The 60,948-nt window shown below is 43.5% G+C and overlaps 2 protein-coding genes, 1 long non-coding RNA gene and 1 pseudogene across 11 annotated transcripts; 2 read left to right on the top strand and 2 right to left on the bottom strand.

Moving 5' to 3' along the window:
• The first annotated feature begins 7,431 nt into the window (after window positions 1-7,431).
• Window positions 7,432-28,870, top strand: LOC146202322 (uncharacterized; annotated as a pseudogene).
• LOC146202325 (uncharacterized) lies at window positions 9,830-15,809 on the top strand. Of its 9 annotated transcripts, none has more exons than XR_014703681.1 (5): window positions 9,830-10,328; window positions 10,441-10,659; window positions 10,752-10,914; window positions 12,727-12,906; window positions 15,369-15,505. XR_014703681.1 is itself a non-coding variant. In XM_084588091.1 (4 exons), the coding sequence occupies exons 1-3, from the start codon at window positions 10,153-10,155 to the stop codon at window positions 10,906-10,908; spliced, it is 552 nt and encodes a 183-aa protein (XP_084444217.1). In that variant the 5' UTR covers window positions 9,830-10,152; the 3' UTR covers window positions 10,909-10,914; window positions 12,727-13,054. The 9 variants fall into 9 exon arrangements, 5 of the variants coding, with proteins under 5 accessions (XP_084444217.1, XP_084444219.1, XP_084444218.1 ...); XR_014703679.1 differs by having other exon boundaries at window positions 12,727-13,043; window positions 15,369-15,504; XR_014703680.1 differs by having other exon boundaries at window positions 12,727-12,910; window positions 15,369-15,503.
• Window positions 16,702-19,200, bottom strand: LOC146202324 (uncharacterized). The gene is made up of 4 exons (XM_084588095.1): window positions 18,919-19,200; window positions 17,697-17,762; window positions 17,447-17,519; window positions 16,702-16,761 (listed from the first exon to the last, which is right to left on the bottom strand). The coding sequence occupies exons 1-3, from the start codon at window positions 19,198-19,200 to the stop codon at window positions 17,475-17,477; spliced, it is 393 nt and encodes a 130-aa protein (XP_084444221.1). The 3' UTR covers window positions 16,702-16,761; window positions 17,447-17,474.
• LOC146202323 (uncharacterized) lies at window positions 22,417-24,508 on the bottom strand. The gene is made up of 3 exons (XR_014703683.1): window positions 24,435-24,508; window positions 22,752-22,911; window positions 22,417-22,485 (listed from the first exon to the last, which is right to left on the bottom strand). It is a non-coding gene; the product is annotated as an uncharacterized LOC146202323 (long non-coding RNA).
• Window positions 28,871-60,948: the final 32,078 nt, after the last annotated feature.

Here is a 60,948-nt window from a genome sequence, read left to right as displayed (position 1 = left end):
AGATACGGTTGTTCCGTGAAACGGACAGCCGAAGCTTTAGTGAAAAGGGTGACCTCAACGGTAATGCCGATGGCTTAAGTCGGAGCCCATTGACGTGAGAAGAAGCCTCAGTTTTCACTTGTTGGTGTTTTTCTTCCTGACATAGGATTTTGAACATATTGTATTGTATTATCTTTGTTTGAAAGTGGTGTTTTTGAAAGCGCGATTTTCAAATTTGTGGACGCGTTCCAAGTTCTGCTGAGCTGCCCTTTAGTATAGATGGGGGCATAAGAGGGAAATAGTCTGGCATCACTTAGTGAAGTTTGTGCCGTGCTTGCTGGCTGAACGGTTGAGTTTTTAGCGCGGTTGTGACGTTGTGGGTTGTCAGAAAACGCTCCCGAAGACAAGTTGCAGGGTGCCTTGGGAACCAGGACTTGCCAAGGAAGTCTTCGTGCTGTTTGGGCTCAAGAGAAACGGAGTCGGACGCCCCCGGCTACCAGCAACATCCCGATCCCTCCGGACAACGGATGCAGTCCCCTGCCCTTCGGGATCTCCCTTCCCCGGCGGGGCAGTCTGTTACGTTTCGCCACCGACAAGTGGGACAGCTGACGCGGCCACCGCATAGCAACAGGCAGAACCGCGAGCGGATCGGCCATTTCGGCACCGTTCATCGGCCGCCCAACGCTTCCTCCCGCGGGCAAGTCTCGACGTGATCTTGCCACGCGCCAAATGTGTGTACGTGCGTGCGTGTGTGCGCAAACGCTGGCCAAAGCCCGGAGCTCGAGGGAGAGTGCGTCGCCCTCGCCCGTCTGCAGGAGGTGAAGGAGATGCGGTCGGGCCACTTCCGATTGAGTCATCCCGTCTTGCTCAGACTTGTTGGGCTCTCCATTTCCTGTGAGGGCTTTCCCTTTCCCTGTGAACTGGCAAGCCTATAAAAAGCAGCGGCAGACTCCGCTGCGACAGAGACTACTTTGACGCGCCGTTGGCACGACGCTAGACACCAGCTGTGTGAGAGTGTATGTATTCTCTCCGGGTCAGCTTCTCTGCCCGTTTCTTCATGATGTTGTAGTAAAGGTTGTTTCGTTAGAAGACGCCTCGTCTCTGCTGGGACCGTTGATGCCGTCCGCCGAGCCACGGAGCCGCCAGGCTAACGCTACCGAGGGGCCACAAGCCGCATGTAATAACTGGCTGTCGGCGGTGCGATACCCAGTCGCGCGAGCCAAACGTAACAACTGGCGTCAGCGGTGGGCTGAGCACGCGAGCCCCAAACATAATAACTGCTGGCAGTGGCACGATTCGCCGCGAGATCGACCTAGAGGTGGCGCCACCGTCAATCCGGTAGTGTGGATCGGCAGCCGGCGGCGCTCGCAGAAACGCACGCTGCGTAGGTCTGCTTCCGAGTTTACGGCGGGTTTGTTGGCGATGAAAACGTGTCTTCTGCAGTATTTCTGCAATATTGCAGAAAAAGAGCCAAGGATTTCGCCAATGCAGCAGAAGAAGATTTAGGAAAGCAAAGCACGCAACCACCAGACTTCCAGATTTACTTTGCACGTTTCTTGCGCTGTACCGCGCTCACGCGCTTGGGCCTGCCTAATGACAGCTTTGTTTTTCTTATCGACTTTTAAACAGTTTGCGCGTGTCTCATGCGAGTGAGACTGGCGAATTTAGTGTCAAGCCCACGCAGATACCTGCAGTATACTTTAATTGAATCGATGCAGACTGGTTCATTATATCGTACTTGACTCGAGGATTAAGCAGGTTAAATGTAGCACTGGCAGCGCACTGCATGGCGAGTTGCTTTAGACTGAGTGCACATCAACTCTGGCCCAGAGAACCACGCACAAGTATTCCCCAAAAATGAGATCACGCCGACACTATACAGGAAACCTCGCAGCGCAGGAAAACTGATTGTTCACGTGTACAGCGCTGAGTGGATTGAATTTGCCGAGATGCTTTTTGCGGCCACTGTCATAGAATGTGATAGCGTATTACTGCATGCGCCACTAACTGTAAATGATTTCCTGAAACCGAGGAAAGTATAAGGGATTTCTGATGTGTGTGATGTGATGTTAATATATAACGGTAAATTAGTAGCGTAATTATTTTGTTTTGCAATGCCAATAAATTTCACCGTGTGAGAGAACTTTTACACACTTGACAGAATTTACAATAATTAGCGATTAATTTTCAGTAACGTTAAAGCGCAAGCTGCGAATTACTCGCTGCGAAGACATCGTTATAAACTGCACATGGGCACTGTCATGTTCTGGGAAGCAATTTTACAGGCTGAAAATTTCTTTATCACTAATTATTTAGCAATGACTAAATCTTATGTGAAGTAAAATATTAGGGTTGCTTTCAAAACAGATGCCGGATATAAAACTAGTCCGAAAGTAATGGATGTGATCTTATCATGCGACTATAAAGATGTATTTATTCCCGAACTAAACACTGATATTTAAGCCAGCATGAAGCTGTTTTACTCCCCTTATCAGAAACGACGAGTTTGCTCGGAAGAAAGCACTTGGACGAAAAGGGATTATAATGATTATAATAGGCTACCAGTAAAGTACATTAATCTAGGTGTATTATGTAATATTTAGGGTAACAATTAGGCGCAGGGAATATGTTTCTCAAACATTGAGCACTTCTCTAAAGCAAAATGTGCCCACTAAAACTTTGCACAGAAGCCTTGAACAACAAAAAAAAAAGAAAAGAAATGCATATTGGCCCGGGTTTAACGCATGAAAGCGGCATCGGCTATGACGGATGATTGCAGAGGCTGGTTTTAGTGTCGTTTTCTTTTTTCATTTTAACACTACATTTACCACGTGGGATTGTTTATTGTGCAGTCAAATCCCACAGCAGAGGAGCGCCTTTCGAAACGGTTGTGATTGAATCCCCCGTTCACGAAACCAGCAGTCGAGCGCCCTTACCATTGAGACACCGCGACAGAGGTTTAAAAGAAAAAAAAAAGAAAAAAAAAGGTACTCACACAACTCTATCGTGAATGCAGAAGACATAGTAGGCATAGAGTGGTCTGTTCAAACTGCATTCTGCTATATGAAGCAGTCTGCGGTGGCATATGTTTTAGTAGCTGCGGTATTCTAAATAGAAACGGGAATATGCGATTTCTGAGCGTTTGCATTAACTTTTATTGACGGCAGCGACCTGTTTTGCTTTGACACGGCGGTAACGACAGTACCACTTCATTTGAGACATTGCATGTCAAAGGATCTCAAGCGCCGAAGACCGCGATGGATGATGTCCTTATCCAAGCATGACATACTCGATACGGACAAGTATTTTTTTTTAATTAAGCGTGGGGTTAGAGACTGTTCATATTTATTTTGCAAGAGGTATACAGGTAAGCAAAAGCTCACAGGAACTGCGAAACAAACAAAAACACTCCTGTACACGCCGCATGCGCGCGTAAATCACTGCGGGCTGGCACGCGACGCGAAAACGCATCCACACTGAGTAGGTTTCGCCGCTGAGCCGCAAGGTGGCGACTCTGCTCGATCTCGAGGCCAATACGCAGGCGCACGCGACGCAAACCTAATAACAGGCAACGCACAGTAAATCTGTTCTCGCGGTGATCATCGTGCGCACGAGGCTGTTAAACAGCACATTGTAAAGTGCCCGTGCATGTGTTGCGAAAGTGTTTACGATTTGAGCGAGTGCCTCCTAGCAAGGAAGAGAGCTGTTCACATCTGCAAAGTTCGTCGCACAATGGGTTTTCCAAATGCTGAACTTAACTTTGTACCAGCTAGTCGTACCTGTTCCGCTGGTTGCAGTGACCGCGACAGAAACGAGCGCATGACGTTGTTTCCGTCGATCACCTGTGTTGATCGCGGTTCGTGTGTGTACTGTACTTGAAAAATGCTGTGCGTGCGCCGAGCCCTCCGAAAACTACATTGTACGCACGCGAAACGATGTTAGCTGCACAGCTGTAGAGCTACTTGCGACTATTCTGCGGTTTGCGCTTTGTGCTGATATAGGTTCTCGAGGGCACTGGGTAAAGTGTGAAAATATTTGTATACTTTCGCGGCAGCTTTCACTTCTAGAGTACGTTCCTGTTCATGTTTTTCCCCTGCTGGCTATGTGCACCTATGCCTGCAATAAGTATTTGCGCAATGAATCGGTAGACTAAACACGACTTCTGTATGTGATGGGCTAAACATATTATCACCACATCAGGTATTTCTCAAAAAAATTTCGTTTGATGCGACGCAAAAAAAAAAAAAGAAACAGAATGACTGGAGGTTATGCTTATGAATAAAGGCAAACCATATGCAACTGTGCCTCATCATATGGACACTTTATTGTACCTAAGGCATGTTGAGCATAAAAACATAATTAGTTAAAAAGGGGGGAAAATTTAGAAAATTATTGTGATTACAATTTGCTCTCTTCCTGTATAACTTATGTGAGTTAAGTTCATTGGACAACTGCTTATACAAATAATGTGATGTAGGTTCTATATTGATATGTTGCTGTGATGGAGTTGCACATGTTACATCCCGTACTTGTTGCTTTGACAGCTCTACTCTCACCAGACTACATGCCAACTCAGTTTATTGGTACTGAGCAGCTATTCAGCTGTGTTTCTTTGCTAAGGTTCACCAATTCAGGTATTTTCCACACCATCAGAATTAGAGGTGGTCGATGCACATATTTGTGTCTATTTCCTGCTTTCATTTCACTGTGGCCCCCATGATTACTTGCCTGCTTAGTGATATCGATGGTGGCATGCGCGAACCCAACATTTTTCGGCACTGTAGGATGCATTACAGACTTCTTTAGTCTTTGTTGCATTTGCCGCATGCCTAAATATGTTTGCAACTTGCACGGTGATCCAATAGGTTTTCTGGTACATATATAAGTTCTCATTTGTTATATGGCCACCGCAGGATTCACAGAGCAACAGCCATGTAATTCAGTCTGTTTTACTTTCCTACTCAAATACAAAGAGCCTTAAAAGCCCTCACACGCTATAGTATAAACCTTGCTACCACTGTGGCAGTTATGTTTGCATGCAGTGCTGTGCCTATTAATGAAATATATGTGGGTCACAGGCCCCAATAGGCTCTTGTTTATTGTCCAAACAGCAAACTTCTATGTTAATGAAGTGTAAATGCATTGAAAGTTTCATCCACACAAAAAAAAAAAATGTTCGCAAAATGAGTGGTTCATGTCCATATTAACAGGTTCTGTGTTAACGAGGCATAGCTGTATATGTGAACTTATTTCATATTTACTTAAGGTAATGACACATAACAGCCAGGCTGTGTATTTTTAAACTGTGGGACCAGGCTGTGTGTTTTTAAACTGTGGGACTCAAGAAGGACATTTCTCTCTGGAAGGTGTGAAAGATAATTTCAACATTATGTTCATGAAACAGAAGTTTGTTGAGTGAAGAATATGTCGGTTTAACCTGCTCCTAATACTTTTACACAACATATTAAAATGGGTCCTGCAGAGTTGGCAGAAACACTGCTAAAGGATAAGGACATTAGGAAAGAATAAATGTCATCTTACTAGGTAGAAATTCTTGGTGTTCTCCTTGTCTCATCATGCAATTTCTTATTTAGTTTTTCCAGAAGCTATCCCTACAGTGCACTTGGATCAAGCCCTTAATCAGAGTGACGACCGGACAAAGTACAGGAAGCAGTATGTACGTATACTTGTAATGCACACTGTACGTTACCCACCTCATCATACATTGGCCTCAAAGTCTGTCTTGCCAGTAATCCCCCAGTTAGTGTGGGAATTGAACACAGACAAGAATGCATAGCCAGGATATTGTTAAATGAAGTTAAGTCTTGATCAATAACTTAATAGAGGCAAACTTCAAGACTCGGGAAAGGATGCCAGTAAAAGATGCAAGCCACCACTGCCCTTTCTTTTTCCTCGGTGTTATTTCGCCTAACTTCAACTTGAGCTTTTCCAAGTTTTTGATGCTTGTTGATATTACATTTAATTTGTTCCTTGGAAAGCAAACAAACAATGCAAGAAGCTATATTAGGCTGAAAATGTTACTAGTCGGCAACCAACATCACTTCTGAAAGATTTGGGTATTGAAAGTAAAGACATCACTTCGTAATTAGCAGTGTTCTCTTTTGCCTTGCGGTTTTGGAAAGAGAATCACTATTACACTCACCGATACTATATTTACTTGTCGGGAAGCCAGAAATATCACTGTAAGTGGTTTTCTTGTAGTAACCAAAAAGCATGGCTGCTGTATCCTCCAAAGGGTTGTCATCCATGCCATGCTTTCATTGTGCTAAAATGAACTTGTTGCATGGTCATGCCCTATTCCTCTGTTTGCAGTTATTGCTGCTAAAGTGAATGCAAAGCATAGGGTGTAGGAAAGGTTATACTTCTGCTGGCGGACCTCTCCACCTTTCTTTTTATTATACTGTACTCCCTCTTGTGCACTGGGAAAAAATTAGGTAACAAATATTTCCAAACAACTTGTGTTTTCCTCTATTTCTTGCAAATAGCCGGCAAAAAATGTTGATGATATGATAGGGGTGGTGTGTGCGAAGCTGCACGTTATCTTTCAGAAATGTGAGCTGCCCCATCAGCTGATATATGGCTTAGTGACTTTTTGGTTTGGTCTAGCTATTTTTTTATTTTGTACTGTCTGCATGCAGTTTCTAAGAACCTGCTTCTGTATTTTTTTTTCTATTCATTGTGGTTTTCATACGTTGCTTAGTGTGTTTTAGAGTTAGTCTTTCTTTATACCAGCTTTTCATTTTGTGGTTTATTGGAGGGACTTCAAAGTTCAGCTGTACATCGGGTGCACAGCCCTAGTCAAGAAGTACCTTTCACTTGCATTGCCATTCCAGCGCAGATAGTATGTCTAGAACGAATGAACTGAAATGAGTTGACCACAATAGAATAACTTTTACCTAGCGCCTGGGAAATGAATATCAATAGCTGCCTTTTTTTTATGCTTAGAGGCCCCAATAGAAAGAATTCTTTTAGGCCATTGAACACAGTGAAGGGGAGGCTTTTTGCATTCGTTAAAAATCACACTAGCTAACTTGCTCCTAGTGACTAGACGTGACTGAACTTTCGAATAGTAGGGCCTTGTAAACACTTTCCATCCAATTGTATACTTCTACCAGTCAGCACCTGAAGGGCTTGTAGACACAAAGCGTCCGATCTTATGCCTCAGCCAGTCAGCACCTGAAAATAGAGCCAATTGTAAAGCCAATCTAGATGGATGGATGTAGACTAAAAATAGGCCTGAAAACATATCAAGGTGTTAGTATAGTTACAAGTTGAAAGCGCCAGTTTTACTTTCAGTTGTGTGCTTCCTAGTATTTGTTGACATTTGCAACTTATTGCGGCAGTCTAAGGTAAAAATACACAGTATGTCTCTCCTCAATTTTTCCACCTTATACTCTGGCTAACCAGAGAAAAGGCATCTGATTGTGAAAAATGAGGTCAGTTTTTTATATGCCTGGAAAGCAAACAGTAGACGTCCATGGCACATAGAGCATTTCATGCTGCTTATTCTGATCCGAATCCCAAAAGCATGCACCCCCTTCCAATACAGAGCATCTGATGAGAGACTGCAAGACTATGTAAGCATTGCATATGACACAATATATATACTGACTCTACCCATGTACTTAGTCTCAGTGCACTATCAACCTGTATAAGGAATGCATACAGGAAGGAAGGACCGGGTTAAGGGGAGAAATATGGGAGAGGCCTTCGCCCTGCAGTGGGTATAGTCAGGCTGATGATGATGATGAAGGAATGCATTACATTGACAATCAAGAATGGCACTTCATTTGGTATTGATCGCAACGTATGTTGTGCAGTTGATTTCTAGAGACAAAATTACAACTCGCATAGCGCTTGAATCCATTTAACAGCAGTGACAAATGCAATACACATTCTTCACCATGTCACTGAATAGGCATATTGGACAGAATTCTAAATAGTACTGTCGATGGAGCCGCTTTTTGAGGCCTGTCTCTAGAGGACGAGCAGATGCTGGAAGGAAAGGTTCGGTGATTGCAGATGAAAAGGCTGCAGAATTTCTGTTAGTTTATTCAGGAGAACATTGTTACATGTTGTTTTATGTGTTTCCAATGTACAATATGACCAAAGTGAATGTTTTCTTTGTATAGCAACTTTAAATCTACATCTCAAGTAACTGCGACCTGGCAAAGTATGACACGGTCATGCATGACATGTTGATATAATATGTACCGAGTAATCAGTCCTTTGTATATCACGGTGGTGGCAGTCCCAAGGTTTGGTTCTAGGGGGAGCAAAAGGGCTTCCTTTTAAAAAAAAACGGAATAGAAAAAATTTCTTTGTTTACTCTTTACTTGTCAAACAATACCATGCACTTTGTTGTTGAAAAATAAAGGGCAATCAAAGTTAATGTTTTATCTTGACTCATGCTTCGCAAACAATGGTTATGTGAGCAATATTCGTGCATAATCATTTCTACATTTACCTTACAATATTATAGCTTGAATAATAGTGTGCTGCTTCCAAAGTTTTTATATCTTGATTTGAAAAATGACCAGAAGGAAATTTCACTTGCTAGAAGGCTTCTGAAGGGGGGGGGGGGCATCAGCTTCCACCCTATAACTGAAGACCACAGCTGTGTGACAACCGTTTCACTTGAAAGTGACCCCTAGAGGAAAGCTTACCGGTCTTTATGCCAGCAAACCATGCATACGAATTATCCTGGCTAAATTTAATCAAACTTTACATTAGGTAGAGTGGTCTAGGCTAGTAAAACCAGCCTAGAACTGTTCAGAATTGATAGCCCTGTAGTTAGTCTCCAGTGGCTTTCCATTTGCCATAATTATTCTGCAGAACCAACTGTGTCCGAAGCAGCAGTGAAGATGATGAAAGGCTTGCCGGCTCCTGCTGACAAGCGTTTCTCCTACGACGACAGTGCCGCCATGAGTTCTTTGCCCCAGTAGACATGGACAACATTTGACAGACTGTGCCTCCATTTGTGCCAAACCTGAGTGGGGAGGAAGATACGTCTAACTTCTACGAGTTTGAGGATGAACCTGCTCGTCCCAAAAGCCCGGCCCTGCGGGATCAGAAGAAAGGCTTTGAGGGCACCAGCTTGCCATTTGTGGGCTTCACGCATACCTAGAATGCCAGCAACTCTGCCCTGGAAAGGACGGTGAGCTTCCTGGAGGCAGGGGGCTCTCCAATGCGGGAGACCCTGAGCTCGGGCCACAGCCTGCGTCGTCGCAGCCAGCGGCAGGAGCAGCTGTTATCGGAGGTTACCCAGCGAGAGGAAAGCCTGCGCCACGAGGCCCGCTCCCGGCTGGCACAGGCACTGGCCAGACTGGCAGCCCTCGAGAGCACCCTAGCTAACGCCGAGGCACGGGAAGCAGACCTGCGCTCCGACAACCAAAAGCTGAACATGCTTGTGGAACTGGAGCGGAAGAACCAGCTGGTGTCGGAGGAAAAAGGCTTTGCAGCTTCTGAACTCCATGAAGTGCAAATACCGCAGGCAAGATGAACTCCTCCGGAGTGCCCAGGAAACACAAAGCCATCTTCAAGACATCTAGTTCTCTGCTAGTTTAGCCAAGCAGGCTGACTACAAGCCGTCTTCTTCAAGCCATTAGCTGCTATTAGCCGGCTTCATGCTCAGCTTTTTTTTCTGCTAACGCTCCCTCCAATATCGTCTTGAAGACGTCTTAGTAAGCTTCGGCCAAGAACATCAGTAGATATTGCAGATGCGTGCTGAAATTGCCTTATTGAGTGGCAGTCCGATTCACAGCTATTACTGGATTATTTTGCAGGCTATCCACGAAGAAATACTGAATTGTTAAAGGGCCCATGAAAAGCTTGAAGCCGTGCTTAAGAAAGGCGCACGAGCGGTCGGCGTGCCTTCGCTAGTCAGCAAAGCGCAAAAAAATTTTAGGCTAACATCTTTAATAGCGCAGATATTCCATATTAAAAATGACGCTCCTCCTCTCCCGTCACTGTAGCCCTCAACTCATACACGCCGATGCGCCGGCCAAAAAAAAAAAGAAAATGTCCGGGCCGACGCCCCGCCCATAATGCGTCACGAAGTGACGCCACCGACTCTCGGTTTGTTTACTTCCGGTAGTGCTCCGATTTTTTCCCCTTCGTGTTTGCGGAGCGGCGGTTCGCGTGTCGGTCGCCATGGATCGCATGGATCCCGAGCTCGAAGCGAGGCTGCGTGAAGCCGCTGCCGAGCTGGACTTTGATCCATATGATTATACTCCGTTTCGTGATCCGCTAGACAGCGACGACAGCAGCACGCCATCGACTGGCCCTTCTGAACCACCCGCTGGCAACGGAGACGACGGCCTACTATGGTGCGTTCCGTGGCGCACGCGCCACTGCACATAAGTTATTACAACTTTCTTATTTCACGAAATGCCATTTCGTGTTTGCTTCGCGGCCTTTTCACATTTTACTTATGCGCAGGTGCCGCTGCGGCCGCTGCGAAAGCATGCCCACACCTGAAGAAGATGTGTGCTGCCGCAGCATGCCGGAGGTGCTGGTGGTGTGCCAGCAGGACGGCGGCTGCATTACGATCCACCCAGCGTTCCAAAGCGTGTGCCTAACGCCCGAAGTCCTTCGGGCTGTGCACATTGCACGAGAGGAGGAGGGAGCGAACATCGATGGAGACGGAGATGTAAACAAGTAGGTAGTGCGGAAGCGTCAGGTGACAGATTCGCATTATTTTTTTTTGTGTGTGTGTATGATCCGTTTACTGTAAAGCGTGGTATTTTCAGGCAGCACCGCTTCATAGCCTACCGCTTGTTTACCAAGTGGATTTGGGGCAGGCTGGGCGAAGGCAACAGGGTGGTCCTGCCAGCCTGCGTCGTTTGCCGGGTTCGGCGTGAATTTCCGTCGGCGAGCTACGTGGGATTCAGGCACCCTCCCCTTTAATCTCAGGTGATTGTCGCTTCACTGCATGCTGTATTCTAAACTTTATCACGTGTGCAGGCGCACTGCTTCGAGTGGTGCATGGAAGTGCGTTTATTTTTAAGGTGGAAAAATAGAGAATGCTATTTTATGAACGCCAAGTTATGCACTGCGTCAAGTGTCTGTTTTGTGGCACTGTTTAAGAACAGACATCTCGTTCCTCTAAAGTGCCAGAACTTGTAGATATCTAAGCAAGAAAGGTGTAGAACTGTTAGTTAGTGAAAAATAAAGCCTGGGAAGAAAATTCAAATCCTAGTAAAAAAAAAATACACATCCAAAAACAATCCAGAATGGAGGACAATGCCGAGCATCGCCAAGTCTGCTTGAGCACATGCTTCTAAGCATCTACCGTAAACATTCATTTATTTGGAATGGAATTTTATAGAAAAAAAGAAATTAAAATCGAAACACAGAATGCTTATGCCGAGGCAGCACAAGCATTCTGTGTTTTGAATGATACCGAGTGTGTGAGTGCTCAATACTGACACAATGAAATGAGTGCTTGAAGGTTTGTTTATTGATACTCCTAGCCGTGAATACATGACAACAGATCGCAGAATACATCCATTCCAGCAGTGGAGTAATACAGGTGAAGCACAGATCAAACCACAACTCTTGTTCCTGCATTTGCTGATCTGAATTATTAATTTGAATTTATTTACAGTCTAATACGCTTGCAGAGTGTTACATTTCTTATCTCCAAGCTGCAGTAATAGCTGGTCCCTTTCAGGTGTGTTTGCCAAAGTGTAGGGGCAGCACTGCATATTTTCAAAACGTTGTGCAGGTTCAACCGTCCTTGAACCAAATTTCATGAGCGTTAGCCATTGGTCGCAGTCACAGCTGCTGCTGCCACTTCGATCTTGGCTCGCTTGCACTCTTGCTCAGCTTTTTGGCAATGGGCTAGTCTGGCTTCTCTTTGTTCAATGGTCTCGGCAGGCTGTCTGGCACGGTTGCAACCTCCGTCTATAGTGAGGTGGCGTATGTGCATGGTGTATTTCCGTAAGTTTCATGAAGGAGAAGGAGTAGATGAAACGTTAAGACGATGACCATTGTAGCGCACGAAAATGTCTTGCAATTAGAAATTGATGGAGGCGATGTTTACTGTACAGAGGAGAGTGTGTTGTAGTTTTACTACGAGGTGTGATAGGTTGTGGCAATAGCATAGTGCTCTCATGTCTAAGCTATAAAGATGAAATTGTTTGCTGCACAGCGTGAGAGTTCAAAGTCAACATTGCATTCACTTTGAGGTTTGTGCACAGGAGAAGTAGAGCGAATGGTCTAAAAGCCTTATTTTAGCTGTCTCGGCTATCACCAGCTGTCATGCCTGGACATAATTCCCTATTTCTTGATTATCAGCTGTATCTAACTGTGCATTACATCGCTCTCCTTTCACAGTGAATATATGTACACAAATTCTGCCAGCTAAGGTAGCCACTGCTTCTCATTTTGTAGCCTGTACCGCAGGAATCACTTAGTTGGGCTGGGAGACCTTGTCATTGCCTGTTCTAATATTTATCCCTCTGGCATTTTATAGAGCGAGGAGCTTCTTTCATAATTCATTCATTTGGCACTGTTGATAAGGATGTTTTTAACTTGTTCTCTTGCAATTTCTGGGGCCTGAACTTTGTTGACAGCTTGGCTTGTTATCTTGCTTCCTTGAGATCTGTGAATATGTTTCTAGTTTTTACTGTCGCTTTTCTATCTGCATATCTCCTCTTCTGTGGCTTCTTTTCATGGTCGCTTTTTCCAGTGTTGGTGTTTACATTTTATTCATCTGTGCAGGATAGTCAAAGGAAAACGAAAGGCAGTATAGAACAGAGCACCAGATAGAAGGAGCAGAACTGAAGAATTTACAGCTTTGCAGAAAAAGACCACGATGAAATTTGCAAGGAGAGAAGAAGGGAGCACTTATCCAAGGGGAAGAGGTCATCTGCCTTGGGGCAGAGCATTCCGACCAGTTACGTGGGTGTGTGATGGTGGGCTGTCGGCTTTGACGGTTCCAAGCGGCCTCCACTGGCTTCTACTTTGGTTATGTGGGCTGAGGCTTCCCAGTCTACGGTACGAGCAATGCACTTTGCAACACATTCTCATGCTGTGCAGTAAGCATCCTTCTCTTCATCAAGTTCAAACTACAACATACTGTTCAGCTGTGCGGCAAACATTGTGATCTTCATGAAGTACCATCTGCACCACTCCTTCATTTAACCTGGGTAAATATGGCATACACGTACGCCATCTGGACGAGTGCGGCCGAGGTTTGCTAGCGTAGTGTCGGACCAATTTAAGCAGTGTGACATAATTTGCAGTGGTTTCACATTACTGCACCTAAGCAGAATTGAGTGCACTCGTGCAATTTCTTTTGGAGGGGTGGGGGGGGGGGAGCAGTTCTTTTCACTGCACTAGAGTATGCAGGTTGTGCCACAAATTTTTCTCAAAGTTGGCAAATCCCATGAATCATTGCAGCTCATTGACCTATTTGTAATTTTTGTAATTTTTTAGCATATGTAATACCTTTCCTGCAGTTTTGGTCTGTTTTATATTGTCACAGACCCCGCCTTAACGATTAACAGAGGTGCGGGATCCACTTTACGGTTACCCGTCGTCCCTCTATGAGGTTTGAGAACACAGTTAAAAGTTAGGCCGGTCAACCAGTGAAGTGCGTGTGTTGGTGTGTGATCAAGGAATAAATTTATGCGTCACTTTTTAACACACAGTGGGAACATATATAGGTAGTAGTCCAAATTACACTGCATAAAAAAATTAATAAAACACCAGGACATGATAGTAATAAAAAACGACTCAATAAATGACAAGAGAAAAAAACCGACAATGAACAAACGCTGCGATAAAGAAGACTATAAAATAACAAAGCAAGTATTCCAGAGATAGTAAGTAAGGGCGAGAGTTACACAAAAACACAGCGTAAAATACTAAGCCAGGTCAAGGTTTAAACAAAGCCAAAAAGAATATTCAATTAACCGACAGTCTGTAGCAAAACGGATTCTCACAGCCTTCTTATCTAATGAAGTATCGTAATCGCAGAGTTGGCCGGTAGCGGCGGCCGTACGGGGAGTGGGGACGACAAGTTGGTCGTGGGCTGAGTGAAAAAAACAAGACACTTTCCTGGAGCAAGCAGCCACGAGAGTAAACGTTTTTGTATAGCAGGCCATCACATAGGCATAGGCAAAACTGGCTGTTCGAGGTTGGGTCTTGAGCAGCAGCTAAGAACGACTCCAGATGCTGATCGGTGTGTTCCTCGGTTCAAAAGGTATAAGTATTTGGAAATCTCTGAGATAAAGCAGTGACGTAAGGATCAAAGTTGTCCGCGTCGCATTCCGTCGTGGCAGGTGGCAACCAGGAGAGGCAGTCTCCATCTGCGTGCCGTCGGCCACTTTTGTATGAAATGCTGTAGTCGTATTCTTGCAAGCGAAGTGCCCAGCGGGCTAGGCGACTAGACGGATCACAGAGATTGAGTAGCCAGCATAGGGAATGGTGATCAGTTACTACTACGAAAGGCTCTCCGTACAGGTAGCAGCAAAACCGCTGCACGGTGAAAACAACCGCGAGACATTTCTGCTCGGTGATGGTGTAGTTGTGCTCAGTCTTGCTTAGAGTCCGACTGGCGTAAGCAATCACATGTTCACAGTCGTCATAGCGCTAAACGAGGACAGCACTGAGGCCTATGCCACTTGCGTCCGTGTGCACTGAAGTTGGAGCAGAAGGGTTGAAATGCCGTAAGATAGGATGTGATGTTAGGAGGAACCTCAGTTGTCGGAAAGGATGAGTCGCATTTGCACAGGCTCCATTCTGCACAGCTAGTACACTGCAAGTCATGTACTTTGCGCTGTAGCCTGGCGAGTCACAGCGACCATCCCCTGCCAGGTCTGTTGTTGTCCCTACAAGCTCACTAGCAAGTTCTGCTTGCCTTTGCTGAAAAAGCTGCAAAGAAGGAGATGTTCAATTTAGAGTCTACAAACTTGCAGTCATGTGATTGCCTTCATGCATATTAGGATGAGGGGGGCAGGTTTCAAATGCTGCATTGCTTTTCACTTTTCTCACAGCACATTTACTAAAAAAAAAATGTTGCAAAAATTATGCCTTCAGTGCTAGAGCATGCAGCTGGTCTATTAAACATGTAGCCAAAGGCAACAGAGATGTGCAGTAGCAGGTGCATTGCACTGCAATGCCTCCGCTGTTGCATATATGCTGCATTTTATATGTTTTATATGTTGCATTGTAGCTTCAAGTTGTTGTCATGAAAGGATGCGACATCTAGTTATCGAGTTAATGACATATACTTTGACTTGAATGTTGTATGAGAGATATCCTTATTGTCAAACCTCATTTCTGGCAGGTAGCAAGTATGCCCGTTGGTAGTTGTAATAGGTCCTCTCTGTGATGCCTTGCACCCCAATGGATTGCAGGAACCGAAGAACTGAAGCTATACCGCAGCCAGAGAACAAGATGCCTGCAGCCAGGAGGACATTTCTTGCTGCTTTTCCTTCAACCAGTGGTTGGCTTTTTCAGAGGAAAGAATGCTGCAGTGAGCATGTCCCCTTCACAGTCACAAGGCTTCCCGCTATGCTAAAGTAAAGGGTTCTTGTTTGCCCGCACATTGTTCAGGTCTCAAGAAGCTGCCGCAGGCAACCCTCGAACACAAGGAATTTTCGCTCTTTGTAGAGGGGTTCCTCAATCGCTGACTGGGCCGTTTCATCCTGATGGTCGCTGAAAAAGAAGTGCAGTGATGTCAGCGATTGGTGCCGTGTGATTGTTAATATTATGAACTAATACGTAGCAGCCGTGGATGTTCATCTCGGAATGTCTTGGCTGTAAAATGTGCTAAATAAAGCTGCTGTCAAAGTTTATTGTCGGTATGCATTTTTTTTTTTTCATTCTATCAACAGGGAACAGAAAAATGCCATGGCAAATTAGGTACACTTTAGGGCTACGCAACTTATATTTTTTTCACAACAGAATCAAATATCCTTGTGCATCTTAGTGACTTGTTCAAATATTTGTGCAAAATTAAACTTCAAAGTGCATGTGATGGCTCCGTAGTAGCTCTAAAGACAGCACTAATGTACACTAGGCAGACACAGCATGACCATATTATGTAAGGAAAAATTGCCCTTTTGCTACCTGACGCAACTGTGAATAACCTAACACCACGTCCGAGATTAGTGGTGTGCAAGGTATGTATGAGGCATGGTCTCTATAGACTCATCAAGGCAATATTTGTTGACCCATTGTGAGTATTACCACATCCTTAATCATGTCAAGCCATGCATGAGAGTTATGAACGCTGTCATTCGAATGGACTGTGTCACAGGGAGGGTATATTTGCAGGTTTGAATGAGTGAATATGTGACACATAGGTGACGTATTTCGTCAAGTTTTCTTTTTTTTTTTTGCCTAATGAACAGTGCTTAAATGACAAATTTTCTTGCCTGCTATAGCCAGCAAATGCACAAAAGTGGATGAAAGAAGTTCTAACGAGCGGCCAGTGATAGCAGTAACTGGCCAGTGATAGCAGCCTGCCACCGACTTCTCTGGTGGCAGGCTTCTCTGTTTAAACCTTGGTGCTGACTAGAGATTTAAATCCAATAGACACCTGTGTGCCTGGAAAAATTTCATATATTTAAAATTATTCGCAAGCACCCCATCTACGTTTAATGTAATCAATCATATAGCTCTTTAATACATTTTCACAACACTACAACATCTTTATCAATAATGACTTACCAACAGGATGGCACTCCCACATTGTGTTGCCACAGTATGCGTGCGAGTAGTTGAAGGCCCCGCTGGTGATTCTTCCTGCAGACAGATATTCATAATTATAATGATGGTTGCAGATTTGAAATTTTTCATGCTTTCATTTTCAGGTGCTGTATAGAGAACTGCCCGTAACAAAATGCAAACATTGTCAACTTGCTACACATACACAAATATTCTGAAAGTGGAGAACTGATATGACTAAAAAATTTGCACAGACAAGCTGTAGTTTGTGGAGTTTCAAGAGCCCTGAAAAATTTGGAGGCATGTTAGCAGCACAAACAAAAGACACAGTGCAGGACAGTCGACTAATACACTGTTCCATGAACCAATCCAGCAGCTCATTATTTTTTAACGTCGGGTCTCCCATGTTAATCCAGTTAATATATGTGCTCCGAGTTTCTTTTTATGGTGTGCCAGTGCACACCAAAGCCTTGCATCATCCACTAAACAAAATTAACTATTTGAACTCCAAAATAATCTCATCTATACAGGAAGAGCTACATTTTAATTGCTTCCAGAAGGTGCCTCAAGCGATGATCGAGCTTGTGCATGGAAGCAGACATAACATTTGCACTAATTTGCATAGCTTACTTACTCGGGCAATAGAGCCATCATATGCAATATAATACAAAGCTGTTCAGTACAGTTGAAAATTAAGTGTGTACATATGTCAAAACACTTGCGTCATCCACTGGACAAAATGAACTATCCAAAATATTCTCACCTCTACAGGAAGAGCTGTGGTATTTGGATCACCTCCGGTAGGTGCCTGAAGCAATGGTTGAACACGTAACTAACTGCATGAAAGCATAATGACATAGCAACAGTTGTGCTAGTTTATATAGCTTCTAGCAATAGAGCCATCATATATGCATGCAACATATTCCAAAGTTATATATGTGGCCTAAATATTCATAAATATAAATATAAAAGCATATATACATTGTTATTAATACCATGATAACAGTACTAACCTGTCCAAAGGAAACCTGTGTAGTGCTGAGGTCTTTCGGGCTTCCTGGCGATGATGGTTTGCCATGCTAGGAAAAGAAAGGAAATTTGTGCATAATCAACATTGTGTTAATGGCAGTTTTATTATTCTGCACATGAATGAGAATGAAAGGAGACAAAAGTCTGCAAGTGCAAGGTCATAGGGGATACCTTCTTTTTTTTTTATCTATATACCACATGTTATTTTTCTTTCCACTTGGTATTTAATCATCTTTCTGCCTAAAATCGTTACAGGACTAATTCTGATCAATATCACCACAAAAGTATTTAAAAAAAACCTACACTTACCTTGGACTCGACTGTTGGCTCCTTTCATTAATTGTATCATAACGAGCCAATTTCCCCTTCAATTTTCCGCTTCATGAATGAGAAAGACATGCATATACAGGTGTTAAAAGGCAAAGATCAAGAGCAGACTAAACGCACTGTAAAATAAGCATATCTTTAGGTGGATGGGGGGTGGGGGAGGGGGGGATGCAGTTGATCTGTATTATTAGTGTGCTGGTATTTTTTTATTACAAGTCAGGCTTGGTTTATGGGGTTCAACGCCCCAAATTCGACTCAGACGAGGCGCCGCACAGCACTGAGTGACATCGCACAGCACATGTACAGGTACGCGGACGTAAGTAAACCGAGCAGCTAGGCTTTTTCAGTCAAATTGCCTTCCTCACTGGAGATCAGGAAATATTTGTCCGTGAAAGGACACTTGCGTCTACTACCGGTCCACGCATCCCACGACTACCAGTTTCAAATATGCACCGAGTGAAAAATGAAGAAAAAGCGTGCTCCGTTTACTTTTGTCCGCACCGGTACGCGGGCACCTTGCTTGCGCTTCCGTCGAAAAGCGGCCGCTGTGCCTTGGGCACAGCAGTCGACCACCCTAACCCACTGCACCACCCAGGCAAATTATACTGCGATTGTTGTGATCGCGTACACGTTAGTGTATGTTAATTCATGTGCGCAGGTCGCCTTATCTTTTTTTTTCCCCCCTTATCCGCGCGCCGCAGGGCGAGAGCTCCCTTTCATACATTTTCAGCGCCTTAACTTGTAGTGGTCCTCTCGCAAGAGCGATTTGCGCGCAAGGAATCTGCGCCTGCAAAACTTGCGCTAGGCTTCATGCACTTCGCGAGACTCCGAGCCATGCTACGCGTGTTTCCACAATAACTCGCAACCCAGAAAACTTACCATTCCAGGGAGAAACTGCGTCGGCAAAGCGTCGGACTTGAGGCGTTGACGTCTCATGTTGAGGCCAGTTTGCTGCGCCAAACTGGGATTATACTGGTATGCGTCACGGGAAAAGTGGCGGCCACAAACTCTGAGCTCCTGGCGCTTGTCCGACGATGACAGCCCGACGCGTTGGAGCCAGCTTTCCCGCGTGACACCTTGCTTTGTAGGGACACGATGTCGCATTATAACATCTTTCCTGTCCTCGGCTTTACAGCCAACTACACAGCAATGGTGGTCCATTGCAGATCAGAAAAAAAGCAGCAGCAGTTGAGATCGCGAGATTTCAAGACTGACAACCGGGCAACACGTGCTTTTGCGAGCAGACGGATCTCTCTGCCGGAAGTGTTCCGCTTCTATCAAGATGCGCGCAGAATTCTTACCTTTCTTTAATGTACAATAATAACTAACGAATAAAATACTTCTTTCAGGAAGAATAGTGCTAATTTTAAAATCTATAATTGCAAAAATTACACGTGACGTCATATGGCCATGGCCAATGATAACGCTAACCCCAATGACGTCGCATGGGCTGGGCGGCTGAAAACGCACGGTGGTGTGTCGCCCAAATCGGCTGCGAGCGGCAATTTTCCAAAATTATTTGTAAATTACAGCTAACACGCAGAGCTTTTTGAATGTGATCTCGATGCTCACTAAGACCACCTCTAAACACATGTAGCATCAAAATACGGCCTTAAATGGCGTTTCAGGGGCCCTTTAAGAATTCTGCATTACGGTTGGAATCGGTACACTCCATGCATGGTTTCAACCATGCTGCAGAATCGTCTGATCAGTTGAGCGTGTGGTGAATGTCACACTTGAAAGCATATTAACCAACATTAAAACCAGTAATATATTTATTGCAATTCACAAATACAAAAAGTGTAAAGTTTTCACTTTTTCAGTGAATTAGAAAAACAATATGGACAAGTGGTTCAAAATTGAAATAAAAAACTGATTAGAAATTCCAAAATTTCAAATAAATACAGCAAGTATCAATATGTGACCAATACTTTCAGAATAAGATACAAAACAAATAGAGTTGAAAACGAACAAATACAGAATTATAGTTCAATATTGCAGAATTGCAAATAAACACTGTCATAGGAACTTTCAGTGATTAGAAGACTGTCGCCAGAAATTTCAACAAACCGGATACAAAAAAGTTGAGCAGCTCAAACTTTATATATAAGAACCACTTGAATATGATACAGCATCTAAACTACAAAGACAATGTTACTGCCACCAGGACATTTAACGACTAGAAAGTACATTACTAAAAATGACCAAACACAGATACATACAACTGTTGCAAAATTCTCCACAGAACTTTCAATAGCTACAAGATAATGATTAAGTTCTCCAAAGTTCAAAAATAGAAAACTGGTTAAAAATTTCAAAATTACAAATAAATACAGCAGGTCTTAATATATGGCCAGTACTTAATATATCACAGAACTTTCAATAGCTACAAGATGATTAAGTTCTCCAAAATCCAAAAATAGAAAACTGGTTAAAAATTTCAAAATTACAAATAAATACAGCAGGTCTTAATATATGACTAGTAAGAAATTTCAGTTCAAAATTATTAAGACAAAACGCAAATACATACAAATAGTGCAAAATTGTCTACAGAACTATCAACGGCTGCAAGATAATTTTCTTAAAAGTAAAGAACTGCTTATGAACTACAGAACTCCAAATGAATACACGTCTAAAATAGTCACGAAAACTTCCAGTCACTAGAAGATACAGAACAAATTGAATTCAAATTCAACTACTTGAAAAAACAAAAATGTGTGAAACTACCAACAGAACCTTTCAGCAACTAAAGACGTAAAAAGGGCTGCATAGTTTATAATTTATTGCAGAAACTAAAGAAGGCTAAACGGCAAATGCAAAGGTATAAAATTGTTACTGCAACTTTTTGAGAGGCCCGCTGAATGAGTAAGACACACGAGGGGAGCACACCATCCTTGAAAGCGTCATGATTTTCATCGGCTGTGCAGCTGGTTCAAAAACTGTTACTCTGCAATATTAAAAAAAAAAACATTGCGTTTAGCATGAAATAAAATGAAAAACCTACTTCCCTCTCAAATGAAATGCAATGCTTAACTTTTTGCGCCATTAACTTGACTAAATACTGACAAAAAGCTATGAAGAAGATAAAAATGCTCAACAGAAGCTGGATGCACAAGATATATACAGTCAGCAAGTCAGCTTATTCATCTAAGCACACTGAAGTGTTACCATGAACTCTTCATGCACCAGTAAATGTTACTATGCAATGCTGTCGCGGCGCTCCCACAACAGCGAGAAACAGCACCCTGGTGTCACGAAAAGAAATTTACAGTGAATTTCACGTCCCCCCTGGCCTTTGAAAAATATTATAGGCTCATGAGTGTGCATGCGTGCATCTGTAGAAGGTGTCACACTCAACCTGTCAATCAAATGACATCACCTAAAAGAAAATTTCCCATAAATTTTAAATGGCGCTGGGATTTGAGCTCGGGTTCTCCCGGAAGAGTCAACATTGCTAACCGCTCGGCCATGACGCCACAGTGTAGCTGCATTGTTAAAGCGGCAATATATGTGCAGGCATTTGCACATTCACTTAAAGCGATATCGTGATAACTGAAATTAATTAACACTGCACCATTAAAGCTTTCCCTTCACACTTTAGTGGTCCAAAGTGAACCCCCCCCCCCCTCCATCCCCCAGAATTTTTCGTTTTACTTAGCCGGCTCAATCACAATCATTGTTCAATGTACATAGCTACAGAACTGATCAGGTACATTACATCATTGCTTCAACTACGCAAGCCAGGTTTTAGTTGCACTAATATGAAACTTGTGGCCGACAGTTCCACATTCATTATACATGCAGTTTACAGCTTTGGCTGGCGCATTTGCTATGAAGAGCCCCACCCAGTTCTGTTTACTATTTTGCTAAATGACACTTATAACTCAGGTGAAGTCTATGGTATGTGTCTGTGTATATAATGCTCTACAGCATGTAGCTGGAAGCATTCACCTGATTGACCACCCAGTGTTACTGACTCTTCTAGCAGGACAGTATTTGCATCAGTGTTGCCTGAATAAAAAATGCAACAATTGAAAATGTGTTTTTATTTATATCCATATCAATGATGTAGAAAACCATGTTCATGTAAAACAGCACACAATTTTTAGAATCATGTTCACACTGCTGCTTTATACAAAGGCACACGCACACAAAAGAATGTTCCCATGGGTCACAAACATTGGGGATTCAGCTAAAACATGCTACAAATGACCCATAGCAAATGGACATATGTGACTGCAATGCATTTCATGTTACCATAATGCAAATGTCACGATCATAACAGTATGTTATGTTAGTGATTCTTTAAATAGAATTATGAATGGACAAATTACCTTCTAGAGACTGTTGTCACCCTCAATGTGCAATTCTTCAGCCATCCTGTCGCTGCTTGTTGTATCGTGTGGGAATCAGCAGAGGCATAGCGCCTGTCCATTCGTATAGATTCTGAAAAGAGGCACACCTTACTGAAGAATTGCAGGCACTGTCCAAGAGCTTATTTGAAGTCTTAGTGGCTCATGCCACGAAATGAACTCCAGTTTGGCTAAATAGTAACTGTTTTGGCATTAAGAATATAACATGTAAACTATTATACCATCTATCATTTTATGATAATTTTTCAAATTCAAGCCAACAGTGCAGGCCCTACTGGCATACTTGTAGGAATGAATTAATGCTCGTGCACTATTTGTAAAAGCCTACCAAATACACACCTTCAATCACACCGAAGACAAGCAGGTCTTTCAAGCTTCTCTTGCCCCTCTGCCCGAAAATGCTGAACATCTTCCCCACTTTGTCGGTGAACACTGTGCGCAAGATGTTTGCAGTCAAAGCCCTGATGTTTTTTCCACCTATCAGTGAAAGTCGGCGTGCCTGAAAAAAAAATATATTGAATATATCTGTGCACACAATTTACAAAGTAAAACAACAACTCTTTTGCAAAGCTATTCAGTGAGATGCATAAAGAAGGGCTAGCCAAGATTCGTACAGGAACATGGAGAACAATAAAATGCCCATAACTCTTACGAGGTAAAACAGGCTTCAGAACAATGGGACCTGCATAGAGAAGGAAAGTACGCAACTCAGTTGCTTTCCAGCGATCAAGATGCTTTAAAGACCGCAGTGGGCGAGCGAACTCCAGGCACCAGTAACTTTTCAAAGCAAGCAAGGACTCTGAAAGCTGTGCAACAGCAGAAGCTGTCAGACGATGGGGCAGCTCACCTCTTGCCCATAACAAGAGGAACTTTTTGGTGACTCCTATGCATACCAAGTGCATATAGTCCAAAGGAAAAGTTGAGACTAATCCAATGGGAAGCCTCTCAAGGACAGTGCTGCCAACATGGTGTTCTTTCTGAGTTTTGCTAGCAAAGTCATCATCTGTGCGAAGGGGTGCATTTGTGCGAGTAAAGACAACCCTCTGATCTACAAATTCTCCTTTTTCTGTGCACTTAGTGCAACTGAAATAACCAGAGTGAGTTTTCACACCTAGCACAAAGGCTCGTGCAGGGGCGTCGCATACAAAAGCTCTAACTTCTATTGTGAATTTCCTGCCCTTTACACAAAGTCCACTCTGATACAGACTGCACATTTCATCAACAAATGGAGTGAGAAAGGTGTCTGCAGACTCTGGTTTTGACTCTCCGTGGTAGCAGCCGACAACAAATATACCGCTGTTTGGGATTCCCTCTGTCCGACATAAAATAGGCCAAAACTGGATCGTTGAGCTTTTCGATAAAGGAATTCCGTCAATGAAAAGTGTTAGCTTGAGCCATGCTGGCGCCACTGAAATGTCTACAAGTGCCTTCAGCAGAGTCATCAGACAGGTTTCTACTCCCATATGTACATAACTCCCTGGTGGCACAACAATAATATCATGCTTCCTAGGTGTTCCGAGCAACGCCCTGGCATCCGAAGGCAAATTAGCGAAGCATGGGCAACAGCCGTGCGTTTTCAGTTTCTTTAAAACATCACTGACAGCCTTGAGGCCCACCCCATTTCGTACTGTCCAGCTTCTCAAAAAGTCGCTTATGCTTTCGTGACCTTTCTCATCTGAGCACACAACACCAGAAAAGCCAGTACAAACTTCACTTTGAACAATTCCAGGCACAGCAGACACTTCTGTTTCTAATTCCATACAGTCTGAATCAGAACTGGAAATGTTGCCTCGTTCTTGATTAGCTGTGGATGGGTCGCCTGACATAGCGAACACATTCGCACCGAAAGTTTGCAACTCTGAACATCCCGGCACCGGCCCTTGCTGAAAAGGATTCGCCGAAACCGATCCCTCGGGCGACGGTTCAGCCATCGAACGAATGCGCCGACGCTTCCGCCACCGAGACAGTTCATCGAAGATTTTAGTGCGCCTCGAAGACATAAGAAAAACTTAAAAACTCTACCTTTTGAACTCGCAGTCTTGGCGTGCTGCCGCTAACACAACCGCAGCAATCGTTCCGACGGAGCAGCTTATGGCGTGAAACCAGTGTTGCAAACTCAAAAATAAAAAACCCGCAACAGGAACTCCCAAAACCCGCTAAAAACCGCTAAATGTATTTTTTGTGCCAAAAAGTTCATTTTTGTGCATTTTATTCAGTTTGCAAACAAATATAACTAATAATATAAAAAGAAAGAACGCACTTTTTCTTTTTCGACTAAAAACAGTTGAATATATTATTTATCGACTAGAGGCTGCATACATGATAATATACGTGAAAGTTCTAAAAACTATTCTTTTTTTTAAGTTTCTGAAATGGAAAGTACTGACTAGACACTGCTGAGTCCTGCCTGACTGCAGGCACAATCACAGAAAGATGCTTCATCTGCAAGCGACTGACCACTCGTACTGCTGGTACCAGGTACAGGTGGGCTTCCTGCGCTTTTGGCAGCGTACGCCTCCATCGTGCCGATCTTTTGAACTACATTTGGTGGCAGCTCGTAGTCTGAGCAGCATTTACCCTGCAGGTTCGAGGATTAGGTTCAAAAGTGCCGCAGAAATCGAGTCATGGTGTGTTCCAATGTTCCTCACTGTAGCATAGCGCCATCCCAGCGACGTCATGCGCTCACATGGTGACGTTTTCTCGCAGACGCGACTAGAATTTTAAGACACGTTTACGGTTCAGAAATAAAATCTATAGAACTACCAAAAACCACCAAAAAATCTCCAGAAAGGCTTAAAAACCGCTAAAACTTCCGCCTCCCGCAGTACAAGACTTTCGCCCGCTAAATAATGTAAAAACCCGCTAAATTTAGCCGGAAAACCGCTAAATTGGCAACACTGCGTGAAACACAGCATAGCAACAAAACTGACAAAACGCGGCCAGTGCGGCGCTCGCAGCGCCGCGACGCATCTGTACAAAAGACAAAAGACGTGTTTTCCGTGCAATGTGCTTATTAAAACTAGTACCAACAAAACTTTGTATATCAAAAGTTTTTACTTTTAAAAATGTAATAACAACATTTACTTATCATTTTGTATGCAGCTTTATACTTCAAAAGTTGAAGAGCAAGAAATGAAGGTGTGGTGGCGCTACTTTATTTTTGAACAAATGGCGGGAAAACGTGACTTTCGCGCAGTATGCATATAAAATATCAGCGTTTCTATAAGTGCTATCCGGACGTGTCTACTTTAATGCTCCCTGCAACATTTTGTAAGCGCACGTAGGTGCAACTGAGATATGTTAATTTTTTTTTCGCCTGAAGCATACGCGGATCTAATTAATGAAGTATGGGTTACCATATTACAGGCACAAATGCCTCGAAGAAAAAAAATTTTTTTTTCAGAATATTGCGTCTCATTCAAGCATGCATGTACATTATTGTCAAAATTACGTCTATAAGGAAATGTCTACAAGGCATCAAACTTGAGTTGTCTTCTAGACGCCTATAAGCAAACGTCTAAAAGGCATCAAAATTTATATGTCTTCAAGATGTCTGTTTTGAGGCTAACTGAAGCCGCAGTCGAGTTTAGACGGGTCAAGCTGACTCAAGCTGTCTAGTAGCCGACATTGGTTTCCCGGGTGGCTACTTTGTGCTGAGCCCCGTGTGGAGGCCCATTCCAAGGTCCTTCGTGGTGGATGACGAGGAGGCCAGCAGTGGGCAGCCAGAGCAGGAGGAAGAAGAAGGGGATGAAGTGACTGTGCAGAGCGAGCTGCAGGTCGCACTCCAGGAGGAGCTGGCCAAGGAGCGAGCCTTGTGCACTCAGGAGCAGCTGAACTCGGCTCTTTCGGAAGGCGTCCAGTGCATGGAGGAGATGCAGAAAAAGCACAAGGCCAATGTGGTCTCCATCGATGAGGTCCGCAAGGAAGTTGCTGAGGCTGTGTCCAAGCAGCGGCAGGCTGAAGAGGCCCTGTCAGCCTGCAGAGACGAGTGTGGCCGACATCAGGCGACCGTGCGCGCCTTGGAAAAGGAAGTGGCCTTTCTCAAGGGGCAGGTGTCTGCATCCATGGACAAAGCAGCGGTCACAGCACCCTCTGCCTGTTCACACTGTGCGGCCTCACAGGTAGAGCTCACGCGACTCACCGAGGAGAAGGCGCGGCTGGAGCGGGAAACAACTGAACTGCGGTGTCATCACCAGCGGCTTCTGGAGGCCTGGGAAACCCAGCGCACGCAAGATAACAAGCTGCAGCGTGATGCCAGTGGCCTACAATCGGTTGTGGCTCGTCTCAAAGGGGTTGTCAGCACTGTGGAGGCCTCCTGCTCAGAGAACGCAGCTGCTGCTGCGCCTCAGCAGCTTTTGGTCAAGCAAGGGGAAGAACTGAACACCTTGCGCAAGAGAAACTGTGCCCTGGAAGAGGCTAACGCCCATTACATGAAAGAAATTGAGAAACTGAACACTGAGCTTCAGCAGCAGCTTGCCAAGAAGGTCTGCACTGAAGTGAATGGGACCAAGGCACTATCCTTGGAGGCTGAGCACCAGGCCCTGCTGGAGTCCAGCAAGGCCCTGGAGGCCCAGCTTGCCAAGACGCGCGAACTCCTCTCCACCAGTCGCTTTCGCTGTGTAGAGCTGCAGGTGCAGCTGCGCAAGAAGGAGGAGGAGCTCTGTGAGTGCCAGCTGGATGGCCGCATGGCTAAGAGGGAAGCCAAGCGCTTGGAAGAGGGCGAGCGCCTGGCCCGCGAGCACCACAATGTCCTCCACGAAAAGATGGCAGAGCAGCAGAAGCAGGCCCAAGAGCTCAGGGCTCGGGTGGCCCAGCTGGAGGCAGCACTGGCGGTGGCCGAGAAAGAGGCCGCCTCGGCCAAGCTCACCCACGAGTCAACGAAAGACCTGGAAACCAAATGTGTCTCAAAGTCTGACGAGTGTTGGGAGCTCACTATGAAATGCAAGGTGCTTCAGCTGGAAGCACAGCGTGAGGCAGAGGTGCGCACACAAGCCGGGATCAGCTCGAAGGAGCTTCAGGAGGAGCTCAAGAAGGAGCGCGCCAGGTCCGACAAACTGCTCAAGACTCTGGAGATACTCAAGGAAACATATGAGGAGCTGGACAAGCAGGTGGTCAGCTATGAAAAAGAGCTGGAAGAGGCCGAGAAGAGGAATGCAGGGTTTGAAGCTGAAAGGGTGGCTCACAAGGAAACTGTGGACAAGCTGAACAAGAGAATTTTTGAGCTCAAGGAATCATTGTTGCTTGAGAAAACTAGCAAGCAGAATCTGGGTGAGCAGCTTCAGGACCGGCTGCAGGGAGAGAATGAAACAGATGCGGCCCTGGAGTCGCTGCAGGACCACCTGCATGAGCGGGAGGCCCAGGTGCGGGAGCTGAGCGACCAGGTGGCTGAGCTGCGCCGGCAGCTGGGTGCCCTCGAGGCCTCTGCCAAGGCCTGGCAGCGCAAGGAGGCCGCCTACCAACTGGAGGCAGTCGCTCTCAAGGAAGAGGCGTCTCAGCACATCACGACCATTGCATCCCTAAAGGCAAGCAACCTGAAGCTGAGCCGTGACCTGGAAGAGTTCGAAGCCACCCACAGGGATACCCTGCAGTATCTAGAGAAACTAGAGAGTGATATGGATGGGCAGAAGAGCTTTGCCGATACTGAGATGATGAAGCTGAATCAGACCATTGCGCAGCAGACCAAGCTGATCAATTTCCTACAGGCTAAAATCACAGAAACAGAGAAAAAGAAAAAGAAGCTGTGGGGTGGCAGGGGCAAGGATGGTATCTGCTGTGGCACCAACCCGACGTCCACCCTCGAGAGCAGCCTCAGCAAGTACCAGTCCAAGTGCCGCCAGCTGCAGGATGCTCTGGACAGGAGCTGCTCTGAGGCCATGACCCTGCGCCAACAACTGGCCCATGCACAGGCTGCTGCTGAGGCTCGCCAAGGCAATCACGAGGCATCTGAGACAGCCCCAGAGCCAACTTCCCCAAAGAGCCGTGCTTTGCTCACTGCGCTGACCCTCTCTCCAAGCGTCAGTGGAGCTGCCCGCACAGGGGTGGCGAAGGCTCAGGTGAACCACGAGGACATGGGCGACAACGTGAACGGGGAGGGTGCGCTCCCACCTCCTCCCCTGCACATGCACCCCAACATCCCCCACAGGTTCCAGGCGACCCTATGTATGCGGCCAGCCAAGTGTGCAGCCTGCTTGGACATCATTCACTTTGGGCGCTACGCCTCGCGCTGCCAAGAGTGTGGGGCAGTGTGCCATCCCAAGTGTGCCACATCGGTGCCAAGCACATGTGGAGTCCCTACAGGGTATGTGCGCCAGTTCTCAGATGCCGTGGCCACCGAGCGCTCCTCAACAACTGCTCCGTCGCGGCCATCATCAGGCCAACACGTCAAGTTTGCCCCTGACGTATGCGAAGTGACCTTTGACAGCTCGCTGCCTTGTGGCTGGGTCAAGGCGCTCAGGTGACAACTCTTCTAGAAACCACGGCTCCTCTTCAGCCCATCATGGCCTGTTAACATGAAAAAGGGAGGGGAATGACGAAAGAATAAAAAGTGTGAGTCCTGCCTGATTATTTTTTTTGTATGGAGCATTTTTTAAAACAGCCTAAACTATGGCTTGACACGCATCACTCTGGGTTTTATGCCCATCACTAAAGGTGCAGTGATGACAGCCCCTTTTCTAGTTTATTTTTCTTCTAATTTAATTTTTCAATTAAGCTTTCACCCTCTCCTAGCAGATCTCATTGTAGTTTTGTCTGGATGTTTGACTGGTGAAAACAAAAGTGTTGTCTTGCATTTGGGGTCTTCAAATGTTTCAAGCTTGGATTTCAGAGATTGCTTTTTGTGTTGCAACCCCTGCTTTCTTGGAGACTGGTTGGATGCTACCTCTCCACGGCTCCACGTGGCTGAAACGTGGAGGCTAACCAAGAGACTTCTACTTAAGTTGAGGACAACCCAGAGGGCTATGGAACGAAAAATGGTAGAGGCAACTTAAGAGATAGAAAGCGTGCAGAGTGGGTCAGAGAAATAACTCAAGTTACCGACATTCTAATGCAAATTAAGAAGAAGAAATGGACATGGGCAGGACATGTAGTGCGAAGGAAGGATAACCGATGGTCACTGAGGGTAACAAACTGGATTCCAAGGGAAGGAAAGCGTAGCAGGGGGCGGCAGAAAGTTAGGTGGGCGGATGAGATTAAGAAGTTCGCAGGGGTCAAGTGGATGCAGCTAGCACAGAACCGGGTAAAGTAGAGAAATATGCGAGAGGCCTTCGCCCTGCAGTGGGTATAATCAGGCTGATGATGATGATGATTCTGCAGTTAATAAAAACTAATTAGTGTTTTTTTATTTATTGGCCCCAGGAGCAAAGCATCAATTCTAAAGTCTTAGATAGTCTTGAAAAACTGCTACCCGCACTGTTTGTATCAAGGTATGATTTCCATAAGTTCATTCACTTGCTTCCAAACTGAGCTACCATGTGACCAGCTGCTCACACAAATCTCTCCCCCATATCAAGGAAAGCCACACCATGAAGAGCACTTCTGACAAAAGCCAATTTTGTTCTTCTAGCCACGTTTCGGGACATAGAAGTGGAATAACTGTCATGCAGACACTTTCTTTATTGGGCTTGTTGCCGTTTAAGATCGTGAAAAAAATTATGCAAATAGCAGACACCTTGGTGCAAATTTGGAAGACGGTTTACTACTTTCTTATTGATACTAATTGCCCTTGAAGCCAATAACTTAAATGTTAACTATGTAGTCTTAATCAATATAAAGTTCTATAATGAAACAGCAGACTAGGCCAGGCACTGTCAATAGCCCACAGCTGGATTATTTCACTGGGCTAGGACACATCAACATTTTGAAAGCTAGGACATCTGGTGCATAACACACTCCATGGCCTCTTTTATTTAGTTGCCTTAACGTTGTAGCCACCTTCTGTTTTAAATAAGTATATCACACAATATGCTTGGGTTTGGTTTTTGGAACTCGAGAATTAAAAGAATGTGTTTTATTGCACAAGCATTTCCCAGATGAAAATAAATTGCATTCACCCGACATCAATATGCTTTCATAAAGCAGCACCGCGAAGAGAGCCCGGTGGAGCAAACATGTAGTAACAAACAGGGCAAACTGCAGCTGATGTAAAAACCTTAATTGCAGGCCTGGGCAATAATTACCCTGCCTCTATTCCCACATAGCAATAGCTATACATGTTTCATGCCGAAATACTCATGTTTTACCTTGCATGTTACCGCACTGAACTGCATGCAAGGAATCAGTCAATTGTGAGTGAGCTGTTTTTCTCTTTGGGTAATGCTGTTGTGTCTGTTTCCATTTCACACCGCTGTCCCATATTGGTGTGGTGGAGGTCGAAAGAAAGCTTGGACTTGTTCACACGTGAGGCTATTCATAGTTAGATCCTCTTCTATAATTTCTCTTTCCCGGGTTGCACTGGTTCAGGCTTTACTACATTTTTTTTTTTTGTAGCCGTTTTCTGTATACATGCCCCAACCGTTATATCATTCCTTTTTGAATGTTTCTTTCAACATTCGTGATTTTAACGCCTGATGTATGTCGCCATTGCAGACTCGTCTTTCATGCTCGCTGCACACGTATACCTTGGCATCAAAGGGACCGGTGCGTGCTTCTTCTGCAACTATAACTCTTTGTTCGGCTGACTTGCGTCCACAAAACAATAAAGAAAAAAGGCTGCGTCAATAGCAGCAGTCGTGCTCGTCAGTCGTCGAACTATGAATGCACGTTGCATTCGGCAGTGCTCATTTTAAATTCGGCACAGAAACATCTAGATAAATCAACGAAGGGATACTGTAAAAGTCAGCAAGTGGACAGACCGAATTATTGCGGCGGCAGCTACCCCAGGTAGCACCGAACATTAGAATAATGTTACAGAATTCTTATCTAAGTTGCTTGAATGTTGCCTAACCGTTCTGTCACATAAAAATAACATTAGTAGAACGTTAAAAAAAAAAAACATTGTATTAATGTTAACGTTTGAATGTTATATAATGTTATACAATGTTTTATGTTGCACTATAAACATTATTTTAATGTTATAAAACAGTTGTTGTTTCAATATTGCCTTCTAAACGTTAAAGTAACATTTGAGTCATAACTATAAAGCATCACAGCATACATATTTCAAGCACTAGTCCCAGCACTTTAGCCCTCTTTCTTCTAGTAGCCACGCTTTTTCAATAACACTTCTTTGTATCTTGAGCTTTGAAATGATACCTGCTGTAGAATGCAAGCGCATCCCTAATATTTTGTTAGAAAGTTTTGCTTATTATCCATTGGCCACTATCACTGATGAAACACCCGTCGGCGATGGATAGAAAAGCTTGACTGATATTTATTCAGAGCCGAGTGTAAGAGTTGCGCTCTATTACGTAGTTGTACTGTATTACAGTTTTTGCGAAGCGTGCAAGCTGTGTACCATTATGAACGGTGGGCCTACATGCTCGTGCACTATTGCTCTACATTTTAGCGAATGTTACATTTATGTTGCATACATGTTAGATTTATATTGTTTAAATGTTTATCAAAACGTTACACATCTTTATTTGGAACGTTGATAAAACATTAGAAAAAAAGGACATTAACAACATCAAAATAACATTCGACTGAAACAAAAATGTAGCATTGCTCTAATATTTCGGTGCTACCTTGGACGAAGCGCGCGAGCAAAAGCCAATTCAAATTTACGGTGATATCCGTGTAATCACTCAACAACTCTACTGAAGCGCAGCTCATTTTGCAGCTAAGAGAGCCGAGGCAAGTGAACTGCGCCGTGATGCCGAAATCGGCAGCACCCTGCCACCCCGCAGCATGGGTTGCATGCCACCTTCTGTCCTTTTGTGTCTTTCTTCCTGTGGTGTTTCTTCAGCGCTATAAAAATCAAGATCATGTACCAACTAACCCGTCAAAAAGTCCTGGTGCCACCTTTGACCTCCGTCTGGTTATTTGACAGAAGGCGCTGCCAGGGCTCGCCAATCAGGACGCTGTAACCGTCCGGTTGACCGGCAGTCGACAAAATTATCGCACAGCACCCCTTCGGCACCACGTCCGCAAGTGGACAGGAAACATGCGGACGGACCGCAGGCTTGCGGAACTGGTCAAATAGCGAGCGGCCTTTACCGCCGCCCTTTTAATTCTTGTTTTTTTTTTTTGTTTTTTTTTCATAAGTTTTCTTTCAGTTAAGTTTTGGGAAATGAAGACGCCTTATACTTCTGGGTGGACACGACCGAATTGTAGACACCTACACCTTACCAGGTCAAGGTCACGTTTTCAAATCATTTTCTTGTAAATTGTAAGTTGATTTATAAGAGAGGAAAGCCTCAGTATCTGTCAGACCTTAGGGGAGGGAGCAAGGTGGGAGGAAAAGTGGTAGAGATCACGTCCCTGGTAGCACCGAACATTAGAATAATGTTATAAAATTGTTATCTAAGCTGCCTGAAGGTTGCCTACCATTCTGCCACATAAAAACAATATTAGTAGAACATTCAATAAAGACATTATGCTAATGCGGACGTTTGAATGTTATTATAATGTTATATAATGTTTCGTGTTGCATCATAAAAATTATTTTAATGTTGCAAGCAAATGTTTTGCAGTATTATGTTCCGAACATTAAAGTAATATTTCAATCATAACTATAAAGCAACATAGCATATTGGGCTCGAGGACATACCGTGGTGCCATCTCTTGGCAGGGCGCGTGACGCATTAAGTGGGATAATCTGCGTTGACTTGCTGTAGGATGTTTTCCTGGGCAGTTTAGTTGAGTGTTGCTATTACGTTCATTTATTTATTTAACATACTCCTCGGTCTGGGTCTGATGAGCTTAACTGGAGGTATTACACTCACTCATTCGGAAGGAAAGCACCGAATCAGCGCGTCGTTGAAGTTGGCTACTGCGACGACGACGCACACCGGCTCCACCATTGCTGTTGCTGCTATGGAAAACAAAAACAACTAAAGCTGTCCCATAACCAGTTAAGCGGTCATTGAATTCAGGTAATAAGAATCCTCTGCTAGAGCAGCGGAGCTGTCAGGGGCCTGACAGCTGCTGAACGCCTTCGAATAGCGCCAGCGGAAACGGCACCGTGCACCTTCTCCATTGAACGGAGCAGACAAGTTGGGCAGTGGGGAAGACGTGAATTAATTTTTATAGCAAGTGTGAAAAAGTGCGCTTCACGCAGCGAATTCTAGTGCATTGACTGCCATCATTGGCCCTCTTGGTTCGGGCGGATATTTGTTTTCCCCGCGCAAAGGTTTCTTGTGGGAACGCTGTGCATTTAGTAGGTAATGTGTACAGGCCACCTTCTACATCTCCTGAATTTTTGAATGAATTGTTGTTATTCCTTAGCTCTCATGTAAATGAGAAACTAGACTAATAATGGCTGGTGACTCCAATTTGCCACATATTAATTGGGAAACTTTATCAATATGTAATGTTGAAATAAGCAATGCGGATAAAACGATAAAAGTTGTGTTTGCGCATAACCTTAAGCAAATAGTGAAGGATTTTACAAAGGTTGCATCAAGGTCCCAGTCATTGTTGGACTTGGTTTTTTTTTTTTTTTTATCTAGTAAAGTGGCAAACCACTCTGTATCTGTCGAGCCGGGTTTATCTGACCACAAGATTATCTATTTGAATGCGCTGTTGAACTCACAAGTCCGTAAAAAATCGCACGTTTCAATACGTGTCAAAGATTACAGCCGGGCAGCTAAGACGTCTATCTTATACGTCTTAGAAGCAAAGTTAAATCAGTTTGCAAAATGCATCACACCGTGAAAGTGTTGAGGAATTTTGGCAACGTTTCAAGGGCACAAAAAAGTATTGTATTGATAAAATAGTTCCTACTCGCTCAAAGAAATCGAAGCGGCTCAGTCCTTGGGTAACTAGAGAGAAAGTTAAAAAGGCTACGAAAGAAAAAAAAAAAAAGGCGGCAGTGCCCAAAAAGAAGCTCAAAACAGCGTTACTAGATTCTAAAAAAAGAAAAAACAAAACGTTCTTCAATCGAAACTAACTTCCTCAAAAGCTCACCGCAAAATTTCTGGCGATATTTTTCAGCGAGGAAGAGCGCTATCGAACAGGTAATGGATGGAGACGATGAGGTAACTGATACAAAGGATATTGCAAACCTAGCTGTTTAATGATTTGTTCCAGTCGGTCTTTAGTAGGGATAAGGATGACAATGAGAGTGATAATACTACAACTTACACGTTGCCATACTCGCTGCATTTGTCAGCAGCTGCTGTCTCTGGACCCGAAGACATCGTGCGGCCGCGGTGAAATACCGATGGAATTCCTTAAACGGTATGCTAAGTGGTTGTCCTATTACTTGCAAATTTTATTTGAGAAGTCATGGCGGGATCATTCTTTACCTAATGACTGGCGCAGCGCAATAGTACTTCCGGTTCTTAAATGTGGTAATCGACTTCTCGTAAAGAACTGTAGACTGGTTCCACACACTTCCGTATGTTGCAAGGTTTTTGAGCCCTAACAGCTAAACAGATCCTCAATTTATTGTAAATAAAGGACCTACATTATATATATATATATTGTGTTCATTCCAGCGGGGTTTTCGGACCGGCGTTTCAACCGTGACGCTGTTGATTGAAACAGTGAACGATTTTTGTAAGGTGATAGACAAACGTCAGCAGGTATGATGTTGTCTGTGTGGATTTCGCGAAGGCTTTCGAAAAGTTCCGCATCATAAACTTCTTCTTAAACTGCGCAGATTAGGAATAAGTGAAAATATAGGTTTCCTTGTCAATAAGTATATAGCGGGTAATATAGATGAATTCTATAGTATTAATGAGAGGGTTGCAGGCATCGTAATTAGGCTTAATGAACGGTCTAAAACTGAAGGTTGTACAGGCCTATGCACCTACATGTAGTTATGATGACCAGGCAGTTAAAAGCTTCTATGAAGATGTAGAATCGGCAATGCGAAAAGTAAAAACGCAGTATACTGTATTAATGGGCGACTTCAGTGCCAAGGTAGGGAAAAAACAGGCAGGAGACAAGGCAGTAGGTGACTATGGCATTGGTTCTAGGAATAGCAGGGGGGAGTTACTAGTTGAATTTGCAGAGCGCAATAACTTACGAATCATGAGTACCTTCTTCAGCAAACGGAAGAACCGGAAATGGACATGGAAAAGTCCTAACGGAGAGACTAAAAATGAAATCGACTTCATAATGTGTTCAACCCCCACCATTGTGCAGGATGTACAGGTAATCGGGAAAGTGCGATGCAGTGACCACAGGATGGCGAGGTCCCGAATTAGCCTAAATCTGAAGAAGGAACGCAATAGATTAGTAAGAAAGAAACCCATCAACGAATTAGCGGTGAGGGGGAGGGCAGAAGAGTTCAGGATCTCGCTACAGAATAGGTATTTAGCTCTAACTGAGGATGGCGACATTACCCTAGAGGCAAGGAACAATAATTTCAGAGATATCATTACTGAGTGCGCGGTAGAAGTAGGCGGTAGGATAGTTAGAGAGGATACCGGTAAGCTGCCTAAGGAGACGAAAGATTTGATTAAGAAACGCCAGAGTATGAAAGCTTCCAATCCAACAGACCAGATCGAATTGGCAGAGATATCAAATCTAATCAATAAGCCCAAGGTGGCCGATATAAGGAAGTATAACATGGAGAAAATTGAGCATGCTGTAAAGAACGGGGGAAGCCTTAAAGCAGTAAAGAAGAAATTGGACATATGTAAAAACCAGATGTATGCGATAAGGGACAAGGCGGGCAACGTCGTCACGAATATGGACAAGATAGTCAAAGTAGCCGAGGAGTTCTATACAGATCTCTAAGTAGCCAAAGTAGTCAGGATCGTAACGAGATTGGCGGTAGAGAAAAACAGTCAGACGTTCCGCCAGTGACGAAGGACGAGGTCAAGAAAGCACTAGAAACTATGAAAAGGGGGAAATCAACTGGAGAGGATCAGATAACTACAGATTTGCTGAAGGACGGGGGGGATATCGTGCTAGAAAAACTGGCCACCCTGTATACGCAGTGCCTGGTGTCATCGACGGTACCGGAACCATGGAAGAATGCAAACATTATCCTCATTCACAAGAAAGGGGACTCTAAGGACCTTACAAATTACAGACCAATCAGCTTACTGTCTGTTACGTATAAGGTATTTACTAAGGTAATCGCTAATAGAATCAGGACAACCTTAGACTGCAATCAAGAAAAGGATCAAGCAGGGTTTCGGAAACGGTACTCTACTATCGATCATATCCATACCATCAATCAGGTGATAGAAAAATGCTCGGAATATAACCAGCCCTTATACGTAGCATTCATTGATTACGAAAAAGCATTCGACTCAGTTGAAACCTCGGCGGTGATGCAGGCATTGCGAAATCAGGGGGTACGTGAAAGTGCTGGAAGATATATATAGTGGCTGCACAGCAACCATAGTTTTGCATAAAGAAAGTAACAAAATTCCCATAAAGAAAGGTGTTAGGCAAGGAGACACAATCTCCCCAGTACTATTCACAGCTTGTTTAGAGGAAGTATTCAGAGACTTGGAATGGGAGCAGTTAGGGATAAGGGTAGATGGAGAATACCTCAGCAATCTGCGATTTGCTGATGACATTGCCTTGCTAAGCAACTAGGGGGATGAACTGCAAATAATGATTGATGACCTAGACAGAAAAAGTAGAAAGGTAGGCTTGAAAATCAATATGCAGAAGACTAAGGTAATGTTCAACAGCCTCAGGAAGGACATTAGGTAGCGAAATACTGGAAGTAGTAGGCGAATATGTCTACTTAGGACAGGTAGTAACCGCAGATCCGGACCACGAAAATGAAATAACAAGAAGAATACGATTGGGATGGAGCGCATTTGGCAAGCACTCGCATATGACTAGCAGCTTACCGGTATCGCTCAAGAGGAAAGTATACAGCAGTTGCATCTTGCCTGTACTCACCTATGGGGCTGAAACGTGGAGGCTAACCAAGAGAGTTCTACTTAAGTTGAGGACAACCCAGAGGGCTATGGAACGAAAAATGGTAGGGGTAACATTAAGAGATAGAAAGCGGGCAGAGTGGGTCAGAGAAATAACTCAAGTTACCGACATTCTAGTGGAAATTAAGAAGAAATGGACATGGGCAGGACATGTAGTGCGAAGAGAGGATAACCGATGGTCACTGAGGGTAACAAACTGGATTCCAAGGGAAGGAAAGCGTAGCAGGGGGCGGCAGAAAGTTAGGTGGGCGGATGAGATTAAGAAGTTCGCAGGGGTCAATGGATGCAGCTAGCACAGAACCGGGTTAAGTGGAGAAATATGGGAGAGGCCTTCGCCCTGCAGCGGGTATAGTCAGGCTGATGATGATGATGAAAATATAGTACTATGGATTCAGGCGTATCTATAGGTAATCGCTGTCAAGTTGTCAAAATAGAAAGTAAACAGAAGCGTGAAGTTCTGTCGGGGGTGCCACAGGGCTCCGTTTTAGGTCCGCTTTTGTTTTTATTATATATAAATGATATTTCTGCTATCGTTGAAACGTCTGTCAGAATGAAACTTTTTACCGATTATTGTTTAATTTACTCTCCTGTAGCTTCCCGAGCAGATCACATGAATATAAACAGGTTTCTTCAGTCGTTAAACTCCTGGTGTCTGTAATGCGGCATGTAAATAAACAACCAAAAATATACTTACACGCATGTAACAAGGAAGCAGAATGTTTATGCCGTTTCAATATAAAAGCAGTTAAAATTATTTAGATGAAGTTTTTCAGATGCTTGGGAGTGACACCAAGGCGTAATCTTTATTGGCGCACCCATATTAAAAATATCTATTTAAAAGCATAGCAGAAATTTAATTTCCTGCAGAGGATGTTGCCGAATGCGACTAGGGCAATTGAATTGATCGCGTACAAGTCGTTCGTGCGGCCAGTCATAGAGTACGCAAGTGCAGTCCACATCAAAAGGGTTTGAAACGAAAATTGGAGAGATTGCAAAGGATTTCAGCACGTTCTAAATACCGCCTCAGTCGCAGAAGTGCTAAAACAGTGTCAGTTAGAATCACTATAAAATAAGAACAATGCAGAAATTGAAACTTTTTTTTTCTGATTATGAATGATAAAGTTAAATTAATAAACAACACTATGTTTCACCTACACCTCTTCTGAAGCGCTGCCCGCGAAAAAAATCACAGTTATTCTTTTTTTCCCGATGCAATAGAAACCTGGAACCAACTGCCAAGCGACGTTGTGGACCAAACAGAAGTAAAAAAAAAAAATTGAGATAGGTGTGAGCACGTTTCTGGAGGATTGCTGTGCAAATCTGTAATTGTGTCGTGTAAAGAATTGCACTTGTATTTGTATATATTTCCCTCCGTGTAATGACCCTCATATAGAGGGTTAACAGTAATACTAAAAAAATAAAAAGTAGCTTTTTTGACGCATACCTAAGCACATCATCACATTGTAATGCACTATATCTCTCTTTCATTTACGTACTCTGCTTATTTGAAATTACTAAAGCACTGCGAACGTTGCCTGAGATAACTCCTCATACATATTGCTGCCCGTGGCGGCAGAAATTTTTTTCACTCCAATTAAACTTTCTTCTCAGCGTCTTCAGTCAGAAGAATGAGACCATCTTTCTTTTGAACGATCTTTTTTTGCTCTAGGAGCGTACTGTTCCGCGAGGACGACAGCATCTTTTTCATCCTGTCAGCAATAGGTCACTTGCTACGCGAGTCATACGCGCAAATTAAAACGCGCGCATCTTTTCTTCTCCCGCTACTACCCACTGAGCACAGAATATCTTGTAGCTGTCTTGATATGTCTATATTGGTCATATACATCTTGAGCTACCAAAGACATCTACAAGACGTCGCTTAGTGCTAGTCTAGAAGACATCATCGGCAAAATGTCTGAAATCTGTCTTGTGAAGAATTTTATGTCTTCAACTACGCAAGACAGTTGATAGCCGGATTACGCAAGATGTCTTTTAGAGTTCTGCTTCAGAAGTCTACCATACTTCCTCGCAAGACGTTTCAGGGTCACATATGCGTCTGTATAGTGCGATATGTACACAATTTAACTGGACGACACTGTTCCGCATACTCGAAGTATAAATTGTCCAAGGTTTGTTCTAGCAATTTTTCAGCTTGCACAATGCTGTATCCAAATGCCTGCGCTTTTGAATTAATTCATGCAATGTATTAAGCATGCAGTCCAATCTCTGAGTTTTCACTATAGCAGTGTAAGCTAGCGATGTATATGCGTGGGATAAAAGCCAGTAGTTCGCACAGAAGAACGATTTACTGCGCCGATGTTAATACAGAACGCCAGCTATGCACGATCCGCCATTCCCAGACTTCGCGCGCCGTGGCCTTTTTGCACCCCTCCTCTTTACAGCCAGATAGAAAATTGTGCGCCAAAATAATTATGCAAGACGCAAGTTGTATTTACCGTTTTGAAACAAATACGTCATAAGTAAGAGTTAAATTTTACTTGTATAGCTTGTTTTATGAATTATATTTCAGATTTCTATTGTTTGTAAAGTTATTGTATCAATGCGCTGCACGGTCGCCGGCCATTTCGTCGTGTCTGGTCGTGTCTGCACGTTGGGACGTTGGTTTGTGAATGTGTTGAAAACGTATCCCGCACAACGGCTGCTACTTCTGGCTTCAAGGCAAGCTTCGCTGGGTGAGAAGATATTGGTTCTTCTAAATGAGTCGCCTAATGGAGCAGTAAAGTGACTGAGTGTTTTCTTTTTCCGACAAAAATGCTGCAAGGATCGCTGTATGCTTCCGCGGGCGCAGGCTGTATGGACGAGCAAGATTGCGCGCGCGGACCGTTTAGTCAGTACGAAAGCGGTGTTTTATGGCGCATCTATAGTTCTGTGCATGCAGGAAGGTTTTGCGCTTGTAATTCGACTCGCCGCGTTTCGTGAACTGCTATTGGCGGCGGAACCTCGCGATGTAATTCTTCAAAATGATCTCGGCAATCCGCCGTCTTTCGTTGATTGCCGCTGGTTCTAACACTTTCCCAAGAAACACAACTGGCCACGAAAGTCTGCATGCTTAGTGTGTCCTTCACTCAGCAAGATACAGAATATATGCACCGTCGAGTGGAAGCCGTGCATTGTCTATGGCAGCCTGCAGAGCTCTATACACGCTAAGTTATGCCGCGGTTGCGAAAAAGAAAAAGAACGATCTCAATAAGCCGCCTTAGAGGCGAGGGTAAGGTGTATTCTGGCCACAGCGACTCTCCCAACTGCTAGCAAAATACTGTCGGCCTGTTCACAGGCACAAGTTGAAACACATGGCGAGATAGGAACGGCGTACATTCTGCAGTGATTTAATTTTAATAGTTCATAAAATGTTTACAGTCGGGCATTACATTGCCACAACAATACCTAGTCTATAGATATGCAGTGATTAAGTGATTTTACATTTTCCTGTAGTCAGAAAGCACAATTTAATTCTTTAAGTTCCTGAACTGCATGCTGTGTGATGTGCTGGTGCTCTATTTGCTTTGGTCCTCAGGTTTTTTTTTTTCTTTTTATTGGCGGAAATGTTTTTTTTTTTTTTTTTTTTAAGAAATTAAGCTTCAGTTCAATTGGTACAGAAGGAAGTCGAAAGCAAATCTTTCGGAGGGACCGCGTAATAAAAAGCCTAGTATAAATGCACAAAAACATATCAATTTCATTTGTTTTCTTGCTTCAGGGCCAATAGACTCTTCCTGTCCAGAACCGGAAAAAGAAAAGAGTACTGAATCTTAACTGACTTTTACGGCATATAGAATGTAGCCATGTTATAATATGGGTTCAGTGTATGCTTTCCGGCCGTCCTCAACAACAAAGCTGTGACTCCACGCAAACCTTTTGATAGCATATGGACTCCTCCCGAAGTGAAAGTGTTTGGCAGCAAAGATGAAATGCCTTCATTTAATTTAATGCCCTTTTTGACATTGCGCTATTGTGTCTGTGTCTGGTGCTCTTGTTTTTTTGTGTCTGTGCGAGTTTTCATGTAAGCAAAACACTTACCCAACAGCTGAGGCAAGTGAGCTATGCATTCCTTTCTTTTTTGCTCTCTGGGAGCATGCTCACTGTTTAAAATATTGCTTTCATTTGTTCTAGGAAAAACTGGTGATGCATACATACATAGGTACCTACATACATAGATACATGCATAGATACATACATAGGTGATGCATCGATGCATAGATATGATACATAGATTTATTTCCTCCCTACATATGTCGAATGAAGCCCTTGGCAAACTCAGAGGCAGAAACCTTACCCAGCATAGAAAGTGACTCTCAATAAAAAAAAAAAAAAAGAAAAAAGGAATGTATAAATCAGGAAAATGGTGATTCTCTTCAGGCGTGTCTGTTGGTGAAGACAAGGAAATGGTTTAGCCTTCGAGGTCATCAAGGAGTTCCTAATATACATATATTATACTCAGCACTATTTTGTGCTGCTAGTGCATGTCTTTGTTAAACATATTTCTATTGTGTACTCAGTACTCTCAACCTTATGTGACATATTTTGAGGTTAAAATCTTATCCCGTAGTGGGATCTGCGCCACTGTTTTGTAGTCAGTGGTTTGCTTTATTAAACTTCACAAGAAATCATTAAAGCGTTGGAACACCTTGCAGGTTGCCACGGCTGCCCCGCAACTATCCTTTTCCTGTCTGTGCTGCAAACACAACTTAGCGATGAGGGCCACGGGACTGAAATCTCACTGGGCAGTCGAGGGCTACTTACTGAAAATATACAGGTATGGTTTGACTTTTTCCTTCTGTTTGGGAGCTCATATACCTAAATCGTGCTTTTGATTTTAATCCTGGCAGGTGTGACATGGAAAGCCTTCAACACCAATGAAACTTAGTTTTGCCGACGTCACAAAATAGTGGTTGGAGTTTGCCTTGTGACCAAGACGAAGTCCTCATCTAAAGGCGCTGCGCAGCCATCATGAACAGTGCCACATTAGCAAGCAACTAGGATCAAGGCACCTTCTGTGCTCAGTTACAACTCAAGATTGCAGCTTTGTAATTTCTCAAAGGTAGGCCTCCCAACATTGACAGAGAGAAGCCTCCCAATCAAGTGACCCACAAAGGAATTCCCCCTTTCATGCCAATAGGTGACCAAAAAGAGGCAGTGTAGCTGGTGTTCAGTATCGACAAAGAAAAAGCTGCCCAGCCTAGTTAGCTATGTACAAGGGCTGGAGTGGTACCATTGTTGAGAGCGATCTGATTGGCAGAAAAGCCTCCTTTGAGGGATATTCGCCCTTTCATTCTTAAATTGTAACTGACTGCAGTAGATGTGATAGCCCCGGCAGTTGTTTTTTTTTTTTTATTTCCATTGCCCTCTAGGGGTTGTACAGAATAACAGATGCACAACCCATGCCAGCTCCCTCATTTTACAATGCTTTCATGCCAGATTGTTGGCAGTGGTATTCAGACCTTGTTTTTTTTTTTTTTCAATGCCTTTTGTCCATGCATAATAACAGGCTATTTAGCATAACACAGTCGCACACAAGACAGAGGACACGACCAGCACTTAGTACAACTGTTCAGCGGAAAGCAGTCGATATACATAGCCTACTCAGGTGATGCGCGCGGGTGCAAGGCAACATGGAAAAAGCACCAATTTTGTCAAACTATGCTTGAGAGAAATTTTTTTTTCAGTCTGATAAGAAAAATCAATTTGCTGCTGATACAGCTGAAACCTGCTTTTTTATATGAAGGGCTTCTAGTGTTTCGTGAGCCGTTACCCACAGTTTTCACAATTGGTGCAAACCCTACAGTGCAAGAGAAGTCGCTCACCTTCATTGTTAATGTCTTTTGCATGTTCCCTAAGTTGGCCATTCACGCATAGTCCTGCCTGTCCAAAATAAGATTTTTCTATATGATAGTAGAATTTTATAGATGGTGGTGCACTTTACGAAATGCTGGCCATGTCTCTTCTGACAGCAGACCTGTTTGCTTTCGTAGCTTATGTGATGGCTTAGCTGAGCAAGCTTTCAGGGAGCAGAGGATACCACCTATATATTAAACAGGTTCAAGCTGTGACAGCGATACTTCGGTTTTTCTTTGAGGCTGAACAGATATTTCTCTCACACCTGCTTTGATAAGATTGGTGCTGTTTTCCTGTTGTCTTGTACATGTGCACATCAGCAGTGAAAGCTATGTGTTGACCTCTTGCACCTGAAAAAACAGTTGTAGTAATTGCATGTGGTGTCTTCTTTCTTGTGTGTGTCTGTGTTACGCTAAATACCTTTTTTTTTGTCTGAAAACCAACAATCTCAGCAGTTAACGTCCTTCTTCTCATACCAGCAGAATGTGAAGAGCAGCACCAGGTGCAACCCTGAATTTTATTCTCTTTTTTTTTTTGCCGTGCCTTTTGTACTCCTCACAGGCTGTTTGCTGCACTACAAAAGGTAAGGGCAGTTTGTGCCATCATGGCTGGTTCATGCTGCCCTTATCTTTTGTAGTGCTGCAAACAGCTTTTGAAATGGAATATAGTGGTTGGTGTGTACAATAACAGGGATGCAAACCTTTTGCTCTTTCCTTTTTTTTCCTTGTGGTGCCTTCTAGTTTTTCTTGTAGAGTGATGTGCGACCCTTACCTGCTTCCTTTTCCTTAGTGCTTTTTAGTTAGGATAGTGGAATGTAACTATGACAGGCATGCAGCCATTGTTTTTTTTTTTCAGTGCATTCTAGTCATGCTAACAGGAACAGCAGCAGTGAAGCAGTCTTGGCTTCTTTTTGTGCAGTGTAGATTTTTTAATGGATTTGATGTCTTGCCTAATGCTCAAGTGTTTATACAGTTTTCACAGGATGTATGCATGACCAGCATTCAGTTGTTGACATGTATGCACATACAGTATTCTGAAATGCAACACTGGTGATGATGGTCCTTTGTGAAAGCACCTTTTTCTGTATGCTAAAGCTTTTTCATTCGAATTTGTCGCTTTGTTTTATTTTGTACAAACATTATGCAGATAGTTCGTTTAACCACTCAACCAGTTTTGTAAACTTTTGCATACCTATCCCAGTTTATTTCTAGTCATTCCTGTTCTTGTTTGGAGTATGGATGTTTTTGTTTTCATTGTTTTTGTTAAGAGATCATTTTAAGCTTGGAGAGAACTGCATTATTATCTTGTCATTTTCATACCACTTGTAGTGTCTAGTTTCTGTGCTTTTAACTTCGTAGTGCATTGTTGAAAAAATCAAATATATGGTTTACACATTTTGTTTCCTAGCACCTTTTGCAGTTATTGCCAAATCTCCCAAAGAGACCTAACGATGGCTGTCCACCGTGCAGTGTGGCATGTTTTGTAACAAAAAATATGTACAGATCTCACCTACTGTTCGCAGTTTCAATGTCTGTGAGAATGAAAGACAATGTGCATCATTTCTTTCATGTCATGTGTTCATGAGTTGGCTCTTTCCGGTGTTTTCTTCCTTGGTACAATATTGGGCTTCAGAGAACCGCATTTTGTCATTTGCATACTGTTGCTTATGGCTTTCTTTGCTTTTAACATATGTGAGATTGTTTAAGTTGCCTATTTGCAATGTATAATGCTGAGGAAATTGAAAAGTTCTGTAGTTTAATCATGTTATTTTCTAGCATTGGGTGAAGTTACTACCAAACTTTCCAAAGAGCCCCTAACTGATGGCCATTAACCGTGAAATGTGGCACGCTTTGTAATAAAAACATACAGTTCTCATTAACTAGACAACAGTTGTAGTGTGTGAGAATTAATGATCTACAATTGTACATCAGTTTAGCTTACATCATAACTGAATGTGTGAAAGAGTACTGTGGGTGTGTGATGGCAATGCAGCTTTAGTTGTAGTAGCATCTGATGGAGGCTATATTTTATGTCTGGCAGTTGGGTTGAAAACCTCTACAAATACATAAACATTTCAGACAGTTTAGCTGGAAATAGCAGTGAATGAATAATTTAGAGCATTGCAGAAGATTCTAGAGCTCATTTTAGACATTCAGAATCTATTTTAATGACTTCTGGATGATGTTTTACAAGACGTTTTGTAGCTTCAAAAAGTGGGTGCATTAGCTGAGCTAGGAGACAGCTACAAGATGCACCAATACATGTATAAAACCGTCTTTTATATCTTGTCAAGGCATCTTGTAAATGTCTATCAGCTTTCTTGGGCACCACTTCAGATGTCTATAAGGTGACTTGTTTATCTTGGGCAAGATGCCTTATAGCTATCTGGTAGACTGACTTCCGTTTAGTATGTTATTTGTCTTCCCGATTTCTAGGAGATATCTTGCAAGACGTCTTGTAGCCTAAATAAGTGGGTGTATTAGCTGAGCCACAAGATCGCTACAAGAAATATCAAGACATCTGGCAATGTCTTAGATATCTTGTCGAGACATATTATATACGTTTAGTAGCCATCTCAGAGGTCTACTGAGACATCTATCAGGCATCTTGCTTGTCTCGGCAAGACAGTTTATAGCCGTCTCATAGATGGGTTGGTGTTCACTGGGTAGCTGAACTGTTCAGCGCTAACTCATGCATGGACAAAAAATCTTGCTCGCTGAAATGTCTGCTGCACATATGAGAATGATCACTCGCTTCTTCGACCATTCAAATGTTGAATAAGGAAGATTCCATGAACTTATTTTTCGGGTAGCAATGGGAGCCTACCCCGGGTTTCGTCGCGTACGTCCGGGTACCGAGCAATGACGTAGCGTGGCAATAGCTTAAATAAACTTAAGCAACCTCAGCAACGATGTAAGATCAAAAAAATGGAATGCTGGCACTCGTTTCAATCAAAACTATACAGAAATAAATGCGACTATTAGCTTTTAAAACGCAAAAATTCAATCGAACGTCTGCTTCAAGCAGCAGCAAGAGGAATCACGTGATCCCATTTGCTCCCATAGGTCGATGCTAGCGCCGTTCGCTCCAGTGGTGGCGCTCATGTCCAATATATACTTCAAACAGTAAGTCCCAGCACGTTTGCCCTTTTTCTTGCAGCAACCATGTTTTCAAGAAAACTTCTTTGCAACTAGAGATTTGAGATGATGCTCATCGTAGAATGCAAGCACAGCCCTAATATTTGTAAGAAATGTTTGCTTATCACCCATTCGCCACTGTCACTCATGGAACATCCGTCGGCGATGGATATAAAAGCTTGACTCTATAATATTTGTTGAGAGGTGAGTGTAGGAGTTGTGCTGCATTATGGAGCGGCTGTACTGTATATTGTGGTCTTTGCAAAGTGTGCAAGCTGTGTATACCATCACGAGAGGTGGTCATACATCCTCGGGGGTAAGGTTGCTCTACATTTTCACTAATGTTACATTTATGTTGTACACATATTAGATTCGTATTGTTTAAATGCTTATATGGAAACATAACAACCTTTATGTCTAACGTTGCTAAAAATGAGCAAAAAATAAGACATTACCAACATCAAAACAATGTTTTACTGAAAGAAAATATAACATTGATCTAATATTTCAGTGCTACCTGGGGTAGTGGAGGGCTACGGAGTAATTTTGACCACCTGGGGGCCTTTAACGTGCGCTGATATCGCAGAACACAAGGCTTCCTGTCCTTTTAAGTTAAATTTTGGGGAAAAGAAGGTGCTGCGTACTTTTGGTAGACGCCAAGATATTGTCGACACTAACATTTAATTCGGTCAATTTCATATGAAGGTAAAATTTAGCGCCACGCGAAGACCGACTCTACGTAGCGTATAGTGAAGCTTTCGCTTCGATTCAAAGTCGTTTGAAAGTCAAATTATCAGGCGCGCGAAGCGCGGCTCTACCTAGCGTAATGAGGCTTTTGCTTCAAAACTCAGGGGCCGCATTTCGACTAGCATAGCTTCGGAACATGCGTTATCACTGCACAGAAATAACCAGGTATTGGTGATAACCGCGTTTCCTGGGGTTTCCGGAGAGGTGCGTGGTGTGCTCGCTAACGGAGTGGTTAGCAGGTGAGCTGCAGATGAAGCGCGATAATAGAAACACCCGGCTACACAGCCGAGCACCTGTGAAGCGGCTACGCTTTGAAGGCATACCATAAAGTAATATATATATATATATATATATATATATACATACAGTCTCGGAGTGCGAGTCAAACCTTTTTTTTATTATTATTATTATTATTATTATTCATATATATATATGAGGACACTCGACGCCATTTGCGGCCTAGCTCGAGATTCCAAGGCTCCGCCAGACGGCGTTGCACCTACAAAGTTTTAGCTTTAGAGCTGTTTGGAATTAAAAATAGACTTTGAACATGTCAAAGTAACGGAATATTGATTATTTGATTACTAAAAGTAAGGCAAGATTAAGTGCAAATAGTATTAATTGTCACGTTTAGGTGGCATGCGCCACAACCTCCCGATTCAAAGGTTTTTGCTTTATCTATAGCCTCATATGCCCATGCGAACACTTTTTACGTCCCTGTCATGCCCTATAAAAGAGGCGCGAGAGTGGGTTGATGACGAGCAACATCGTTCTGTATCGCTTCCTTCCTTCCTTGTTTAAAAGAGCCTTCGCTCTTTTAAACAATGCCGGTAACTTCTTTGCGCAAGTGCCTGTGTATCATACTACGAGACGCATGCAAAAAACCGAAACCGAAAGTAATATTGCGGCCTCCGAAATTTGGTATTTTGAAGCGACCCGCTCTGGAAGCTGGCACGCTTCGCCGACTCCGCTGGGCGCCGCTGTGTGCTCAGCAGGCCGCTGGGGACCTATGGGAGTGTCCTCTCTTTATATATATCTTACTCTATGGGCATACATCGAAAGCCACGTACACAGACAAGGCCAACTGATGTCCTCCTCTCCACATGGCTGACGTAACAGATGCGGTCGACGTACTCGATGTTACTTGCGGCTAAGCCAAAAGTCAAAACTATTGCTCTTGTGGTTGAATATCGCGTCTCAGAAGCTAAATTTAATAGTAGCAGCTCGCTTCATCTTCACGCTAAATGGCTTTGCCTTCGCGGTTACTAGTCGCGGCTCTAAAAAAAAAAAAAAAAAAAAAAAAAAAAAAAAAAAAAAAAAAACACGAAGTTGCAACCGCGCTCGTTCTTCGCCAGATACGGAACATGATCTCTGTCTATGGTTTACTTAAACGGCCATGGCTCTCGCCGACCACAACAATTTCCCCTGGCACAAATTTTTCACGGCACGCTCAACACCAGTTGAATGAGACCGGAGAATGTCAAATAACTACTGTCTCGTTGCGAATAACCCCTGACAACTACAAAATGGAGGCATGATTCCTGGTGAAACAGCCCTGCTGGACGCAAACAAGGATGCAATCGGGCGCTGGCTTCCAAATGGGAGTTTATTCGAAACAGCACTCATAAGTACACGACAGCATCTTCCACGAAAATAAGAAAAAAAAAAACATAGGAGAACAAAAACATCAAATCCACCAACAAAGTATCCCTACAGATCGATAATCGCGCAACGTCACCAATTAAGCAAGCATCAGCTAAATTAAAAAGCATTTTCTTTATCCGAAATAGAGCTACATGGCGTTTAATAGTAAATACCCCATGGGGTATTACAGAATAAAATAAGCAAATTTGTTGTTATTAGGCACTAGAGCGCAGAACTAGAGAGTAATTAGACGGTTTAGATGTTAGTACGTTGCTGGCTTTCAAGAGTATCAGGCCACTGCGCTCCATAAATGGCTGCAGAAAATCATTGCCCTGCTAGTGAACGCAAACACACACTTCATCGTCTACGTCTTCTGTGTCTTATGAAAAAGCAAAATGTTCAATGATCGAGCTATACATATCAGTGACCATTAATGGAACTTCTAAAGGGTGGACCAGTCGATGCATGACTCCTCCTTCAAGCACAACACAGCGGGATGACACAGAACTAAAATAATTGGAGAAAAGGACGCTTACACAGCTTTGCAACGGACTAGATTCATCACTGAAGAATGATTCGGAGGCAAGTAGGTGCACTTCGCGGGATTGGGCAATATATAAACTTTCATCACATTGTTTTTCGAAAGAATTACTGATTCATTTATTGCGAAAATATTTCTATTGCACCTGTACATGCCGCGTTCACAGACATGCCTGCTGCGGAACACACGCCGAATAACAGGAAGAAAGGAATAAAGAGAGGTACCCGTAAACCACATTGTAAACAAACTTGATGAGTGCTCAACATTAGTCTTGCACGGGCGACAAACTATAAATGCAAGCAAATATGCAGGGTTGATTAATCGCAGCGACAATATTTTTTTCTCGACGTTTTCACACAGATGTTAGATAATGTACTCGCGCGCGTTTTGCAGATCCTAACGTACCACATGGCAACAATATACATCATCGCGAACGGGTCAGCACGGCGCACGCTGTCACATTTCTTCGCATAGTTGAAGAACGCCCCAAGGTGGTTTCGAAGTTTCAAGCACTATACGCGCAATACAATGAATGCCAGTTCAAGCTCAAGTTTATTATCACTCTTATTTATAGAGGGAATGCACAATAAAAGGGAATGTATCCAATAAATTAGCACCTCAGTAATTCGTGGATACACTTCACTCAGAATATAATTCTGAGTTATATGGTATAATTCTGAGTTATGTGCACTTTCCCCAGTTGACCGTGCTGTCACTAGCTTCGCAGAAAGCTTTAACTGTTCTAAAAATTTCCAAAATGCTTTCATATTTAGAGCAGAAAACAGCAACATCGTCAGCGTGTGCTGTAGAACACGAACCTCCTCTTTGTGTAATCAAAATTCCGTAAGACATTGGTAAATATAGATGCAAAATAACAATGGTGAACAAGAACTGTCCAACCCGAATTCGGTTCCCAGCCTTTTTGTTCCCAATAAGTCATGCTGTACCTCCACTATCAGCCATTTTTACTCCATTGTGAATCATCTTTCAAACATTGGCATGACCTAGCAAATACGAAATAATATTGTGTGTGACACGATAAAACACTTTTTCCAAGTCTCCTTACATAATTGCAACGCGTTTCTGCGTAGCATCGCACACTTCTAGAACAATGCGCGCCTTCTGTATGTTTATAACGATATTGCGTCCTTTAATACCGCCGGTCTGATAACTGCCCACGATATTTCTCGTCACATTTTGAAGCCTTCCTGCCAAACCTTTCGTAAAAATTTTATAATGAACACGCGTTAGACAAATCGGACGATAGGATTTGACTAGCCTCAACATGGTTGGATCACCTGTTTTAGGTAACACTACTGTATGACAGAATAAACATGAATGTGAAAAGAATTTCATGTCGTAGGCTTCATTAAAAAGATATGTTAAAGTGGGTGCTAGTTCGCTTTTTGAAGTTTTATATAACTAAGCTGGCAATCCGCCTGGCCCTGGTGATTTATCAGGGTTAACGTCACCTATGGCTTTGGAGACTGCGGTAAAAGAAAATTTTTGTCCCAAAATGTCTCTCATCTCGTCACCCACTGTGGAATGAAGGGTAAATATTCTTCCCGAAACAGGCCATCGTTTACAGGCTGATGGGCAAAGAGCCCGCGTTAATACCCGTAAAAAGAATTTTTTATAGCCGTAACATTACTCGTTACTGACCCACTGTGTGCAAACTAGGTGATCATATTATGGTGCGCAATTCTCCTTTCAAGGTTTCACAAAGCATATGTCATCTTTGCACTTTCCAGGCTAGACAGCCACGCTTAGCAGTATATATTTATACCGTTGCAAGCAACGTTGCTTGGTGTCATTTTATTGGTTATTTATACATTTGTTTTGTCTGTTTCTATAAATTTACAGTTTGTCATTTTGAAGCCTTCTGTCAGCCATCAGTACGTGGTTACTCAAACGCGACAAAGACAGTCGATACTGCAGAGCATCGACGATCCAGAAGATTAGCGCGTATCGGTGCTGTGTCCGTAATATAGCCCCTTTTTATGTGCATTTTTTCAGCCAAAACTTGGTATTTTTGCCCAATTTATCACTACATACCAGTGTATTCAAGGAACTATTCATGAGCATTTGAAAGAAGTTGTACAAGCTTGTCGTTTTCTTAAAACACGGTTTTCATGTGATTATCTTAGTTGGTAACAAGAAACAAACTTAGCAGCGATATGCGTGACTCATTGTTCCCTCCACTATTGTACAGAGCCATGTACAGTGCAGGCCCTGGTGAAGATATCCTAAGAAGAGTAAAAAAATGGGCATTACTCCGGCCACCTCACCATCCTTTATTTTTTTTTCTATTATGCATAGCGGGACTTTGCTGGTTAAAACGTGTTTGAAAGAGTAATTTTGGCCTTCAGCAGTCCAATGTATTCTATACACAGAGGATGAAGCCTTTCAGCATGGTTTCTTTTTACTGCTGCAGCACATTTCTTTTTTGGGAAGGAAGTGTGGGGGGGGGGGGGGGGGGGGGGACGTCCTGCAGGTGAGGACGTCCCTCACGTCCTCACAAAGGCGTTGCGCCTGCAAAGTGGAGAAGCAAGATGGCGATGCGTCATGCAGATCTTGACGTACGGCAGTAGCGAATGCATTAAGGAAGCTATTGTAAGATATCTTGAAGTTATCAAACTTGTGGATTCAGCAGCTGACGGGCTCCCGCACGTTTTTATTTATTTTACAGAAGACTGCTGGCTTTATTGCAAAGCCTTAAGCAGGAGTGGGTGTAAAATACACTTTGACAAAAAGAAAACCTCCCTGAGGTACACGCAACTCAGCGCACAATACCGAAAGAAACAACATTATACAATATTAGACGACGCCTGGCGTCAGAATGAGCACTGGGGGGAAAAAAAAATGAAAATGTTGAAAGCTGCAAAATTGTTACAAATTCCTAGCGACTCCGTAAATGACTCCACAGTAGAAGCCTCTACAATATTCGCTTTGAGGACATTCCATTCCCTCACGGTACGGGGGAAGAAAGAATTCTTGTATGTTTCAGTGCGGCATGAGTATTCCTTCACTTTTAAAGAATGGTAGGATCGTGTCGAACGACCCGGGACGAGCTCAATGTACTTGCTGCTGTTAATTCCTAATTTGTTGTGAACAATCATGAACATATATTTAAGCCTCTCGCGGTATCTCCTGAGCTGCAAAGAATCCAAATTTGCTTTCTCAAGTAGCATGGTAGGGGACGTCTGCCAGGTGTATGAATTATAAATAAATCGCACTGACTTTCTTTGAATATTTTCGAGTGTTTTAATGTTTTCTTTAGTATAAGGGTCCCACACAACAGAGGCGTATTCTAAAACAGGTCGGATAAAAGTTTTGTAAGCTAGTAACCTAATTTCCTGCGTAGAGTACCGGAGAGTTCTTAAAGAGCCAAGTTTTTTCATAGCTTTATTTTTAATATTAGAAATGTGTTTGTTCCACCGTAGGTCAGAGCTAATCGTTAATCCCAAGTACTTGTAGCTGTCCACGGTAGACAGGGGATGGTTATTAATAGTATAGGCAAAACTTAATGGCCGCTTCTTCCGCGTAATAGACATTGAAACTGTTTTTTTTTAGTATTAATACTCATCTGCCACGTTGAGCACCAATCATGAATTTTTGAGCACCAAGCTGGTCAGCAGGAGTTCGTATTTCGTGATATAATACACAATCGTCGGCAAACAGCTTGATTTTGACAGGAATTTCTTTAACAATGTCATTTATAAAAATTAAAAAGAACAATGGCCCAAGTACTGAGCCTTGTGGGCTACCGGAGCTTACCAAAGCTGGGCTCGAACATGCATTGCCGATTGATATGGACTGATATCGAGACGATAGATATGCTTGTATCCACGTCAACAGTAGATCGTTTTTAAAAATAGTATTTAGCTTTAGCAAGAACTTACTGTGTGAGACCCGGTCAAATGCTTTTTCGAAATCTAAGAAAATGACATCAATTTGACATTGGTTATCAATGGCTGCGGCAAAATCCTGCATCGTCTCTAGAAGTTGGGTCACTGTAGAGAAGCCTTTGCGAAAACCGTGTTGCCGGTCGTCAATTACGTGATTGGTTTCCAGGAAGGCTGATATATGCCTAAAAAGTATATGTTCAAGTATTTTTGAAGAAGTACACAGTAAAGATATTGGCCTATATGAGCTAAGTAGAGATGAATTTTCAGTTTTGGGAATAGGAATAATTTTTCCGTGCTTCCAGTCCTCCGGGAGCTCGGCGTTTAATAGAGACTTCTTAAATATGAGCGTTAAGTACTTGGAACACCATTCGGCATATCTCACAAGAAACGTATTTGGTATGTCATCAATTCCCGGAGTCTTTTTTGCGTCACAACTGAGAAGCAGAGAGAAAACACCTTCTTCAGTTACAGATACATCAGTAATAGGCGGACAAGCTGAGTTAAAATGAGGCTTTCTACCATCATCGTGCGTAAACACAGTACAAAAGAAACGGTTGAAAGACGAAGCAATCTGTGTCGCATCAGTAATCAGTTCGCCGTCAACGACAATGCTGTACACAGGTTTCTTTTTCTTTGATAACTGCCGCCAGAACTTTGCAGGGTACGAAACAAGAAAGTTTTTCATAGATACGCTAAAGTGATACTCTTTTGCTTTTTTGATACTGTGTTTTAAGTTCAAGCGCATATCAGACAGTTTAGCAGCATCAACTGCCGACTGGCTTCGCCGAAGTTTTTTGCGAACTCTCTTAATCTTTCGTCCCATGCGTACAAGTTCCCTCGTCATCCAAGGGCTGCTGGCGCGGAGGGTAATTACCCGAGTAGGCACAAAACGCGAAATGCAATTCAGAGCAAGGTTCTTAAAGAAAACCCAGAGATTTTCTACTGAGCAGTCGCAGGATTCGTAAAGAACCACAAAATCTGAGAATGAAATATCAAGTAAGTCTAAAACTGCAACATCATCAGCACGCGAGAAGTTTGGCACAACACGCACCTCTTTCTTTTTATTTTTCGGAAGAAGCAATGGAATGTTTAAAGATACCATAACATGGTCAGATATGCCTTCGAAATATTGAAGTGGAAGACCGCGACGAAAGACACTGTTACTAAAGAAGAAAAGATCAAGAATGGATTTCTTATCCTTTTGTATACGCGTTGCTTGCTTTACTAATTGAGTTAAATCGTGATCAAGTACGATGTCTACAAGTAGTTCGGCTGATGTGCAGAGCGGCTCTGGAAACTGTTTGTCCCAATTGACGAGCGGCATGTTAAAGTCTCCAGCCAATAGTACATTACTTGATTGTGCTTTTGTAGTACATAAGAACTCATTTAGTTTCTCAAAGAAAACACCGTCACCTCGTGGTGGGCGGTAAAACGCGCCAATAACAAGACTAAGTTCATTTAGAATTAGTTTACAAATGACGCATTCAATCCCTTGCACGTCAGGTAGCCTGATTACTTGGAAAGATTCTTGAAAAAGAATTGCAACACCACCACCGCGAGAAGTCCTGTCTTTGCGCATAATTCTGTATCCTGGTGGTGTAATTTCTTCATCAGTGATATCAGAGTGCAGCCAGGTTTCGGTGATTATAATGATATGCGGTTTATGCGCCACTACTATACTTTCCAAATCCTCAGACTTGTTCACAATGCTCCGGGCGTTAAACTGAATACATTTTAGCGATTTAATTTGACTGTTCTCGATTCATTGGTCACTTTGTTTTCGATTCCGGCTGCCATGCTCTAGGACTCTTTCTTTGCTAGTGTCATCCCAAACAAACAGATCGTCACCAATTTTTATCTTGTTGTAGATTAGCTTAACCTTCTGACCGGCTTTTCGAATCTCTGCGGTGCTTTCCCAGAGATTCTTCCGTATCTGCCGCGTGGTATACGAAAAGTCTTCTGAAATAGAGTAATCGGTGTCTTTTAGTTTCGAGCAGTTTTTCAGTATGTTAACTTTCTCACGATGATCCATCAGCTTGATAATAACAGGTCGATGCTTGTTAGGTTGCTTGCGACCGATTCTATGAATTCTCTCGGCTGAAACAACTTTCGTGTCCATTTTGTCACAGAACACGCCTTTCAACACACTCTGTGACAGTTCTTCGTAAGTTTCATTCAATTTTTCAGGAATTCCGAACACGATTACATTATTTCGTCTGCCCCGGTCTTCTAGGTCGACAAGCTTCCTTTCTAAGCCTGTAACTCGTGATTCTAGCTCCCGGCTTAAATCTCTGAATTCATTTATAGCTGATGTGAATTCTTCCACTTTGTGCAATTTGGCCTCAATTTCGCCCAGTCTCCGCTGAATATCTTTCTGGCCTTCAAGGAGCTGGGTCAGTAGCTGTTCAGTGGGTGGCCCAGGGTTGGACTCAATGTCGCCACACAGCATAAGTAGAGACAATATGAAGTCACGACCAATAAAATAAACTTCAAGCACTCTACGTGGGCATGTCAGCTGGATAAGGCACATATTATTGGATTTGATTGTAGAAACATTGCTACTAACCTGCATGAAAAACAGGAATGGATTTGACATGGTGTCGACTGGATGCCAGCTGACATGCCCACTGAAGAAGGATGATGGCAGGAGGGCTTTTATATCGTGGTTCGTCGATGACGTCGATGAGGTAGCACGTGGCGATCCCCAGCAGTCACTCAGATTCGGAAATTCTTTTTCTTTTGCGCAGTCTCCGTGCTGGCGTAGGCGTTCAGGGAGGATGAATTCCGTGTTCACAGCGCCGGCTTCCGCAGTCGAGACGATTAGGGCAAACTGCATGAAAAACAGGAATGGATTTGACATGGTGTTGACTGGATGCCAGCTGACATGCCCACTGAAGAAGGATGATGGCAGGAGGGCTTTTATATTGTCGTTCGTCGATGACGTCGATGAGGTAGCACGTGGCGATCCCCACCAGTCACTCAGATTCGGAAATTCTTTTTCTTTTGCGCAGTCTCCGTGCTGGCGTAGGCGTTCAGGGAGGATGAATTCCGTGTTCACAGCGCCGGCTTCCGCAGTCGAGACGATTAGGGCAAACTGCATGAAAAACAGGAATGGATTTGACATGGTGTCGACTGGATGCCAGCTGACATGCCCACTTAAAAAATGTTAAAATCAATAAAAGCGTTTTTAGCCATGTAAGTCATAGGGATAAGGGTTGACGGCAAATACCTCAGTAATTTGCGATTCGCTGATGTCATTGCCTTGCTAACTCAGGGGATGAACTGCAAAGAATTACTGATGACCTAGACAGGTAGGCTTGAAAATCAATATGCAGAAGCGCAAGAAAAGACTAGGAGAAGATTGGGATGGAGCTCATTTGGCAAGTATACTTGCAGATTATGATAGCAGCATACCGGTATCGCTCATGAGGAAAGTATACAATAGCTACATCTTTCCTGTGCTCACCTATGAGGCTGAAAGGTGAAGGCTAACGAAAAGAGTTTTGCTTAAATTGAGGACAACGCAGAAGGCTATGGAACGAAATATGATAGGTGTAAGGTTAAGAGGTAGGAAGCGGGCAGAGTGGGTCAGAGTCGAGTTAATGACATTCTCGTGGGAAATCAAGGACAAGAAATGGGCATGGGCAGGACATGTAGTGCAAAGAAAGGATAACCAATGACCACTTTGGGTAACAAACTGAATTCCACGGGAAAGAAAGTGTAGCAGAGGGCGGCAGAAAGTTGGGTGGGTGGATGAGGTTAAGAAGTTTGCAGTGGTGCAGTGGATGCAGCTAGCACATGACGGGGCTAATTGGAGGAATATGGGAGAAGTCTTTGCCCTACAGTGTGTATAGTCCGGCTGATGATGATGAAGTAAGTAAGGTACGGCTGAGGATTCCTGTGTAAACAATTTATTTACATTTACTGCTGCGGCTGCATGGTAATAGTGGCAAATTTGATTAAGTATTGAGATATGCTTTTCACATATCTGCTGCTAGGCACTATCGGGGACCGTGGACCACGCAAACTGCAACCAAGGAGCATAACTTTCGTGTCGCCCAGTAATCTCGGACAACACTTGTTGACGTTAAAATAATACTTTAGTCCATTCATATATGCTATAGAATTAAGATGATAATTCATTCCCATCGTGGTTCTAGTTCAAAAACGCCAGCCGTGCGGTCCAGAGACTTTTGTCCTATACCTGTACAATTTGTGAATGTATTTGCGCCATGGGGCTCCTCAAGTGCTTCTCAGCGACCGTGGTCGGACATTTCTGTCGACGATTGTAGCCGAAGTTCTTGAGGCCTCAACCACACACCACAAATTGACCTCCAGCTATCACCCGCAGACCAGTGGGTTGACTGAGCGGTTCCACCGCACGCTTTCTGACATGTTGTCTATGTACGTCGACCAGGACCACCGAAACTGGGACGTGATACTCCCTTTTGTTACGTTCGCCTGCAATACGGCGGTACAGCAGACCACAGGTTACACCCCGTGTTTCCTCGTTTACGTCCGTTCTTCCGCTACCCTTCTTGATGCCTCTTTCCTTTCCACACATTCCAGTTCCTCATCCTCTCTTCCTGACCAGTTCCTTTCCCGAGTGGCCAAATCTCGCCGGCTTGCTCGCGTCAACGCGGAAGCTAGCCAGGAAGACCGCAAGTGCCGCTATGATGCAACCCACCGCCAAGTTTCGTTCCGTCCCGGCGACGAGGTGTTACTTTGGACCCCATTTCACACTCCTGGCCTTTGTGACAAGTTCCAGCACCGTTACATTGGCCCTTACACAGTTCTTGCAAAAATCTCCCCGGTCAACTATCGCGTCTCCCCTGTTTACCCTCCTCCGGACAGTCGTTAACGTGGCACTGAAGTTGTCCACGTTTCACGCATGAAGCCTTTTATTCGGCGCAATCCTGCGGACTAATTGCGGCCAGGCTGGCCGCTTCAACTGCGCGGGCGAAATAGTGTGAGCACTGTGTGGAGCTTCATCTTTCACACGACTAAACGTGCTGCTTCGTCTTAATCCTGCTCTCTCTTGTAAATACCAATCGTCATCGCGCAGTGTGGTTGGCTGCAGTGTGCGACCAAGGCTTCAGGTCTCCAATAAAACCAGATCCCCCAAGTCCGACCTTCGCGTTACCTTACAACATCTACGATTTGGCGTTATTTTTCTACGCCTTAAAAGGACACTTATTTAAATTTTAGGTGACCTACTTTTGCATTGCAATGAAAGCTGGCGTTCCTAAGAGGACTAAAATCGCATCGTTTCTTGCACACAGCGGAAGCACGTTTATTCGTCCTTTTTTTTTTCTTGAAGTAGTGCACCTGGCAATGGCGCCTGAAACCTTTGCCCCTCGGACGCTGTGACGTCACCTGTTTCCCTGTCTCCGCGCCCAGCCCGACTGCTCGCTACAGCCGAATGCGCGCTACAAGCTGTGTAGGCCATGCACTGGGGGTGTTGTCACTTTCTGTAATCTCTTGCGCCCGCAGCCTTTTGAGTTCAAATCCGACTCAAGCATCTGGACCCGCGAAGAACAGAGGGGTGCAAAAGTACTTGCTTCTATCACCGCGGGTACAGTTTTACTCAAGGTTGTGACATTAGTGCGGTGCAAGGAAGGGACATGTGTCATACACTTCTGAAAGGTGCCAAGCACTTAAGAATAGGGATCTGTGTATCGCAGCTTTAAAGAAAAACCTTTCAGGTTTCATGGTTACATTTTAATCAACTGCGAAGCAAACCTTGCTGTGTTGCTAATCCTCAGCATGTGACTGACTGCGGCTCAAACCTCATGTTCTGCCTAGAAAACGCAAGAAGCACAATAGTCATGACTTCACAAAAAGGGTACCTGGAATACACGAAAATTACATGTGGCATATAGAAAGAACATGCCCGTTGGTAAAATAAATAAATAAATAAATAAAACTCACCCTCTGTAGCACATGTTCAATGCATGTATAGTCATATAGAGCATAAATGATAAAGATACGGAAGCGTCTGTAGTATCTGAAATTTCCTTGTTCAGCGATAGTTCGAGAGCATTCTCAATATTTTCAGTATTTGTATTCAATAACCTCGGACGAAAAATCATCTTGAGATGCGACGCGGAATGAAAATAAATTGGAAACACACTCTCGTGTTCCTTATACTGAATTTGCACCACGTTAACCGAACTGCTAGCAGGCAGCATATATACATACCTGAACTGAAAAAAAAAAAAAAAAGAAAAAAGAAAAACAAGTGCGTCGCTTTCTGCAGTTTTCATGCTAGCGTTCGCAAATATGACGGAAACGAAGTGTGAGCTTTTTCACTCAGGACATATATCATAAAGAAATTTAACACCGGCACCGCTATTTGTACAGCAACGATGGTAATTTTCTAACAAGGCCCAAAGTACCAGGGAAAGTGTTACAATTCCGGTTCGATCGTGGGAGTAACGCCCGCAAGTCTAGCAAGGCAGATTTCCAGCAGTCGCTACGCACCTGGCGCTGCTTAGGTAATGTAAACGTCCCTATTTCACCCCCTTCTCCCATCTCGACGCAGCGGCAGCTTTTCGGCGATTGAATCGATGAATGACTGTGGTTCCTTGAGGAAATAAAATTTTCCAAGTTTCAGAAAAACTTGTCCTGCGCATAGGAGCGCACAAGATAATATGCATAGCTATAGTTTATTTGCTGTGTGCGCACTCTGGGACGAAATGTCGGACACTGCCTGATCATTTCACTCATCTTCGCTTGACGAGGTGGCGCAACCGTATGACGTATAGTCTCTGATCGTCTCGATATCTGAATAACCGATGTTTGCACTGTCAGTTCTTCGTTTCAACTGTTTATTTCTAGCATCTTTTCATGGCGCTTCCTCGAAACCAACAGGCGCGACCGGTGAGGTGATGCCACCCCGGTACTACGACACATCTGACGTCAGGTGTACATATATATATACGCCTCCTGTCTGCGCGGGCGGCGTCTGAAGCACGTGTACAAAACCCAGGAAATAACACCATCCGCGCAAAAATGTGTGGAATAATTACTGCAAATTTAGATAATCGCAATGCAATTTCAGCCACTCACACAAGGTTGCGATATCTGTGTAGTATGCTTTTAAAGATTGGAAATAATTACACGTAGTAGAGTTTTCTTATTGGAATAAACAGCGCGAAGGACGAGGACAAAGATGAGAAACACAAACACAGCGCTGACTGTCAACTGATGTTATTTGCAGAAGTGTACAAGTATATATACATGGCTTGATGCTTGACAGGAAAAAAAAAAAAAAAAAAGATGCTATGCGCATGCCAAAACCAAAGCCAATTATCTTGTTTTACGCCTAGCCAAGAACGCCAGCTGATCGTCAGTTAACGCAAGGGAAGGAGTGCTAACGCAACGGTCCCCACGCTCCAAAATTCTTTCAGCTTCAATTATCTCAATAACAATTTTCTCAATAACGATTCAATTAAAGACAGTTTTTATCTTCAAAAAGATGGCATATGTATTGGCTCATGCATAGCTCCTATTCTTAGTGACTTACTATCAGCTAAGTATGACCGGCTACTGCAAGACAGTCTAGATGGATCTAGCGTTTTTAATTTTTTTAGATTCGTAGACGACTTTTTACTGGTTTTAGACATCAGCTCTGGATTTTACGAGCCTAATGTTTTTAATACACTCACTATTTTTCATGAGTGTCTTAATCCACTA

This window comes from Amblyomma maculatum, chromosome 1, assembly GCF_055883805.1.
Source record: "Amblyomma maculatum isolate TAMU_Amacu chromosome 1, ASM5588380v1, whole genome shotgun sequence".
NCBI classification, from domain to species: domain Eukaryota; kingdom Metazoa; phylum Arthropoda; class Arachnida; order Ixodida; family Ixodidae; genus Amblyomma; species Amblyomma maculatum.
Note: the sequence above shows the minus strand (reverse complement) of the source record. Positions and strands in the feature narration are given on the sequence as shown.

What these genes read in the sequence shown, in the direction of transcription:
- LOC146202324 (XM_084588095.1), bottom strand. Translation starts at nt 19,200, where the DNA reads ATGGACCACCATTGCTGTGTAGTTGGCTGTAAAGCCGAGGACAGGAAA. An exon ending in CGCAGTTTCTCCCTGGAATG is followed by an intron (nt 17,763 to 18,918) that starts GTAAGTTTTCTG and finishes TTCTTTTCCTAG; the next exon opens with CATGGCAAACCATCATCGCC. An exon ending in CACAGGTTTCCTTTGGACAG is followed by an intron (nt 17,520 to 17,696) that starts GTTAGTACTGTT and finishes GCTTTCATGCAG; the next exon opens with TTAGTTACGTGTTCAACCAT.
- LOC146202325 (XM_084588089.1), top strand. Translation starts at nt 10,153, where the DNA reads ATGGATCGCATGGATCCCGAGCTCGAAGCGAGGCTGCGTGAAGCCGCT. An exon ending in GGAGACGACGGCCTACTATG is followed by an intron (nt 10,329 to 10,440) that starts GTGCGTTCCGTG and finishes ACTTATGCGCAG; the next exon opens with GTGCCGCTGCGGCCGCTGCG. An exon ending in GGAGACGGAGATGTAAACAA is followed by an intron (nt 10,660 to 15,368) that starts GTAGGTAGTGCG and finishes AATGGATTGCAG; the next exon opens with GAACCGAAGAACTGAAGCTA.